Here is a 72089-nt window from a genome sequence, read left to right on the forward strand (position 1 = left end):
TCCAGAAAATATCGTCTTGATATCAGAAATTGGTTACGAAGTTCAGCTCTCAGTTTTTCAATTTAGCAGCTTTTAGGACCTCCATGACCAGATTTCATGGAGGGGCATTTCGGGCATTCTACATTGCGTTTTTCTTTAATTCTTTCACAAGTCACGTAGGAAACTCATTTTTGAGGGTGGTTTCTTCTTTGTGTTTTTGCAAAAAAATTCATCAAGGCCTCCAAATTCAGCCTTTGTTCCGGATTTTTCTGAAAAACAAACCACACAGCAGCTTTATGGGCTGCTGCCAGCCATGTGTGCACCCAGCGCGCGCGCGGCATGCGTGGGCATGCGCATGGGGCTGTTATGGCCCCTCGTCAGGCCGCCACGACGTCAATTCTTCTTTTGGGCTTTTCTCCTTCGGCCGAACTCCGATTCAAGTGAATTTTTTTTTTTAACTTGACTAATTTTTCACTGTCTTCCCAACAGTGTTCTCGGTTGCACCCGGTTCTTCCTGGATAATTACCAGTTTATCCTTTTTGCCTTAAGTGCTCCTTTTTCTTCGTCATGCCATTTCTCCTTCGTCTAGACTCCGAATCATGCGATTCTTGAGTCCATCATGATTAGTTTTTCGTTGTCCTTCCAGCGGTGTGCTCGGTGGCACCCGAATCTACAGTTTACAGAAATGACTATTTTGCCCCTGGGAGCTTATTTGTCATATTTTCAATCTTTTGCTTCCGCATCAGTTCTTGTTAAGTTCCACGACCTCATGGAAAGTCACTTTGACTTCTTAGAGTCCCTTGTTTTCTGTTTTCGCTTCCGCATATCGGATCCGTTATCGGGTCAATCTTCGATACATCACAGGACACGCTATCCTAAAAACTAGGGTCGTCACACAAAACTCTCATTTTCTTTCAAAGGTTCAACCTTTATACATTGAAAAGGTCTTATGACATAATAGGTATCGTGATTGAGGTAATTTCGCTCAAAGATTCAATCTTTACTCATTAATACACTCTTCGTGACTTTAAAGGGAACTATTATAAGTTGAACTTAAAACTCTCGTTTTCTTCCAAAGATTTAATCTTTATACATTAAAAAGGTAAAGTGACATAACAGGTACCTTGATTGAGGTGATTCAATCTTAAGTCATTAAAGCACTCTGCGAGTCTGTGAGAGTGCATTGGGAACTCGAATAAGTTGCACTCTAAACTCTCTTTTTCTTTCAAAGATTCATTCTTTATACATTAAAAAGGTCTTGTGACATAATGGGTACCGTGATTGAGGTAATTTATTTCTGATATTCAATCTTTACTAATTAAAACACTCTTTGTAATGTTAAAGGGAACTCGAATAAGTTTAACTCAAAACTCTCATTTTCATTCAAAGATTTAATCTTTATACATTAAAATGGTCTAGTGACATAATAGGTACCTTGAGTGAGGAATTTTCATTCAAAGATTCAATCTTTACTCATTTAAACACACTTCGGGACGTAAAAGGGAACTCGAATAAGTTTCACTCAAAACTCTTGTAATGACCCGGTCTTTTTCCTCCTTTTCCTTTTTAAGTGATTTTCTTTTTTCGTCTTTTTCTTATTTTGTCTTTTCCCTATTTCATCTTATTCTCATTTATCTTTTTTTCCTTGCATAACCTCACTTGTTGTGCTCGGATTTGATTCTGGTTTTGCATACATTCATGATATTTGATTTCCATGACATTTGTATTTTTGCTTTTGTAAAAAATACATTCTAGTTGCTTACTTTTTCATAAAGGGCATGGATGCATACTTTAATGTAATTATTCATTATTTTTAGTGTTTTTGTGTAATTAAATAAAGTAATTATTTTTCGTCTTAGGGACCTTTTTGTAATTTAATTTATAAGATATTTTGAAAAATGACCTTTTTGTAATTTTTGAAAAATGTGACAAGTATCACATTCTCATGGTGCCACTTGTTGACATTGGGGTGGAGTGACTTGGAAGCTTAATTTCTTGACACATGGAGGGTGGAGGTTCACCCATTTGTTGGCCTAGGATTGGACCACTTGTTAGCTTAGATGGTTGACAAGTGTAGGCTTAGGATTAAGCCTAGGAAGGAGCTCTGGATTTGTGACAAGTGTAAGCTCATAAATTGGTCTTACATTGTGTGTGTGAGAGAGGTGGTGTAAGTTCAATGGAGGATTTCTAACCCTTCCACTCACCATTTTCACTTTATCCTTTTTCATTTCCTTTGTTCTTCAAACCTTAACCTAGCCACCATTGGAGGAAAGCTTGGTTAATAGCTTATTCCTTCATTTTGGTCTCCTTCCATTCACCTTAGACTTAAAACCTTGGAACACAAAAGTTTTCCCTCACTCTCCTCTTCATTAACCCTAAACTTGTTTTTCCATTTTGAGCTTGGTGGCATGGATTATAGAGATTCAATTCTCTATTGAGGTAGGGGTGGTAGTATGTTTATCTTTTAAGTGTGTTAAAATCCTTTGGGATTTAATATATATTGTATACATACTTTTAATATGATAGTCTTGCATATTATAGGAAACCCTCACTTGTTGACTTAGGGTTTATTGAATTAAGCATGTATAATTTATGTATACCATGTGTAGAAAGGTTGTATGATTTAGTAGTATGCTAAATTATAGTGTTTTCACATGTGGTAGTAATATAGAACTCTTGTAAAATTATAAATGTCATATGCAATTTCTATTGATTTAAATTGTTATCTTATGGTGGTGATAATTCTATATGCTTGTTGAGGACTTATTGTGGTTATTTTATAAGCTTGTTGCAAAATTATTGATGATTAGTAGATAAAGCTTATTGTTGAGGCATGATCTAAATTGATGAGTTAGTGATATTGTTTTATACATTATATCATGGTGAATACTTGTCATTCATTATGCCATTTTAGACTTGGAACCCTAAGACATGGTTTGTGTAGTTTCAAAATACTTGTGCGTGGAATGTGGTTTATATGCCTTAATTATAGTGTTTGAGTTTTGAACTTGTTTGTGATTTTGGATTCTCTTGGGACATTGTTACAAATGATATGGCTAGAGTTTGGCTCTAGTGCGGGAGGTATGAGTTCTCCCTAATTGAGATAGTGCGCACTAGGGTGGTCTTCCCAGCGGGTTAATGCCCGGAATAACCATTTTGATCTTGGTTTAGTCCGAGATGTGATGTCCAAGTATTCCACTAGTTGATTTCGCATTAAATTCCTAGTTGACAACCAATGCTTAATTGTAACTTGTGATTTTCTTTATTGGCGAATTGATGTTGTTAAGTACATTGATATTGATATGTGTTGCTAAGGAATATTTAAGTTAGCTTAAGATGATCCCTTAGAACACCTTGAACATAGACGTTAAGTGAAATGCTCCCTTGTATTCGTCTATATTGATCTTGCAAAGATATTGAAACTTTAGGGTATACGCAAATGCTTCTTTCTACGAGTAAATTGATTACTCACCCTAGTGGTTTGGGTTGTTTTACAGGTAAGGTGACACACCCCAACCCAATTTACACTATTTAATAAATTGAACAAATTGGAATGCATCCAACCATCTGCATTAACCTCATTCATACATGACATCATCCTACATTAGAGTACCTGCTTAACAATTTACAATTAAAGATAATTTATAAATCCACCTCGCAAGTTCTAAGAAAACTAAACAAATAACTTTAAGTCATACTCTTAAGTTCTACTACAATATTTACATTTTATACAAAAGACGTTCCATTGTTCTTTTCCCCATTTACACATAAGATTCTAGACTTGGCAGTAGCAACCCAACCTGATACCTGAAAAAAAAAAATTTATGGAAAGAATGAGCTTAAAGCCCAGTGAATGCAACACTAACATATCAGAGTAATATAAACAAATATTATCTGATAACTTCAATTAAACTTTATTTACATATTACAAGCATTAAAATATAGTACTCTCCTTCTAGGCCAGAGTATGGACCTTATATAATATAGTACTCTCCTTCTAGGCCAGAGTATGGACCTTATTTAAATATAGTACTCTCCTTCTTGGCCAGAGTATAGACCTTATTTAATGTAGTACTCTCCTTCCAGGCCAGAGTACGGACCTTATTTAATATATTCATATTATATCAACAATTATCATTTCATATAAACATTCTCAATACATCAATTATCACTTTCAATATAAGACTTCCAGTGAATACACTCACCTTGGCTACTTTTCAAATTATTTAATTGTCCTTCCGTATGGTTGTACCTCCCGTCTCCTTCTCCTTGCCTATACAACATTATAACCAAGTTATATTTATTTTCTAAAACGAAACAACACATAGCCATCATGCTTGTACTAAATCTCAAATCTGATACAAAATTGTAGGTAAAATCCCAATCATACATGTATAGATTTAATTCCAACTAAAATAATTCAAATGGAATTATAATTGTATTCATTCCCACCAGGTAATTAAATTAAATTAGTAAGAATGGAAAAATGAAATCTATGCTAAAAACAATGAATTGAATTCAAAACTAAATAAAGAATTCTTACAAAAGAATTTAAAAGAAAAACAAGCTTCCTTACCAGCACAGTCGCTCCACTAGATTCCTATTTAACTTTGTTTTGCTTTTCTTTTCTTAATCTTTTTCTTTTGATTGCCCTCTGTTTTTCCCTTCCTTTCTTATTCAAACTCCAGTAGTTAAATCAGATGAGGTTGTCCGAATTTTAGGAGCTTCTAAAGGAAACTTTTGGAAAAAATTCTATTTTCGACACACATACCTATCCATATAGATATAGATGTAGTTGTAGGTGTGGTGCTGGCAGCTTATAAACTTATGTGCTGGCAGCCCATTTCTTTCTTTTCTTTCTATCCATGAACATAATTAAATTACCTGCTTGAGGCGGTCAAATAATCTTTTTACATGACATTTTGTATATGTGTAAATTTACATACATACGTGTAATGTGCATATGCTTTGTGTTGGCAAGAACAATTCTTGCTAATATTGGATTAATATATATATATGGTAAAAGTGATCAGCAAGACTACCAAAGAAGCTTCTCAATTGAACCCATATAAAAATTGTTTTAGTAGTACCTAACTAACACATACACTTACCACACACACCTCACCCGGCCACCTATGCACCTTTGTCCTATGTCCTTATTATCTAACTTTGTAATCTACATTCTTTTCCATAATAATAGGTATGACATATGGGTTGGTGGTGCTGGAAACTTCTTTATATATATAACTATATTATTATACTACTTATAACATATATATATATATATATATATATGGCACCACCACAAATAAATTTCATGATAACTCCCCATGGTCACAATTTAATAAACTTTAATTGAATACCACACTCATGAATAATATCTCAAATATGTGCAAACAAATCTAAGTGCCATGTAAAATATTCACATATAAATCATGTTGAATCAAAACTTAAATCATGCTAATGAAATTAACTTTTGTATCGGGGTTTTACAATTCTCCCCTCCTTAATTAATTTCGTCCTCGAAATTAAAATGTATAAAACATACCGACCAAGTACGGATATTTCATGCTCATTGTTTCCTCACTTTCCCAAGTCGCTTCTTCAACTGTGTGACCTCTCCACAATACATTTACCAGTGATATAGTTTTATTCTGTAGCACCTATTTCTGGCGATCCAAAATCTGTACCGGTTCCTTTACATACGTCAAATCTTCCTTCAACTCTATCGGTTCCATAACTAAAACATGAGATGGATCTGATATATACTTCTGAAGCATAGACACATGGAAAATGTTATGTAATCTTGATAACTCTTCTGGTAATTCTAACCGATATGCTACTGCTCCTATCCATTCCAAAATTTTGTAAGGTCCTGGGACTTAATTTACCTTCTTTCTAAACCTCATAATACCCTTCCAAGGAGAAATATGAAGAAAAACAAAATCACCAACTCAAACTCCAAATCCCTTCTTTTTCGCACATCAACGTAACTTTTTTGTCTATCCTGTGCTACTATCATACGCTGCTGAATTATCTTCACTTTTTCTGTTGTAAGTTTAATCAATTCTGGACCCAATAACTTTCTTTCACCCACTTCACCCCAACACAATGGAGTTCTACATTTCCTCCCATACAATGCTTCATATGGTGCCATCCCAATAGTAGACTGATAACTATTATTATAAGCAAATTCAATCAACGGTAAATAATCATCCCAACTACCTTTGAAATCCAACACACAAGCTCTCAACATATCTTCCAAAATCTGAATAGTTCGTTCTGACTGCCCATCCGTCTGCGGGTGAAAAGCTATACTGAACTTCAAAGAAGCTTTCATGGCTTCTTGCAAACTACACCAAAATCTAGAAGTGAGCTTCGGATCCCTATCACAAACAATAGAAATTGGAGCCCCATGCAAACATATGATCTCATCAACATACAAACGAGCATATTCCTTTGTGGTATAAGTAGTTTTTACTGCCAAAAAATGAGCTGATTTCGTTAATCTATCAACTATCACCCAAATGGAGTTATGTCCCCGTTTTGATCTTGGAAGTCTCGTCACAAAATCCATTGTTACATGCTCCCATTTCCACTGTGGAACTGGTAACAGTTGCAACAACCCTGCTGGTTTTTGATGTTCAGCTCTCACTCGTTGACATATCAAACACTTTGCTACAAATTCTGCAATTTCACGCTTCATATTGTTCCACCAATAGTATTCTTTCAAATCCCTGTACATTTTAGTACTCCCCGGATGCATAGCATATATAGAACTGTGGGGTTCATCTAAAATATCTTTCTTCACAGAAACATCATTTGGAACACAAATTTGACTTTTAAAATACAAAATCCCATCATCCCTAACTGTAAATTCAGTTGGCATACCTTCTTGAGCTTCTCTTCTTTTCTTATCCAGGAATGCATCATGAATTTGCACCCCTTTAATTCGATCCAACAACAAAGGTCTCACCGTAACATATGCAAACAATGTTCCTTTGTTAGTAACTGTCAATTCAACTCCCATCAGTCTCAATTCCATAATATTTGCCACCCGTGCACACTGTACACAAGATTGTCTTCCTGAAGACTTCCTACTCAAAACATCTGCTACTACATTGGCTTTTCCAGGATGATGGTGAATATTACAATCATAATCTTTGATTAACTCCATCCAACGTCTCTGTCTCAAATTTAAGTCCTTCTGTGTAAACAAATACTTCAAACTCTGATGATCTGTAAATATTTTACAAATTTCACCATAGAGATAATGCCTCCACAATTTTAAATCAAAAACAATAGCAGTTAACTCTAAGTCATGTGTAGGATAATTCAATTCATGATTCTTTAATTGTCTAGAAACATATGCAATAACCTTGCCATTTTGCATCAAAACACATCCCAGACCCTGATGTGAAGCATCAGTGTAAATCACAAAACCTTTGCCACCACATGGAATAGTTAACACTGGGGCTGACGTTAACTTTTTCTTCAATGCTTCAAAACTTCTTTGGCATTCCTCACTCCACACAAACTTTACTTCCTTCCGGGTCAACTTTGTTAATAGCAATACGATACTAGAAAACCCTTGGATGAACCTCCGGTAATAACCCGCTAATCTCAGAAAACTTCTGACTTCTGTCACATTAGTAGGCCTTTCCCATTTCACCACTGCTTCCACTTTTGATGGGTTAACATAAATACCATCCCCAAATACTACATGCCCCAAAAATACAACTTTATCAAGCCAAAACTCACATTTGCTGAACTTAACAAAAAGTTGTTTTCCCGTAAAATCTGCAGTACAATTCTTAAATGTTTTTCATGGTCATCCACACTCCGAGAATATATCAAAATATCATCGATAAAGACAATAACAAATGAGTCAACATACGGATGAAATACTCGATTCATTAAATCCATAAACACCGCTGGAGCATTGGTTAACCCAAAAGGCATTACCAAAAATTCATAATGGCCATATCGAGTTCGGAAAGCAGTTTTAGAAATATCACTATCCTTTACTTTCAACTAGTGATATCCTAACCTCAAGTCAATCTTAGAAAACACCCTTGCCCCTTGCAACTGATCAAACAGATCATCAATTCGTGGCAATGGATACTTGTTTCTGATGGTTACATTATTTAACTGTCTGTAGTCAATACACAACCGCATAGTACCATCATTCTTCTTAACAAATAACACCGGTGCACCCCACGGTGAAATACTAGGTCGAATGAAGCCCTTATCCAATAAATCTTGCAACTATATCTTCAACTCTTTCAATTCTGTCGGTGCCATTTGATACGGAACAATAGAAATTGGAGTTGTTCCTGGTACCAACTCAATGGTAAAATCTACCTCCCTGTCCACTGGCAACCCCGATAATTCTTCTGGAAACACATCTGTGAATTCCCTTACCACTGGTACATTTTTAAGTGTCATATCTTTATTTTCAGTATCAACCACATATGCCAAGTAACCCCGACACCCTTTCTTCAACAACTTCCTAGTTTGTAAAGCTGAAATGAGACAGTTCGGAAAAACATTTCTTTCTCCTGTAAATCTGAATTCTGGCTCCCCTAGTATCTGAAATACAACTTCTTTCCGAAAATAGTCTAATGAATTTTTGGAAGAAAATGAGAGGTTTAACTTATTCGAGTTCCCTATGAAGTCGCGAAGAGTGTTTTAATAACTAAAGATTGAATCTTTGAATGAAAATACCTCAATCAAGGTACCTATTATGTCCCTAGACCTTTTTAATGTATAAATATTTAATCTTTGAAAGAGAAAGAGATTTTTGAGTTAAACTTGTTTGAATTACCTTTGACGTCCCAAAGAGTATTTTAATGAGAAAAGATTGAATCTTTGAATGAAAAATTCTCAATCAAGGTACCTATTATGTCACTATACCTTTTTAAAGTATAAAGATTAAATCGTTGAAAGATAATTAGAGTTTTGAGTTAAAGTTATTCTAGTTTCCTTTGACGTCCCGAAGAGTGTTTTAATGAGTAAAGGTTGAATCTTTGAATGAAATTACTTCTAATAAGGTACCAATTATGTCTCTAGACCTTTTTAATGTATTGCAGATTGAATCTTTGAAAGAAAATGAGAATTTTGAGTTTAACTTATTCGAGTTTAACTTATTCGAGTTCCCCATGAAGTCGTGAAGTGTGTTTTTGGGACAAAAGATTGAATCTTTGAATGAAATTACTTCAATCAAGGTACTAATTATGTCACTAGCCCATTTTAATCAATAAAGATAGAATCTTTGAATGAAAATGTGAGTTTTGTGTAAAACCTATTCGAGTTCCCTATGAAGTCGTGAAGAGTGTTTTAGTGACTACAGATTGAATCTTTGAATGAAAATACCTCAATTAAGGTACCAATTATGTCACTAGACCTTTTTAATAAGTAAAGATTGAATCTTCAAAAGAAAATGACGATTTTCAGTTAAACTTATTCGAGTACCCGTTGACGTCTCGAAGAGTGTTTAAAAGAGTGAAGATTGAATCTTTGAATGAAAATTGCTCAATTAAGGTACCAATTATGTTACTAGACTATTTTAATGTATAAAGATTAAATCTTTGAAAGAAAATGGGAGTTTTGAGTTAAACTTATTCGAATTTCCATTAACGTCCCGAAGAGTATTTTAATTAGTAAAGATTGAATCTTTGAATGAAATTAACTCAATTAAGGTAACTATTATGTCATTAGACCTTATTAATGTATAAAGATTGAATATTTGAAAGAAAATGAGAGTTTTGAGTATAACTTAATTGAATTCTTTATGAAGTGGCGAAGAGTGTTTTAATGGCTAAAAATTGAATCTTTGAATGAAAATACATTAATTAAGGTATTTATTATGTCACTAGACCTTTTCAATGTATAAAGAATAGATCTTACAAAGAAAATGAGATTTTTGAGTTAAATTGTTCGAGTTCCCTTTGACGTCTCGAAGAGTGTTTTAATGAGTAAAAATTGAATGTTTGAATGAAAAGTGTATTAATGAAAGTTCTAAGTTAAACTTATAATAGTTCCCTTTGACGTCACGCAGAGTGTATTAATAAGTAAAGATTGAATCTTTGAGCGAAATTACCTCAATAACGGTACCTATTATGTTACAAGACCTTTTTAATGTATAAAGGTTGAATCTTAAAAAGAAAATGAGAGTTTTGAGTTTAACTTATTCGAGTTCCCTTTGAAGTCGCGAAGAGTGTTTTAATGACTAAAAATTGATTATTTGAATGAAAATACCTCAATTAAGGTACCTATTATGTCATTAGAGCTTCTTAATGTAGAAAGATTAAATCTTTGAAAGAAATTGAGAGTTTTGAGTTAAACTAATTCGAGTTCCTTTTGATATCCCAAAGAGTGTTCTAATGAGTAATGATTGAGTATTTGAATGAAAACACCTCAATCAAGGTACCTATTATATCACTACACCATTTTAATGTATAAAGATTGAATCTTTAAAAGAGACTGATAGTTTTGAGTTAAACTTATTCGAGCTCCCTTTTAGGTCATGAAGAGTGTTTTAATGAGTAAAGATTGAATCATTGAATAAAATTATCTCAATCAAGGTAGCTATTATGTCTCTAGACCTTTTTAATGTATAAAGATTGAATCTTTGAAAGAAAATAAGAGTTTTGAGTTAAAGTTATTTGACTTCCTTATGAAGTCGTGACGAATGTTTTAATGACTAAAGACTAAATCTTTGAATGAAAATACCTAAATCAAGGTACCTATTATATCACTAGACCTTTTTAAGGTATAAAGATTGAATTTTTGGAAGAAAATGAGAGGTTTAACTTATTCGAGTTCCCTATGAAGTCGCGAAGAGTGTTTTAATATCTAAAGATTGAATCTTTGAACGAAAATACCTCAATTAAGGTACCTGTTATGTCACTAGACCTTTTTAATGTATAAATATTTAATCTTTGAAAGAGAAAGAGATTTTTGAGTAAAACTTGTTTGAATTCCCTTTGACATCTCAAAGAGTATTTTAATAAGAAAAGATTGAATTTTTGAATGAAAAATTCTCAATCAAGGAACCTATTATATCACTAGACCTTTTTAAAGTATAAAGATTGAATCATGGGAAGAAAATTAGAGTTTTGAGTTAAACTTATTCGAGTTTCCTTTGATGTTCCGAAGAGTGTTTTAATGAGTAATTGTTGACTCTTTGAATGAAATTTCTTCTAACAAGGTACCAATTATGTCTCTAGTCCTTTTTAATGTATGAAGATTGAATCTTTAAAAGAAAATTAGAGTTTTGAGTTTAACTTATTCAAGTTCCCTATGAAGTCATGAAGTGTGTTTTAGGGACAAAAGATTGAATCTTTGAATGATATTACTTCAATCAAGGTACTAGTTACGTCACTAAACCATTTTAATCTGAAAAGATTGAATCTTTGAACGAAAATGAGAGTTTTGTGTAAAACATATTCGAGTTCTCTATGAAGTCACGAAGAGTGTTTTAGTTAGTGACTACAGAAAAAATCTTTGAATGAAAATACCTCAATTAAGGTACCAATTATGTCACTAGACCTTTTTAATGAGTAAAGATTGAATCTTTAAAAGAAAATGAGGGTTTTCAGTTAAACTTATTCGATTTTCCTTTGACGTTCCGAAGAGTGTTTCAAAGAGTAAAGATTGAATCTTTAAATGAAAATTGCTCAATCAAGGTACCAATTATGTTACTAGACCATTTTAATGTATTAAGATTAAATGTTTGAAAAAAAATGAGGGTTTTCAGTTAAACTTATTCGAGTTCCCATTAACGTCCCGAAGAGTGTTTTAATTAGTAAAGATTGAATCTTTGAATGAAATTAACTAAATCAAGGTAACTATTATGTCACTAGACCCTATTAATGTATAAAGATTGAATCTTTGAAAGAAAACAAGAGTTTTGAGTTTAACTTAATCGAATTCCTTATGAAGTGGCGAAGAGCATTTTATTGACTAAATATTGAATCTTTGAATGAAAATACCTTAATCAAGGTATTTATTATGTCACTAGACCTTTTTAATGTATAAAGATTAAATCTTACCAAAAAAATGAGAGTTTTGAATTAAACTTGTTCAAGTTCTCTTTGACGTCTCAAAGAGTGTTTTAATGAGTAAAAATTAAATGTTTGAATGAAAACACCTCAATAAATGTAGTATTATGTCACTCGACCATTTAAATGTTTAAAGATTTAATCTTCGAAAGAAAATGAGAGTTTTCTGTTAAATTTATTCGAGCAGCCTTTGACGACATGAAGAGTGTTTTTATGTGTAAAGATTGAATCTTTGAATAAAATTACCTCAATCAGGATACCTATTATGTCACTAGACCTTTTTAATGTATAAAGATTGAATTTTTCAAAGAAAATAAGAGTTTTGAGTTTAACCTATTTGAGTTCCCTATGAGGTAGCGAATAGTGTTTTAATGACTAAATATTGAATATTTTAATGAAAATACCTCAATCATGGTACCTATCATGTCACTAGACCTTTTTAATGAATAAAGATTGAATCTTCGAAAGAAAATGAGAGTTTTGAGTTTAACATAATCGAGTTCCCTATGAAGTGGCGAAGAGTGTTTTAATGACTAAAAATTGAATCTTTGAATGAAAATAACTCAATCAATGAATTTATTATGTCACTAGACCTTTTTAATAAATAAAGATTGAATCTTTGAAAGAAAATTAGAGTTTAGAGTTTAACTTATACGAGTTCCCTTTGACGTCCCGAAGAGTATTTTAATGAGTAAAGATTGAATATTTGAATGAAATTACCTTAATCAAGGTATCAATTATGTCACTACACCATTTTAATGTATAAAGACTATATATGTAAAAGAAAATGAGAGTTTTGAGTTAAACTTATTCGAGTTCCCTTTGACGTCACGAAGAGTATTTTAATGAGTAAAGGTTGAATCTGTGAATAAAATAACCTCAATCAAGGTACCTGTTATATTACTAAAACCTTTTTAATGTATAAAGATTAAATCTTTGAAAGAAAATGAGAAATTTGAGTTTAACACAATCAAGGTACCTATTCTATCACTAGACCTTTTTAATGTATAAAGATTGAATCTTTGTAAGAAAATGAGAGTTTTGAGTTTAACTTATTCGAGTTCCCTATGAAGTCGTGAAGAGTGTTCTAATGACAAATGATTAAATCTTTGAATGAAAATACCTTAATCAAGGTTCCTATAATGTCACTAGACCTTTCTAATGTATAAATATTGGATCTTTGCAAGAAAATAAGAGTTTTGAGTTAAACTTATTCGAGTTTCATTTGTCGTCTCAAAGAGTGTTTTTATAAGTAAAGATTGAATCTATGAATGAAAATACTTCAATCAGGGTACCTATTATGTCACCAGACCATTTTAATGTATAAAGATTAAATCATTGAAAGAAAAAGAGAGTTTTAAATTAAACTTATTCGAGTTCCCTTTGACGTCACAGAGAGTGTTTTAATGTGTAAAGGTTGAATCTTTGAATGAAATTACCTCAATCAAGGTACCTATTATGTCAATGGACCTTTTTAATGTATAAAGATTTAATCTTTGATTTTAAATGAGAGTTTTGAGTTTAACTTATTCGAGTTCCCTATGAAGTCACGAAGAGTGTTTTAATGACCACAAATTGAATCTCTGAATGAAAATACCTCAATCAAGGTACTAATTTTATCACTAAATCTTTTTAATGAATAAAGATTGAATCTTTAAAAGAAAATGAGAGTTTTGAGTTAAACTTATTTGAGTTCCCTTTTACGTCCCGAAGTGTGTTTAAATAAGTAAATATTGAATCTTTGAATGTAAATTCCTCACTCAAGGTACCAATTATGTCACTAGACTATTTTAATGTATAAAGATTAAATCTTTGAATGAAAATGAGAGTTTTGATTTAAACTTATTCGAGTTCTCTTTAACATCACGAATAGTGTTTTAATTAGTAAAGATTGAATACCTGAGAGACACTACAACATATTAGACTTTTACCAGCGCTCTTTAGAAGAGCGCTGGTATAGGTGAACTAATACCAACACTTTTGTTAAAGCGCTGGTATAGGTGTTACAGTACGAGCGCTTTGTAAAAAAGCGCTGGTATTGGTGTTACAGTACGAGCACTTTGTAAAAAAACGCTAGTATAAGTGGTACAGTACTAGCACTCAAAGTGCTGGTATAAGTGTAATTGTACCAGCGCTTTAAATAAAAGCGCTGGCATAGGGCTCTTCCATTCCCCCGGTTTTCCCCTTCCCTCCACTTTTTTCCCTCCGCTTATTTATATATATATAGAATATTTAGTGCCTAAACTACGTCTTTTTTTTGGGTCCATTAACACTACAACATTCCACTTTCCCCATTTCAATTTCATTTTGCCCTAGCTACTTCATCCGTCTCTCCTCTCTGCGCGACCTTATCGCTCCGCTCTATCTCGATCGCTCACCTGCAAGACTCCCCTCTCTGAAAAATATTTTGCCTTTTGATTTCATCACCATTTCTCTCTGAAGTTCCAACCCTTATTACGTTTCTTTGCCGCCACTGCGCTTATATGTGCATTGAGGTAACTCTGTGACTCTGTCTTCTATTGTCTGTGATTTCATTTTCTTGATTTTCGTTTTCTGGGTTATGAGATTTCTGTCTGTACTTGAATTCAGATTACTTTATTGATTTATTTATTTTCAATTAATTTTTCTGATTTTAGTTTACAAATGGGTCTAAACTTCACCTAAAAATCAATTGGTTAGGTTTTCCCCTTTCTGTTTGGTCTATCTTCTATCTTATGTTTACCATTTTTTTTTTTGGTAAATGAAAGCAAAAGGATCTTCTCTCGCTGAATTTGAAAGAAAAAAAAGTTCATCTCATATACGTGATTAATTGCATTTGCATTTTTAGCACTAAGGTTTTAGTGTGTGTAAAATATGAATGAAGCATCAATATTCTCTATTTCTTCTTCTTGATTTAAAGCAACTTTGTGGAAGGTTTAAGGTTTTGGCGCAACCTTCCAGTGGGTACTTCAAAAGTTTCATTGTTCTTGTCATAACTCTGTCTCAATCTCTACTGCTCGATCTCCATTTCTCAGCTGAAGCCCTTGATTGATGTTTACTAACCCGCTCTATGTCGATCTCTCACTGCTCTATCTCAATCTTCCACTGCTTGATCTCCATCTCAGCTGCAAGACTCCTCTACCCTGTCTCAATCTCTCACTGTTCAATCTCTATTTCTCAGCTGAAGCCCTTGATTGATGTTTGCTAACCCGTCTCTCTTTCGGCATTATCTCATCTGAGATTACAAAGTTGAAGCCCTAGGCTTCTCTTCAGGCTGTCTCTCCTCTGTCTCAATCTCTCAGCAATTTCTGAGTAAGTTCGAATCCACAAGCAAATTTCTTTTTTTAATGTTTTTTTTTTTCTTTTATGAAATGAATTTTTGGTTTGAAATTTTTTTTCTTTTATTTCCAAACAAATTTTTCATACTTAGTATGTATGTATATATATATATATATATACATACATATAGTTGATCTTTTTCTGTACATAAGATTTTTTATAATACAGACTTTGGTTAGGATTGTTTTAGTTTCTCTCTGCAAGACTATTTTGATGTTTGATTGCTTTGGTTAGGATTGCTTTTTATATCTATATTCATATTTATATTAGCATTGATGTTTGACTTAACAATTGGGTTTAGAAAAATAATTCAAAACCACAGAACGGTCTAATTTTAATTTGTCTACTCATGTTGTTTCAAATTTTCTGATAATCAGTCACAGTCACCTTCTAAAAGTCATATATTACTAAAAAAATAAATTTTAATAAAAAAAGAAAAAGAAAAAAGAACACTGAACTAGCAAGTAGAGAAACATCAGTTGTGGGTTAAATTAAATTAAATTAAAATCACTTTTGAGATTGACAGTGAAAGTTTAATTATAATTTGCTCCTTAGAATCACTGATAGTTAAATATATATATATATATATATATATATACATATCTATTGTTGAAAATTATAGGAATGAAATAGGAAATTAAATAGTGGGAAGCTTTTTGCATTATAGGCTTAACTGGGGAAATATATTTATCTTCCTCAGTTGATAAAATTAAGTATTCCGCTAATTGATGAGAAACTTACCCTCCAACATATATCTTTTCAGCCAGGATAAAAGAGCCCATGATTGCCACTATGATCATCATCAGAGGGCTGAAAGCAGTCACAAAGACAGGCCCTCTTTTCTGCATGACCAAACCTTGTACATAGTATGCAATGCTTGATGACACTATACCCTGTAGGTCATTAAAAAGTTACTTTTTATATAGTTTACTATTTCATACATACATACATATATATATATATATAGAGGGAATGCTTACAGCATAGGTAGCAGCTAGAAGGTTCATGTCCCAGCCAATGGTCCAAACAGATAGATTGTGTTCCATGACAGTGTGACCACTATAATTCAGCCTTTGTCTCGGTTTCCTTCGCATTAGCAATCAAGAAGGGGATAACTCGCATTTGATTAGCTAATATTCTTTGAAGGTATTGATGATTGCTTTTCCTACTTTTTAATTTTTTATCTATTCATTTAAAATTATTCCTTATGAGTTTCATTAGTTCATCAATATATATATTCTACTTGTTGCATGATATGTAAATCAACTTTGGTATATCATCTTGTTGAATTGTCAGCTCTTACAAATAATCATGTTGTAATATGTTTTTATTTTGATTAATGCAAATAATTTATTTACGTTCATATGGAATTTTTGGAGATTGAACTATTACCTGTTACTTTCTTGCTGTACACAATGGACCCATCTTGCATAATGATATTTTACTAAAAATTTACGATCATTCTTAGGAACCCTGGCTACATTTTGTTGAGGAATTTGTTTTAATGGAGTAATGATGATTTTTTTTGTACATGTTACTTTTTTATTCTTTTCAAATACCTTGACTAAATTGTTATCATGTTTACCAATAATATATTTCTTGTCCATATATTTTATTTAGGTTACTTGATGTAATATCATGGATAGAAGTTGGATAACTCAGTCAAGGTACTTCAGATTGTAGTTTGATTAGGTTACTTAATCTAATAAGAACAATTTAAGAAATTTGATTTTTTATATGCATTACTATGCAAATAGGTTAAGTTCAGCATACTTGCGTGGAGTTGAAGAGTTTCTAGATATCTCATTTGAGCGAGTTGGGAAGGATGGGCGTATGTATTGTACTTGTACTGATTATGGCAATTGTATAAAAAAAAAACACGTTATGAGGTGAGAGATAATTTGGTATGCAATAAGTTTATACAGTCATACACAACTTGATTTTATCACGGGGAAGAAGTGCCGTCATCTTCTCGGCAAACTGATGTACACACAACACACGAGGATATCAATGCAAACAAAAATGATGATATGCATGGACTCTTACACGAGGGTTTTGGTGTTCCAACTGAAGGGAGGAAAGAGACCAACGGAGAAAATGATCAGCACCAAAGGGTGTCAAATGAAGAGTTAGATAAATTTTATAGGCTATTGGAAGATGCAAACCAAGAGTTATATCCTGGGTGTAAAAAGTTTTCAAAGTTATCCTATGTAGTGAAGCTATAATTAGTGAAGACTAAATATAATTGGAGTGACAAATCATTTACTGATCTGTTAAAAGTGATAAAAGATGGATTACCAGATGGCGAGACATTACCAAAAACCTTCAATGAAACAAAGAAGATGATTGGTGACCTGGGTCTTAAATATAATAAGATTTATGCATGTCCCTCTAATTGTATGTTATATTGGAAGGAGCACTCTAATGATGAAATGTGTCATAATTGTGGCAAGTCAAGCTGGAAAGTTTTTGATTCAAAAACTGAGGGCAATGCAAGTACATCATCCTCATCAACAAATAAAAAAATTCCTGCTAAAGTTATACGATATTTTCCTTTGAAGCCAAGACTCCAAAGATTGTTCATGTCAAGTAAGACAGCTTCTTCTATGAGATGGCATGCCGAAGAGCGAATCAAGGATGGATTGATGAGACATCCCGCTGACTCCCCAGCATTGGATAGCTTTGATAAAAGATACACAACATTTTCTAGTGATCCTCGGAATGTCAGGATTTTGCATTAGCAACTGATGGGTTCAACCCATTCAAGACCATGAGTGTTGCAGCAAGTACATGGCCTGTTTTGATACTCGTGTATAACTTACCCTCATGGATGTGCATGAAACAGCCTTATTTTATTCTATCAACCTTGATACCTGTCCATAAGGGACCTAGAAATGATATTGATGTCTATTTGCAGCCTTTGATAAAGGAATTAAAAGAGTTGTGGGTTGATGGGGTGGAAACTTATGATGCTTCAAGAAATGAGATGTTCCGTATGCATGCAGCATTGTTTTGGACTCTTTCTGACTTTCCTGGTTATGCAATGGTATCCGGTTGGAGTATAAAAGGGTATTTGGCTCTCATTTCTTAGATCATAGCAAGAAAATATATTGTGATGGGCATCATTGTTTTCTTGAAAAAGATCATAAATATAGGCGTTGTAAATCAGCATTTGACGGCACTGAAGAGGTAAGGTGTGCACCGCCTATGTTATCTGGACCACAATTGTTACATGAATTAGAGGGCCTTAAATTTCCACCATTTGGAAAGAGTGTGCATACAATGAATGAAGATCAGAGCGTGAAGATCGGACATGTCCGCCGCACAATTGGAGAAAGAAGAGTATATTCTTTCAATTACCATATTCGAAGTATGATCTTCTGCGTCATAATCTAGATGTGATGCATATTGAAAAAAATATATGTGACAATATACTTCACACATTGATGAATGATCAGAAATGGAAGGATGGATTAAAAGCAAGACTTGACTTACAGGATATGGGAGTAAGGCCTTCACTTCACCCATAAGAGCGTGGTTCAAACAAATTTTATTTGCCTCCTGCAAATTTCACGCTATCTTCACTTGAAAAGAGCACATTATGTCGAGTGTTGAAAAATGTTAAAGTTCCAGATGGGTATGCATCTAACATTTCACGTTGTGTGAAATTGAAAGAGCGTACAATTAGTGGGTTGAAGAGTCATGATTGTCATATATTGATGCAACAACTTCTAGCCATAGCCATTTGTAGGATATTGCCTAAGAATGTTTGCTCAGTACTTGTTGAGCTCAGTAACTTTTATCGAGAGCTGTGTTCAAAGACTCTTCGGCCTGAAGACTTGGATGAATTGGAACACTGGATTGTTTTAATACTATGTCAGTTGGAAATGATATTCCCACCTGCCTTCTTCACCGTAATGGTACATTTATCTGTTCACTTTGCTCACGAGGCAAGGATTGCAAGACCAGTGCAATATCGTTGGATGTATCCAATTGAGAGGTCAAGATTTTTAATGAATTTTCATTTATAGTTTGTTTATTTTTAATAATTCTGATATTATTAAATTTCATTCTTTATATTTAGGTACCTTATGACTTTGAAAAATTACGTGCGAAATAGAAGTCATCCCGAGGGTTCAATAGCAGAAGGTTATTTAGCAGAAGAATGCTTGACTTTTTGTTCACGTTATTTGACAAATATTGAGACGAGATTCGATAAGCCCCAAAGGAATTCTGATAATGTGCTTGATGGAGAGGAAGTGAATGATTTTGGTGCACAAGGCCGTGCCTTGGGAAAACAATAGTTCATTAATCTAGATGAGATGACTTTGGTGCAAGCTCATCGCTATGTTTTGTTCAATTATCATGGAGCAGAACCATTCATTGAGTAAGATTAAGTTCCCCAATATATTACATGATTATATTTGTGTCAAACTTCATTTAGTTTAATAGGCAATATGTTTGACATTATATTTTCACAATGCACAAAACATAAGAGATTTCTTAAAATGAGGCAGCGCTATTTAAAACCAAGACAATTAGAGAAGATTTCTCATGATTTATTTCACAAATGGTTTAATGAATGTGTAAGTATTTGACTTTTGTGTTGTTGGTGTATTATATAAAAAATTACCTTATTATCTAAGTTATATCTTTATGAATACAGTTGCGAGATAGTGAGGATCCAATTCCTAATGAGTTGAGGTGGCTAACACAAGGTCCAAACCCTGTCACGAAACGGTTCAAGAAGTTTGTGATCAATGGTTTGAAGTTTCATGATAGAAATGTTGAGAAACGGAGAAAGACTCAGAATAGTGGAGTTGTCATAAAGGCAGTGACATCTAGTTATGCAAGAGCCACCGATCACAATCCCGTCACAGGAGATATTCAGTACTATGGTGTGCTGACTGATATCATTGAGTTAAATTACAATGTAAATAGGAAGGTGGTATTGTTTAAGTGTGATTAGTTTGATGTCTTGTCCAAGGTAGAGGAATAAAGAAGGATGATTTTCGATTTAAGCTTGTTAATTCGTCGCAATCGTTGGGAACAGATGAGCCTTTCATTCTAGCATCTCAAGCTGAACAAGTATTCTATGTTGATGATCCCATTGACAATGAGTGGAAAGTGGTTATTGGCACAAAACCGCGAGACCTTTATGATATGTCAGAGCATGATATTGAATCTTATCAAGTTCAGGAGCCATTTCATGCACAACATGTGGCTAACGACTTGGATGCACCTGATGATAGCACGTTTTGGACAAGAGTTGATTTGCTTGGAACAACTATAGAAGAAGATGATGATGTTGATGATGACCTTAATGAAGGTGAGATTTAGGATGATTCCAAATCTACTACTCAATGGATGTGAAACGTCTTTTTTAGATGTCAAATGTCTTTTTTGGATATTATAAGCTCTGATTCACTATATATATATATGCAACTTTGACAATAATATTGCAGTATCATATTTTGTAGCATGCACATGTACGCTTCCCGTGAAAACTGATTTTGTTTTTTTGTGTGCTTATATATTTTTAATATGTTTTGATCTATTCTTGGCACATTATTGTATAAGTGCAATCAATGATTTTACCAAAACAGAATGGTTTTATATAATTTCCATTGGACAACCAAAAATACCCTAAAGTTTTGAGGTATTTTTTATTTCTTTTTATTGATTTTTCCTGGATTGTGCATTGCCTTTTTTAAACAATTTGATTGCATTCTCTTAAATGAATTCTCACTTTTTTGTTTTCTTTTCTAGGAAGGATAAATAATAAGTTGACAATGAAACGAACGGTTAGTGAAGTGGAAAAAGTGAGTGAATAAAATACCGAAGCTTCAACTTCAGAATCATCCCAACCACCGCCGAAGAAGAGACGGGGCCCCCCGACACGATGCAAGAATGTCGTAAACGCGACAACCTTATTACCATTAAGGTACATTTATATAGAGATCATCTTATATAGTTTACAAAATTAGACTATATTCAATATGAAGGAGAAAAAACGATTTCTATCTTTATTTTTGTACTAAACATCTACCATTGTTAATTTTTGTTTAGGGTTAATAAGTTTGGACAACCGATCGACCCTGGAAGTGGTACATATACTAATTATTTGGGAATACTTGCCCGGAATGCTAATTTAGCTCCTTTGTGCTACAAAACTTGGTGGGAGATGCCTAAATGGCTGAAGGAGGATATGTGAAACGTTGTAAAGGTAAAACCCTTCAATGATATTAAAATAATTTTTATGAAAAAAGTGGATTAACATGTAGCAATTATCACATTTTCAGGGAAAGTATAATGTGGGAATCATGTCAAAACATTGGACAATATCCCCCATCAGAAAAAAATGGCGGGGGTACAAGTGTGAATTAAAAAGTGAATATTACTCAGTTATGGATACAGATGCAGAAAGATTTGCAAACCCACCACCTGATGTTGAAAAGGAGCATTGGGAATTTTTGGTTAGGCATTGGGGTATGCCTATGGCGAAGGTAATCCTCCATCTACCAATTTTGTTTAAAGTCAATGAGTTGAATTTATAGTTTACCTGCTTTCAGTCATTATTTAGGTGGAATGTTAGAACGTTTACTTTTTCTCACTTTTTGTAGGAGGTCAATAAAAAAAACAAAGAACGTCGTGGGAAGCAAACAATGATACATACTACAGAGACAAAATGCTTTGCACGTGTTTCTGCCGAGGTTAGTTGAAGTTTTGGCAATATAAATTATTTCAGTTCTTATGTCGTTGAATGATTACAATGTTTATGTTTCTTTTATAGATTGAGGAAGACGAAGGTATTCAGCTTTCTCGTGCAGATTTATTCATTCGCACGCATATAAATAAGGATGGCAAAGCTACTGATGCTGCTTCTTTGGAGATGATTGTAAGTTTTCATGCTTCCATTTTGCAAAAAGGGGGTCACGTTCCTTGAAGTGACCAATTTTTAAACTCTTTGCGGTGTATTAGGGGGTCACATGCCTTGAAGTGACCAATTTTTAAATCATCGGCCCATGTGGAGGCATTTTAATTTCATTGTTTATCATCGGCCATGGGACTATGGGATCATTGTATATGGAGGCTTCTTGTTGATTGATTTGTGTTGTGGAGGAGAAGTATTTGCTATTTGTTGTTTGTGTTAATTTCTTACTCATATATTGTGGCAATGGTCTTTTGAATGTAGACAACTTCAAATATTATATACAAGCTATGTAAAGGCCACTAAACACTTGTTCATGATCTATAAAGTACCCTATGGTGGTCCAAATGGACCAAATGTCGATGTAGGATAAGGAAGAAAAATTAACAAAACATTATAATGACACTCTTTTTGGAGTGAAGTCGATGAACTGCCTCCACCAAGTGCCCACCGATTTTCCCCCAAACCCATTTCCACCCTATTCATCTTCCTTTGAAACTCAAATCTGCAATGAGTAATCAACAAGAGAGACACTTACAAATGGAAGCATGTAAAAGCTAGAGCTAAGGGCAGATCTAGGATTTCTCAATGGGGTGGGCTAAATCAAAATATATCAACCAAAATCAACTTTTGTTTAATTCAATTTTAGTTAATTAACAATGTTTCTTTAGACAATTGACTAATTAAGGACTATCTCTTCTTTTGACCAATTAGCTACTTTTGCTTGTCAAAGTTCTTGTTGTGATTTTTTTTTTTTTCAGTTCTGAAAAGATTTCCATCTTCAAAAAGCTTGGCTTGTTGATAAAAATTGTTTCAGATTCAATCTCTGCAGATTTCTAATCCAATTCAGATTTTTTTTTTTTTTTTTTTCATGCCCAGATTCAAATTTTCTTGTAGACGTATATAATGGACAACAAAAAAAATAATAAAACAGGAATAGAAGTTATAGAAATTAATTATTATTATTATTTTTTTTTGCTGAAATAAAAGGTAGATTGCGGTGATCACCTCAAAATGCAATGCAAATTTTGTTACTTTATATTGTAAAAAAAAAATTATATAAAAAAGATCATAAAAAATTTCACCAAATAGGATTTAGTTTGCAAAACAAGAATTACAGAGCCTGATTAGTTGATTTAGAAAAAAATTTAAAACAAAACCCATACATACAAGTTAGCAGTTGCTTTTCCTCTGACTCTCTGACTCCCTCTCTCCAAGGGCAAGGGTTGATGTTTGTGAAGCTACATTCATCTTTTCTCTATTTACTTCATTTAAATCCTTTTGTTTTTGTCATGAAAGCTTAGGTATATATATATATATTATACATACACATGTATATTTAAGCATTACATGTTCATAGCTTGTTGGGATTTCAGTTCTTTTGTGCTTTATTTAGAATCTAGGGTTTTAAAAAATACTTCCCAACCTGTGTTCAAACTTATAGAGCATACCATGATATGCTATAAACGGTACAACCAGAACAATATCATTGCAACAATAGAGCAACATAACTGAAAAATTAGCAGCTGAATTTTTAAAATAGAGAAAATAAAATAAAGTGGTAGAGTTCAGACTTTAGCTAGAACTGAATGTTCAGATTATTCTACTACATGCTCAAATAATTGGCGCTTATGTAGTCTCTCAAAAAAATACCTATTTCCAGTCAGAAAATTTGAGGATATGGTGGATTAGTTTTGGCTTTGTATTGAAAATTTTGTTGAGACAACTGACTAAGAAATACAGTCATTTTCCGGATCACTGAACAATTTGTCAGCAGTTACCCAACTTAACAATTCTTTAGAAACATCACTGCATTGTATCTTTGTTTTCTACATAATCCAAAACTTGATGCCTCATTTTTCTTTTTCTTAATAGGATATAGAAACAAGATTTGTGATTTGTTTAAACATAGATAAGAACATTTGTAATTATATAATTTATAAGGAGAAAAGGAAATAAAAAAATAAAAAACAGATTTGGTGACATTAGAGGAGCCTTAATGGTAGAGTTCAAATTACTCAAATGTGGATTTGAGTTTAAGAAGCAATTTTGTTCAAATTATGACAAATGCTAGATCTGTACTCAATCTAATTGAAACCAGCCTTTAAAACAAGTCCAAGATTGAGTTATTAACAAAAGTTAGGTAGAATGTAGATAATAAAAACTTTTTGAAAGCTAAATTTACATCTAATGGAAAAGCTAAAAATACAGTACATTACTCTAATATTGCTGCAGTTTTACAAACATGGTATCCCAATTTCCAAACACAACCTTCTTCTAAAGGAAGCCATTTTATCACCTGATTTTCATCAGAAAAGATGAATGTTCAAGTAATTGAGGATTCAAAATGTCACCTAATAAAACCCCAACCCCCACCCAAAAAAAAAAGGAAAAAACAAAAAAAACAAGTCTCTTAGGGGTTGTTACACGGATCCTATCTTAGCATATTTTGAAGCTTTAGAGATTGTATGAAAGTTCAAAGGGATGTCATAACTATATTTTCACATTGTGTGATGCACTGTTGTTTCAGAACACTTGGCTTTCGTCATTACCAATTTGTTATCTAATTACTTTTCTGTTCAGCTGTTTCTGCATTCCTGTTCTATCATTTCATTAGATTTGTCTGGATGTTTCATAGCAGTATGTCATGGTAGTTCAAAATTTTCTTTTTTTTTGGCAGGAAAACATAACAGAACTTCAAAAAAGTTACTCTGACTCGCCTATATGTAGTTCCAATGATTTGTTCTCCATTGTGAGGGGAGAAGAGAGAACTGGTCGTGTGCGGATGCTTGGCTTCAAGCCTACACCAAGAGATGTTTGGGGGCCCTCTTTTAGTAAAGCTGAACTGATTAATAATGTCAAAAAATCTCAGGAGGAGGCACGTGTAGAGTTGCAGGAGGCGATTTCAAAAATGCAAGCCGACTATGACAACAAGTTGGAAAATTTACGAGCCAACTACGACGACAAGTTGGAAAATTTACAACAACTGGTGACTATGTTAATGCAGATGCAACAACAAAATTAAAGTGGCCAGGTATATTTATTATTAATTTTACACTTTACTAAATATATGTTTACTTATGCCAAGATTTCATGTATTTTGTTTTATTATTTTGAAGGGTTCTAATTCTTTAAATGCTCCTCCTAGAGTATCCCCAAATTCATTTTCTAGTCGTGATGCCAATTCAATTAAGGTTATGAACTTTTAATTTCTCTTATATATATGTTAAATTTTCATTTATTATAATGTGCGCTTAATGAATTTATAAAAAATGTAGGGTAATTCAAATCAAATGGGCAAGAAGACTTGTTGAAGTTGAAGTTGAAGCGGAAGATGGGGTCGTGACTGTGCTTTCTGAATTTCCTTCCCCTTGGATGGGTCCTTTTTGAAAAACTTGTACTACATTTGTCAAAAATTCTTAATTCTTTTTGTGTGACATTTAGTAGCTTTATCTAGACAATTTGGATGGTATTTTCATATTGGCAGGTTAACTTGTGGTTGTATTAGTATACATTTTGGCTTTTTGGTTGACATTTACCAGTTGTATCAATTAGTAGCCAATTTCGATGGTATTTTTCATATTGGCAGCTGGTTAACTTGTGGTTGTATTATATAAAAACAATTTGGATGGTATTTTTATATTGATTTGTGTTATATTGGATGACATTTAGTAGCTGTAAAAAATAAAATAAAATAAAATGACCCAAGTACCAAAAAGCGCTAGCATAAGGGAAAATAAAATAATAAAACAAAAATTAAAATGATCCCTGTACCAGCGCTTTTTGAAAAAACGTTGGCACAGGGAAAAGAAAAATAATAATAATAAATTTTAAAATGACCTTAGAACCGGCACTTTTTCAAAAAGCGCTGGCATAAGGGAAAATAAAATAAAATAAAAAATTTAAAATGAACCCAGTACCAGCGCTGGTGTAGGGGAAAAAATAATTAAAAAAAAATTAAAATGACCCCAGTACCAGTGCTTTTTGAAGAAGCGCTGGCATAGGGGGAAAAATATAATATAAAAAAAAAAAATTAAAATGACCCTGTACCAGCGCTTTTTGAAAAAGCGCTGGTAAATACCCTATGCCAGCGCTTCTTCAAAAGTGTTGGTACAGGGTATTTACCAGCGCTTTTTAAGAAGCACTGGCATAGGGTATTTACCAGCTCTTTTAAAGCCCTACCGACACATGCTTTACCAGCACTTTTTCCAAAAAATGCTGGTAATTAATTACTAGCGCTTTTTAAGACTTTTACCGGTGCTTTTGAGCATTGGTAAAAGCCAGATCTGTTGTAGTGAGAAATTACCTCAATCACGGTATTTATTATGTCACAAGACCTTTTCAATGTATAAAGAATGAATCTTTGAAAGAAAAAGAGAGTTTTGAGTGTAACTTATTCGAGTTCCCAATGTAATCTCGCAGAGTGCTTTAATGACTAAAGATTGAATTCTTGAAATAAAATATCTCAATTACGGTACCTATTATGTCATTTGACATTTTCAATGTATAAAGATTAAATCTTTAGAAGAAAATGAGAGTTTTAAGTTAAACTTATAATAGTTTCCTTTGACATCACGAAGAGTGTAATAATGAGTAAAGATTGAATCTTTGAGCGAAATTACCTCAATCACAGTACCTATTATATCACAACACCTTTTTAATGTATAAAGGTTAAATTTTTGAAAGAAAATGAGAGTTTTCAGTTTAACTTATTCGAGTTCCCTTTAAAGTCGCGAAGAGTGTTTTAATGACTAAAAATTGAATCTTTGAATCAAAATACCTCAATCAAGGTACCTATTATGTCATTAGAGCTTCTTAATGTATCATTGAATCTTTGAAAGAAAATTAGAGTTTTGAGTTTAACTAATTCAAGTTCCCTTTGACGTCCCAAAGAGCGTTTTAATGAGTAAAGATTGAATATTTAAATGAAAACACCTCAATCAAGGAACCTATTATGTCACTAAACCATTTTAATGTATAAAGATTAAATCTTTGAAAGAAAATAAGAGTTTTGAGTTAAACTTATTCGAGTTCCCTTTGCGGTCACGAAGAGTGTTTTAATGAGTAAAGATTGAATCATTGAATAAAATTATCTCAATCAAGGTAGCTATTATGTCACTAGACCTTTTTAATGTATAAAGATTGAATCTTTGAAAAAGAATGAAAGTTTTGAGTTAAACTTATTTGACTTCCCTGTGAAGTCGTGATGAGTGTTTTTAACGACTAAAGACTGAATCTTTAAATGAAAATACCTCAATCAAGGTACCTATTATATCACTATACCTTTTTAACGTATAAATATTGAATTTTTGGAAGAAAATGAGAGGTTTGAGTCTAACTTATTCGAGTTCCCTATAAAGTTACGAAGAGTGTTTTAATAACTAAAGATTGAATCTTTGAATGAAAATATCTCAATCAATGTACCTATTATGTCACTAGACCTTTTTCATGTATAAATATTAAATCTTTGAAAGAGAAAGAGATTTTTGAGTTAAAATTGTTTGAATTCCCTTTGACGTCCCAAAGAGTATTTTAATGAGAAAAGATTGAATCTTTGAATGAAAAATTCTCAATCAAAGTACCTATTACGTCACTAGACCTTTTTAAAGTATAAAGATTGAATCTTTGAAAGAAAATTAGAGTTTTGAGTTAAACTTATTCGAGTTTCCTTTGATGTCCCGAAGAGTGTTTTATTGAGTAAAGGTTGAATCTTTGAATGAAATTACTTCTAACATGGTACCAATTATGTCTCTAGACCTTTTTAATGTATGAATATTGAATCTTTGAAAGAAAATTAGAGTTTTGATTTTAACTTATTCGAGTTCCCTTTGACGTCCCGATGGGTGTTTTAATGAGTAAAGGTTGAATCTTTGAAAGAAATTACTTCTAACATGGTACCAATTATGTCTCTAGACCTCTTTAAGGTTTTCAGTTAAACTTATTCGAGTTCCCATTGACGTCCCGAAGAGTGTTTAAAAGTGTAAAGATTGAATATTTGAATGAAAATTTCGCAATCAAGGTGCCAATTATGTCACTAGACCATTTTAGTGTATAAAGATTAAATCTTTGAAAGAAAATGAGAGTGTTGAGTTAAACTTATTCGAGTTCCCATTAACATCCCGAAGAGTGTTTTAATTAGTAAAGATTGAATCTTTGAATGAAATTAACTCAATCAAGGTAACTATTATGTCACTAGACCTTATTATTGTATAAAGATTGAATCTTTGAAAGAAAACGAGAGTTTTAAGTTTAACTTAATCGAATTCCTTATGAAGTGGCGAAGAGTGTTTTAATGACTAAAGATTGAATCTTTGAATGAAAATACCTATGTTACTAGACTTTTTTAATGTATAAAGATTAAATCTTACAAAGAAAATGAGAGTTTTGAGTTAAACTTGTTCGAATTCCCTTTGACGTCTCAAAGAGGGTTTTAATGAGTAAAAATTGAATGTTTGATTGAAAACACATCAATTAAGGTATCTATTATGTCACTAGACCATTTATATGTATAAAGATTAAATATTCGAAAGAAAATGAGAGTTTTCTGTTAAATTTATTCGAGTAGCCTTTGATGACATGAAGAGTGTTTTTATGTGCAAAGATTGAATCTTCGAATAAAATTACCTCAATCAAGGTTCCTATTATGTCACTGGACCTTTCTAATATATAAAGATTATATTTTTGAAAGAAAATAAGAGTTTTAAGTTTAACTTATTTGAGTTCACTATGAAGTCGCGAAGAGTGTTTTAATGACTAAAGATGAAATATTTTAATGAAAATACCTCAATCAGGGTACCTATCATGTCACTAGACATTTTTAATGAATGAAGATTGAATCTTTGAAAGAAAATGAGAGTTTGGAGTTTAACATATTCGAGTTCCCTATGAAGTGGCGAAGAGAGTTTTAATGACTAAAGATTAAATCTTTGAATTGAAATAACTCAATCAAGGTATTTATTATGTCACTAAACCTTTTTAATAAATAAAGATTGAATCTTTGAAAGAAAATTAGAGTTTAAAGTTTAACTTATACGAGTTTCCTTTGACGTCACGAAAAGTATTTTAATGAGTAAAGATTGAATATTTGAATGAAAATACCTTAATCAAGGTACCAATTATGTCACTAGACCATTTTAATGTATAAAGAATAAATATATGAAAGAAAAAGAGAATTTTGAGTTAAACTTATTTGATTTCCCTTTGACGTCACGAAGAGTGTTTTAATGAGTAAAGATTGAATCTTTAAATGAAATTACCACAATCAAGGTACCTATTATATTATTAAACCTTTTTAATGTATAAAGATTAAATCTTTGAAAGAAAATGGGAAATTTGAGTTTAACTTATTGGAGTTCCCTACAAAGTTGCGAAAAGTATTTTAATGACTAAAGATTGAATCTTTGAATGAAAATAACACAATCAAGGTACCAATTCTATCTCTAGACCTTTTTAATGTATAAAGATTGAATCCTAATTTGAAAGAAAATGAGAGTTTTGAGTTGAACTTATTCAAGTTCCCTATGAAGTCCCGAAGAGTGTTCTAATGACAAATAATTGAATCTTTGAATGAAAATACCTTAATCAAGGTTCTTATATTGTCACTAGACCATTTTAATGTATAAATATTGAATCTTTGAATGAAAATAACACAATCAAGATACTTATTCTATCACTAGACCTTTTTAATGTATAAAGATTGAATATTTGAAAGAAAATTAGAGTTTTGAGTTTAACTTATTCGAGTTCCTTATGAAGTCGCGAAGAGTGTTCTAATAACAAATGATTAAATCTTCCAATGAAAATATCTTAATCTAGGTTCCCATAATGTCACTAGACCAATCTAATGTATAAAGATTGAATCTTTGAAAAAAAATGAGAGTTTTTAGTTAAACTTGTTTGAGTTCCCTTTGTTGTCTCGAAGAATTTATTTAATAGTAAAGATTGAATCTTTTCATGAAAATACCTCAATCATGGTACCTATTATGTCACCGGACCATTTTAATATATAAAGATTAAATCATTGAAAGATAATGAGAGTTTTGAGTTACACTTATTCGAGTTACCTTTGATGTCACGGAGAGTGTTTTAATGCGTAAAGATTGAATCTTTGAATGAAATTACCTCAATCAAGGTACCTATTATGTTATTGGACCTTTTTAATGTATAAAGATTTACTCTTTGATTTCAAATGAGAGTTTTGAGTTTAACTTATTCGAGTTCCCTATGAAGTTGCGAAGAGGGTTTTAATGACCACAGATTGAAACTTTGAATGAAAATACCTCAATCAAGGTACCAATTTTGTCACTAGACCTTTTTAATGAGTAAAGATTGAATCTTTAAAAGAAAATGAGAGTTTTGAGTTAAACTTATTCGAGTTCCCTTTTACATCATAAAATGTGTTTAAATGAGTAAATATTGAATATTTGAATGAAAATTCCTCACTCAAAGTACCTATTATGCCACTAGACCATTTTAATGTATAAAGATTAAATATTTGAACGAAAATGAGAGTTTTGAGTTAAACTTATTCGAGTTCCCTTTAACATCACGAAGAATGTTTTAATTAGTAAAGATTGAATATCTAAAAGAAATTACCTCAATCATGGTACCTATTATGTCACAAGACCTTTTTAATGTATAAAGAATGAATCTTTGAAAGAAAAAGAGAGTTTTGAGGGTAACTTATTCGAGTTCCCAATGTAATCTCGCAGAGTGCTTTGATGACAAAAGATTGAATCCTAAAATAAAAATACCTCAATCAAGGTACCTATTATGTCAGTTGACCTTTTTAATGTTATCAAATCTTTGAAAGAAAATGAGAGTTTTAGGTTAAACTTATAATAGTTCCCTTTGACGTCACGAAGAGTGTATTAATTAGTAAAGATTGAATCTTTGAGCGAAATTACCTCAATCACGGTACCTATTATGTCACAAGACCTTTTTAATGTATAAAGGTTGAATCGTTAAAATAAAATGAGAGTTTTGAGTATAACTTATTCAAGTTCCCTTTGAAGTCATGAAGAGTGTTTTAATGACTAAAAATTGAATACTTGAATGAAAATACCTCAATCAAGGTACCAATTATGTCACTAGACCATTTTAACGTATAAAGATTAAATCTTTGAAAGAAAATGAGAGTTTTGTGTTAAACTTATTCGAGTTCTCATTAACGTCCCAAAGAGTATTTTAAGTAGTAAAGATTGAATCTTTGAATGAAATTAACTCAATCAAAGTTACTATTATATCACTAGACCTTATTAATGTATAACGATTGAATCTTTGAAAGAAAACGAGAGTTTTGAGTTTAACGTGATCGAATTCCTTATGAAGTGATAAAGAGTGTTTTAATGACTAAAGATTGAATCTTTGAATGAAAATACCTTAATTAAGGTATTTATTATATTACTAGACCTTTTTAATGTATAAAGATTAAATCTTACAAAGAAAATGAGAGTTTTGAGTTAAACTTGTTCGAGTTCTCTTTGACATCTCAAAGAGGGTTTTAATGAGTAAAAATTAAATATTTTAATGAAAACACCTCAATGAGGGTACCTATTATGTCACTAGACCATTTAAATGTATAGAGATTAAATCTTTGATAGAAAATGAGAGTTTTCTGTTAAATTTATTCTAGTAGCCTTTGACGACACGAAGAGTGTTTTTATGTGTAAAGATTGAATCTTTGAATAAAATTACCTCAATCAAGGTACATATTATGTCATTAGACCTTTCTAATGTATAAAGATTGAATTTTTCAAAGAAAATAAGAGTTTTGAGTTTAATTTATTTGAGTTCCCTATGAAGAGTGTTTCAATGACTAAAGATTTAATATTTTAATGAAAATACCTCAATCAAGGTACCTATCATGTCGCTAGACCTTTTTAATGAATAAAAATTGAATCTTTGAAAGAAAATGGGAGTTTTGAGCTTAACATATTCAAGTACCCTATGAAGTGGCGAAGAGTGTTTTAATGACTAAAGATTAAATCTTTGAATGAAAATAACTCAATCAAGATATTTATTATGTCACTAGACCTTTTTAATAAATAAAGATTGAATCTTTGAAAGAAAATTAGAGTTTAGAGTTTAACTTATACAAGTTCTCTTTGACGTCCCGAAGAGTATTTTAATGAGTAAAGATTGAATATTTGAATGAAAATACCTTAATCAAGGTACCAATTTTGTCACTAGACCATTTTAATGTATAAAGAATAAATATATGAAAGAAAACGAGAGTTTTGAGTTATAGTTATACGAGTTCCCTTTGACGTCACAAAGGGTGTTTTAATGAGTAAAGATTGAATCTTTGAATAAAATTACCTCAATCAAGGTACCTGTTATGTTACTAAACTTTTTTAATGTATAAAGATAAAATCTTTGAAAGAAAATGAGAAATTTGAGTTTAACTTATTGGAGTTCCCTACAAAGTCATGAAGAGTGTTTTAATGACTAACGATTGAATCTCTGAATGAAAATAACACAATCAAGGTACCTATTCTATCATAGGCCTTTTTAATGTATAAAGATAGAATCTTTGAAAGAAAATGAGAGTTTTGAGTTTAACTTATTTGAGTTTCCTGTGAAGTCGCGAAGAGTGTTCTAATGACAAATGATTGAATCTTTGAATGAAAATACCTTAATCAAGGTTCCTATAATGTCACTAGACATTTCTAATGTATAAAGATTGTATCTTTGAATGAAAATAACACAATCAAGGTACCTATTCTATCATTAGACCATTTTAATGTATAAAGATTGAATTTTTGAAAGAAAATGAGAGTTTTGAGTTAAACTTATTTGAGTTCCCTATGAAGTCGCGAAAAGTGTTCTAATGACAATTGATTGAATCTTTGAATGAAAACACTTTAATCAAGGTTCCTATAATGGCACTAGACCTTTCTAATTTATAAAGATTTAATCTTTGAAAAAAAATGAGAGTTTTGAGTTAAACTTATTTGAGTACCTTTTGTCGTCTCGAAGAGTGTTTTTATAAGTAAAGATTGAAACTTTTAATGAAAATACCTCAATCAGGGTACCTATTATGTCACCAGAACATTTTATTGTATAAACATTAAACCATTGAAAGAAAATGAGTGTTTTGAATTAAACTTATTCAAGTTACCTTTGACGTCTAGGAGAGTGTTTTAATGTGTAAAAATTGAATCTTTGAATGAAATTACCTCAATCAAGATACCTATTATGTCAATGGACCTTTTTAATGTATAAAGATTTAATCTTTGATTTAATATGTGAGTTTTGAGTTTAACTTATTCGAGTTTCCTATGAAGTCGCGAATAGTGTTTTAGCGATTACAGATTGAATCTTTGAATGAAAATATCTCATTCAAGGTACTAATTTTGTCACTAGACCTTTTTAATGAACAAAGATTGAATCTTTAAAAGAAAATGAGAGTTTTGAGTTTAACTTATTCGAGTTCCCTTTTACGTTCCGAAGTGTGTTTAAATGAGTAAAGATTGAATCTTTGAATGAAAATTCTTCACTCAAGCTACTTATTATGTCACTAGACCATTTTAATGTATAAAGATTAAATCTTTGAACGAAAATGAGAGTTTTGAGTTAAACTTATTTGAATTCCCTTTAACATCACGAAGAGTATTTTAATTAGTAAAGATTGAATATCTAAATAAAATTACCTTAATCACGGTACCTATTATGTCACAAGACCTTTTTAATGTATAAAGAATGAATCTTTGAAAGAAAAAGAGAGTTTTGAGTGTAACTTATTCAAGTTCCCAATGTAATCTCGCAGAGTGCTTTAATAATTAAAGATTAAATCATTGAATGAAAATACCTCAATCAAGGTACCTATTATGTCACTTGACCTTTTTAATGTATAAAGATTAAATCTTTGGAAGAAAATGAGAGTTTTAAGTTAAACTTAATAGTACCCTTTGACGTCCCAAAGAGTGTTTTAATGAGTAAAGATTGAATATTTGAATGAAAATACCTTAATCAATGTACCTATTATGTCACTAAACCATTTTAATGTATAAAGATTAAATCTTTGAAAGAAAATGAGAGTTGAGTTAAACTTATTCGAGTTCCCTTTGAGGTCATGAAGAGTGTTTTAAAGAGTAAAGATTGTATCATTGAATAAAATTATCTTATTTAAGGTAGCTATTATGTCACTAGACCTTTTTAATGTATAAAGATTGAATCTTTGAAAGAAAGTGAGTGTTTTGAGTTAAACTTATTTGACTTCCCTATGAAGTCGTGACGAGTGTTTTAATGACTAAAGACTGAATCTTTGAATGAAAATACCTCAATCAAGGTACACTATACCTTTTTAACGTATAAAGATTGAATTTTTAGAAGAAAATGAGAGCTTTGAGTTTAACTTATTCGAGTTCCCTATGAAGTCACGAAAAGTGTTTTAATAATTGAATATTGAATCTTTGAATGAAAATACCTCAATAAAGGTACCTATTATGTCACTAAACCTTTTTAATGTATAAATATTTAATCTTTGAAAGGGAAAGAGATTTTTGAGTTAAACTTGTTTGAATTCCCTTTGATGTCCCAAAGAGTATTTTAATGAGAAAAGATTGAATCTTTGAATAAAAAATTCTAAATCAATCCACCTATTATGTCACTAGACCTTTTTAAAGTATAAAGATTGAATTTTTGAAAGAAAATTAGAGTTTTGAGTTAAACTTATTTAATTTCCTTTGATGTCCTGAAGAGTGTTTTATTGAGTATAGGTTGAATCTTTGAATGAAATTAATTCTAACATGGTACCAATTATGTCTATAGACCTTTTTAATATATGAAGATTGAATCTTTGAAAGAAAATGAGAGTTTTGAGTTTAACTTATTCGAGTATTCTTTGACGTCCCGACGACTGTTTTAATGAGTAAAGGTTGAATCTTTGAATGACTTATTTCTAACAAGGTACCAATTCTGTCTCTAGACCTTTTTAATGTATAAAGATTGAATCTTTAAAAGAAAATGAGGATTTTCAGTTAAACTTATTCGAGTTCCCTTTGACATCCCGAAGAGTGTTTTAAAGTGTAAAGATTGAATCTCTGAATGAAAATTCCGCAATCAAGGTACCAATTATGTTACTAGACCTTTTTAATGTATAAAGATTAAATCTTTGAAAGAAAAAGAGAGTTTTGAGTTAAACTTATTCGAGTTCCCATTAACGTCCCGAAGAGTGTTTTAATTAGTAAAGATTGTATCTTTGAATGAAATTAACTCAATTAAGGTAACTATTATGTTACTAGACTTTATTAATGTATAAAGATTGAATCTTTGAAAAAAAATGAGAGTTTTGAGTTTAACTTAATCGAATTCCTTATAAAGTGGCGAAGAGTGTTTTAATGACTAGAGATTGAATCTTTGAATGAAAATACCTTAATCAAGGTATTTATTATGTTACTAGACCTTTTTAATGTATAAAGATTAAATCTTACAAAAAAATGAGAGTTTTGAGTTAAACTTATTTGAGTTCCCTTTGACATCTCAAAGAGGGTTTTAATGAGTAAAACTTGAATGTTTGAATGAAAACACCTCAATGAAGGTACCTATTATGTCACTAGACCATTTAAATGTATAAAGATTAAATCTTTGAAAGAAAATGAGAGTTTTCTGTTAAATTTATTCGAGTAGCCTTTGACGACATGAAGAGTGTTTTTATGTGTAAAGATTGAATCTTTTAATAAAATTATCTCAATCATGGTACCTATTATGTCACTAGACCTTTCTAATGTATAAAGATTGAATTTTTCAAATAAAATAAGAGTTTTGAATTTAACTTATTTGAGTTCCCTATGAAGTCGCGAAAACTGTTTCAATGACTAAAGATTGAATATTTTAACGAAAATACCTCAATCAAAGTATCTATCATGTCACTAGACCTTTTTAATGAATAAAGATTGAACCTTTCAAAGAAAATGAGAGTTTTGAGTTTAACATATTCGAGTTTCCTATGAAGTGACGATGAGTGTTTTAATGACTAAAAGTTGAATCTTTGAATGAAAATAACTCAATCAAGGTATTTATTATATCACTAGACCTTTTTAATAAATAAAGATTGAATCTTTGAAAGAAAATTAGAGTTTAGAGTTTAACTTATACGAGTCACTAGACCATTTTAATGTATAAAGAATAAATATATGAAAGAAAACGAGAGTTCTGAGTTAAACTTATTCGAGTTCCCTTTGACAACACGAAGAGTGTTTTAATTAGTAGAGATTGAATCTTTGAATTAAATTACCTCAATCAAGGTACCTGTTATGTTACTAAACCTTTTTAATTTATAAAGATTAAATCTTTGAAAGAAAATGAGAAATTTGAGTTTAACTTATTAGAGTTCCCTACAAAGTCGCGATGAGTGTTTTAATGACTAAAGATTGAATCTTTGAACGAAAATAACACAATCATGGTACCTATTCTATCACTAGAGCTTTTTAATGTATATAGATTGAATCTTTTAAAGAAAATGAGAATTTTGAGTTTAACTTATTCGAGTTCCCTATGAAGCCGCAAAGAGTGTTCTAATGACAAATGATTGAATCCTTGAATGAAAATACCTTAATCAAGGTTCCTATAATGTCACTAGACCTTTTTAATGTATAAAGATTGAATCTTTGAAAGAAAATAAGAGTTTTGAGTTAAACTTATTCGAGTTCCCTTTGTCGTCTCGAATAGTGTTTTTATAAATAAAGATTGAATTTTTGAATGAAAATACCTCAATCAGGGTACCTATTATGTCACCAGACCATTTTCATGCATAAAGATTAAATCATTGAAAGAAAATGAAAGTTTTGAGTTAAACTTATTCGAGTTCCCTTTGACGTCACGGAGAGTGTTTTAATGTGTGAAGATTGAATCTTTGAATGAAATTACCTTAATCAAGGTACCCATTATGTCAGTGGACCTTTTTAATGTATGAAGATTTAATCTTCGATTTAAAATGAGAGTTTTGTGTTTAACTTATTCGAGTTTCCTATGAAGTCGCGAAGATTGTTTTAATAACCACATATTGAATCTTTGAATGAAAATACCTCAATCAAGGTACTAATTTTGTCACTAGACCTTTTTAATGAATAAAGATTGAATCTTTAAAAGAAAATGAGAGTTTTGATTAAACTTATTCGAGTTCCCATTTACATCTCGAAGCGTGGTTAAATGAGTAAAGATTGAATCTTTGAATGAAAATTCCTCATTCAAAGTACCTATTATGTCACAAGACCATTTTAATATATAAAGATTAAATCTTTGAATGAAAATGAGAGTTTTGAATTAAACTTATTCGAGTTCCCTTTAATATCACGAAGAGTGTTTTAATTAGTAAAGATTGAATATCTGAAAGAAATTACCTCAATCACGGTACCTATTATATCACAAGACCTTTTTAATGTATAAAGAATGAATCTTTGAAAGAAAAAGAGAGTTTTGAGTGTAACTTATTCGAGTTCCCAATGTAATCTCGTAGAGTACTTTAATAACAAAAGATTGAATCCTTAAATGAAAATACCTCAATCATGGTACCTATTATGTCACTTGACCTTTTTAATGTATAATGATTAAATATTTGAAAGAAAATGAGAGTTTTAAGTTAAAGTTATAATAGTCCCCTTTGACGTCATGAAGAGTGTATTAATAAGTAAAGATTGAATCTTTGAGCGAAATTGCCTCAATCACGGTACCTATTATGTCACAAGACCTTTTTAATGTATAAAGGTTGAATCATTGAAATAAAATGAGAGTTTTGAGTTTAACTTATTCGAGTTCTCTTTGAAGTCGCGAGGAGTGTTTTAATTACTAAAAATTGAATCTTGAATGAAAATACCTCAATCAAGGTACCTATTATGTCATTAGAGCTTCTTAATGTATAAAGATTGAATCTTTGAAAGAAAATGAGAGTTTTGAGTTAAACTAATTCGAGTTCCCTTTGATATCCCAAAGAGTGTTTTAATGAGTAAAGATTGAATATTAGAATGAAAACACCTCAATCAAGGTACCTATTATATCACTAAACCATTTTAATGTATAAAGATTAAATCTTTGCAATAAAATGAGAGTTTTGAGTTAAACTTATTCGAGTTCCCTTTGAGGTCACAAAGAGTGTTATAATGAGTAAAGATTCAATCATTGAATAAAATTATCTCAACTAAGGTAACTATTATGTCACTAGACCTTTTTAATATATTAAGATTGAATCTATAAAAGAAAATGAGAGTTTTGAGTTAAACATATTTGACTTCCCTATGAAGTCTGTTTTAATGACTAAAGACTGAATCTTTGAAAATACCTCAATTAAGGTACTTATTATATCACTAGACCTTTTTAAGGTATAAAGATTGAATTTTTGGAAGAAAATGAGAGGTTTAACTTATTCGAGTTCCCTATGAAGTTGTGAAGTGTGTTTTTGGGACAAAAGATTGAATCTTTGAATGAAATTACTTTAATCAAAGTACCAGTTACGTTACTAGACCATTTTAATCTATAAAGATTGAATCTTTGAATGAAAGTGAGAGTTTTGTGTAAAACCTATTCGAGTTCCCTATGAAGTCGGGAAGAGTGTTTTAGTGACTACAGATTGACTCTTTGAATGAAAATACCTCAATTAAGGTACCAATTATGTCACTAGACCTTTTTAATGAATAACGATCGAATCTTTAAATGAAAATGAGGGTTTACAGTTAAACTTATTCGAGTACGCTTCGACGTCCCAAAGAGTGTTTAAAAAAGTAAAGATTGAATCTTTGAATGAAAATTGCTCAATCAAGGTACCAATTATGTTACTAGACCAATTTAATGTATAAAGATTAAATCTTTAAAATAAAATGAGAGTTTTGAGTTAAACTTATTCAAGTTCCAACTAACATCCTAAAGAGTGTTTTAATTAGTAAAGATTGTATCTTTTAATGAAATTAACTCAATCAAGGTAACTATTATGTCACTAGACCTTATTATTGTATAAAGATTGAATGTTTGAAACAAAACGAGAGTTTTGGATTTAACTTAATCGAATTCCTTATGAAGTGGCGAAGAGTGTTTTAATGACTAAAGATTGAATCTTTGAATGAAAATACCTTAATCAAGGTATTTATTATGTCACTAGACCATTTTAATGTATAAAGGTTAAATCTTACAAAGAAAATGAGAGTTTTGAGTTAAATCTTATAAAGAGTGTTTCAATGAGTAAAAATTGAATGTTTGAATGAAAACAACTCAATGAATGTACCTATTATGTCACTAGACCATTTAAATGTATAAAGATTAAATATTTGAAAGAAAATGAGAGTTTTCTGTTAAATTTATTCGAGTAGCCTTTGACGACATGGAGAGTGTTTTTATGTGTAAAGATTGAATCTTTGAATAAAATTACCTCAATCAAGGTACCTATTATGTCACTAGACCTTTTTAACGTATAAATATTGAGTTTTTCGAAGAAAATAAGAATTTTGAGTTTGACTTATTTAAATTCCCTATGAAGTCGCAAAGAATGTTTTAATGACTAAAGATTAAATATTTTAATGAAAATACCTCAATCAAGGTACCTATCATATCACTAGACCTTTTTAGTAAATAAAGATTGAATCTTTAAAAGAAAATGAGAGTTTTGAGTTTAACATATTCGAGTTCCCTATGAAGTGGCGAAGAGTGTTTTAATGACAAAAGATTGAATCTTTGAATTAAAATAACTCAATCAAGGTATTTATTATGTCACTAGACCTTTTTAATAAATAAATATTGAATCTTTGAAAGAAAATTAGAGTTTAGAGTTTAACTTATACGAGTTCCCTTTGACGTCCCGAAGAGTGTTTTAATGAGTAAAGATTGAATATTTAAATGAAAAAACCTTAATCAAGGTACCCATTTTGTCACTAAACCATTTTAATGTATAAAGAATAAATATATGAAGGTAAATGAGAGTTTTCAGTTAAACTTATTCGAGTTCCCTTTGACGTCACGAAAAGTGTTTTAATGAGTAAAGATTGAATCTTTGAATACAATTACCTCAATCAAGGTACCTATTTTGTTACTAAACCTTTTTAATGTGTAAAGATTGATTCTTTGAAAGAAAATGAGAAATTTGAGTTTAACTTATTGGAGTTCCCTATAAAGTCGCGAAGAGTATTTTAATGACTAAAAAAGGAATCTTTGAATGAAAATAACATAATCAAGGTACCTAATCTATCATTAGACCTTTTTAATGTATAAAGATTGAATCTTTGAAAGAAAATGAGAGTTTTGAGTTTAACTTATTCAAGTTCGCTATGAAGTCGCGATAAGTGTTCTAATGACAAATGATTGAATTTTTGAATGAAAATACCTTAATTAAGGTTCCTATAATGTCACTAGACCTTTCTGATGTATAAAGATTGAATCTTTGAAAGAAAATGAGAGTTTTGAGTCAAACTTATTCGAGTTCCCTTTGTCGTCTCGACGAGTGTTTTTATAAGTAAAGATTGAATCTTTGAATGAAAATACCACAATCAGGGTACCTATTATGTCTCCAGACCATTTTAATGTATAAAAATTTAATCATTGAAATAAAATGAGAGTTTTGAGTTAAACTTATTCGAGTTCCCTTTGACGTCACGGAGAGTGTTTTAATGTGTAAAGATTGAATCTTTGAATTAAATTACCTCAATTAAGGCACCTATTATGTCAATGGACCTTTTAATATACGAAGATTTAATCTTTGATTTAAAATGAGAATTTTGAGTTTAACATATTCGAGTTCCCAATGAAGTCGCGAAGAGTGTTTTAATGATCACAGATTGAATCTTTGAATGAAAATACATCAAGGTACCAATTTTGTCACTACACCTTTTTAATGAATAAAGATTGAATCTTTAAATGAAAATGAGAGTTTTGAGTTAAACTTATACGAGTTCCCTTTTACGTCCCGGAGTGGGTTTAAATGAGTAAATATTGAATCTTTGAATGAAAATTCCTCACTCAAGGTACCTATTATGTCACTAGACCATTTTAATGTATAAAGACTAAATCTTTGAACGAAAATGAGAGATTTGAGTTAAACTTATTCGAATTCCCTTTAACATCACGAAGAGTGTTTTAATTAGTAAAGATTGAATATCTGAAAGAAAATACCTGAATCACGGTATCTATTATGTCACAAGACCTTTTTAATGTATAAAGGTTGAATCTTTGAAAGGAAATGAGAGTTTTGAGTTTAACTTATTCGAGTTCCCTTTGAAGTCGCTAAGAGTGTTTTAATGAATAAAAATTGAATCTTTGAATGAAAATACCTCAATCAAGGTACCTATTATGTCATTAGAGTTTCTTAATGTATAAAGATTGAATCTTTAAAAAAAATGAGAATTTTGAGTTAAACTAATTCGAGTTTTCCTGGATGTCCCAAAGAGTTTTTTAATGAGTAAAGATTGAATATTTGAATAAAAACAACTCAATCAAGGTACCTATTATGTCACTAAACCATTTTAATGTATAAAGATTAAATCTTTGCAACAAAATGAGAGGTTTAACTTATACGAGTTCCCTTTGAGGTCACGAAGAGAGTTTTAATGAGTAGAAAATGAATCATTGAATAAAATTATCTCAATCAAGGTAGCTATTATGTCACTAGACCTTTTTAATGTATAAAGATTGAATATTTGAAAGAAAATGAGAGTTTTAAGTTAAAATTATTTGACTTCCCTATGAAGTTGTGACGAGTGTTTTAATGACTAAAGACTGAATCTTTGAATGAAAATACCTCAATCAAGGCTATCACTAGACCTTTTTAAGGTATAGAGATTTTATTTTTGGAAGAAAATGAGAGGTTTAACTTATTCGAGTTCCCTATAAAGTTGCAAAGAGTGTTTTCATTGCTAAAGATTGAAGTTTTGAATGAAAATACCTCAATCAAGGTACTTATTATGTGATTAGACCTTTTTAATATATAAATATTTAATCTCTGAAAGAGAAAGAGATTTTTGAGTTAAACTTGTTTAAATTCCCTTTGACGTCCTAAAGAGTATTTTAATGAGAAAAAATTGAATCTTTGGATGAAAAATTTTCAATCAAGGTACCTATTATGTCAGTAGACCTTTTTAAAATATAAAGATTGAATGCTTGAAAGAAAATTAGAGTTTAGAGTTAAACTTATTCGAGTTTCCTTTGAAGTCCCGAAGAGTGTTTTAATGAGTAAAGGTTGAATCTTTGAATGGAATTACTTCTAACATGGCACCAATTATGTCTCTAGACCTTTTTAATGTATGAAGATTGAATCTTTGAAAGAAAATGAGAGTTTTGAGTTTAACTTATTCGAGTTCCCTATGAAGTTGTGAAGTGTGTTTTTGGAACAAAAGATTGAATCTTTGAATGGAATTACTTCAATCAAGATACCAGTTATGTCACTATACCATTTTAATCTATAAAGATTGAATCTTTGAACGAAAATGAGAGTTTTGTGTAAAACCTATTCGTGTTCCCTATGAAGTCGCGAAGAGTGTTTTAGTGACTACAGATTGAATCTTTGAATAAATATACCTCAATTAAGGTACCAATTATGTCACTAGACATTTTTAATGAGTAAAGATTAAATCTTTAAAAGAAAATGAGGGTTTTCAGTTAAACTTATTCGAGTTCCCTTTGAAGTCCCGAAGAGTATTTAAAAGAATAAGGATTGAATCTTTGAATGAAAATTGCTCAATCAAGGTACCAATTATATAACTAGACCGTTTTAATGTATAAAGATTAAATCTTTGAAAGAAAATGAGAGTTTTGAGTTAAACTTATTTGAGTTCCCATTAACGTCCCGAAGAGTGTTTTAATTAGTAAAGATTGAATATTTGAATGAAATTAACTCAATCAAGATAACTATTATGTCACTAGACCTTATTAATGTATAAGGATTGAATCTTTGAAAGAAAATGAGAATTTTGAGTTTAACTTAATCGAATTTCTTATGAAGTGGCGAAGAGTGTTTCAATGACTAAAGATTGAATCTTGAATGAAAATATCTTAATCAAGGTATTTATTATGTCACTAGACTTTTTTGATGTATAAAGATTAAATCTTACAAAGAAAATGAGAGTTTTGAGTTAAAGTTGTTCGAGTTCTCTTTGACGTCTCAAAGAGTGTTTTAATGAGTAAAAATTGAATATTTGAACGAAAACACCTCAATGAAGGTACCTATTATGTCACTAGACCATTTACATGTATAAAGATTAAATTTTTGAACGAAAATGAGAGTTTTTTGTTAAATTTATTCAAGTAGCCTTTGACGACATGAAAAGTGTTTTTATGTGTAAAGATTGAATCTTTGAATAAAATTACCTCAATCAAAGGTACCTATTATGTCACTAGACCTTTTTAATGTATAAATATCAAAAATTTTAAAGAAAATAAGAGTTTTGAGTTTAACATATTTAAGTTCCCTATGTAGTCGCGAAGAGTGTTTTAATGACTAAAGATAGAATATTTTAATGAAAATACCGTAATCAAGGTACCTATCATGTCACTAAACCTTTTTAATGAATAAATATTGAATCTTTGAAAGAAAATGAGAGTTCTGAGTTTAACATATTCGAGTTCCCTATAAAGTGGTGAAGAGTGTTTTAATGACTAAAAATTAAATCTTTGAATGAAAAAAACTCAATCAAGGTATTTATTATGTCACTAGACCTTTTTAATAAATAAAGATTGAATATTTGAAAGAAAATTAGAGTTTAGAGTTTAACTTATACGAGCTCTCTTTGACGTCCCGAAGCGTATTTTAATGAGTATAGATTGAATATTTGAATGAAAATACCTTAATCAAGGTACCAATTAAGTCACTAGACCATTTTAAAGTATAAAGAATAAATATATGAATGAAAATGAGAGTTTTGGGTTAAACTCATTCAAGTTCCCTTTGATGTCACAAAGAGTGTTTTAATGAGTAAAGATTGAATCTTTGAATAAAATTACCTCAATCAAGGTACCTATTATGTTAAGAAACCTTTTTAATGTATAAAGATTGAATTTTAAAAGAAAATGAGAAATTTGAGTTTAACTTATTGGAGTTCCCTATAAAGTCGCGGAGAGTGTTTTAATGACTAAAGATTGAATCTTTGAATGAAAATAGCACAATCAAGGTACCTATTCTATCACTAGACCTTTTTAATTTATAAAGATTGAATTTTTGAAAGAAAATGAGAGTTTTGAGTTTAACTTATTCGAGTTCCCTATGAAGTCGCGAAGAGTGTTCTAATGACAAATGATTGAATCTTTGAATTAAAATACCTTAATCAAGGTTCTTATAATATCACTAAACCTTTCTAATGTATAAAGATTGAATCTTTGAAGGAAAATGAGAATTTTGAGTTGAACTTATTCGAATTCCCTTTGTCGTCTTGAAGAGTGTTTTTATAAGTAAAGATTGAATCTTTGAACGAAAATACCACAATCAGGGTACCTATTATGTCACCAGACCATTTTAATATATAAAGATTAAATCATTGAAAGAAAATGAGAGTTTTGAGTTAAACTTATTTAAGTTCCTATTAAAGTCATGGAGAGTGTTTTTGTAGCGACCCGGATTTCTCAACCCGGTGCGTTAGTGATGAACCGGAAGTTGACTCGATAACGGACCCGAAATGCGGAAGCGAAAGAAGCCGAATGACCTCAAGAGATGTACGTCAACCCTAAGGCCCCAAAATGACTCTCCATGAAGCCACTGAACTCAAATGAGCCAAGCAAATGAAGTAAGAATGCCTAACCCGAAAAGAGATGAACTAAGGGCAAAATGGTTATTTCTCACTGAAAAGGGTGCCACCGTGCATACTATTGGAAAGACAACGAAAAATGAACAAAATTAGACTCAAGAATCGTCTGATTCTGAGTCCGAGCAGAAAAGATATGAAATTCCAACACCCGATGCGAAAGTTATGAAGCAATGACTTAACATTTTCCAATATTTTCATAATAAACTTTGAAAACAAAAGTGCATAGAAAACGAGATACATGTCATTGGCCTCCGGCCTCATCTCATACATGTTAAATACATTGAAAAGAGTGCACTTACGTACACTTTACGTATACGAATCAACGAATACAAGTTTAAACAAATAGGGCTACAAAGAGGCATCTTATGCTAACACTTGCATAAAATAGAAACTTAGAAACTGTAAGCCATCCAAGGAGCAATGGAATCTTCAAATCCTGAGTCCTGTACCTGAAATATGGCCCAGTATTGTAGGGGTGAGTAACATAAAGCTACTCGTAGGAGATGAGCATACATCGACCTAACATTTTACAATTTTATCACCTTATGGTGAAACATGTTAAAAGGGCTCATGCTACCTAACGTCTATGTCAAGATGAGACCTAGGGAGCATCCTAAGCTACCTAGATCATTTATATCATAATCACATTGTTCATGCAATTCAAACAACATGGAAACATGTTATACAAGGCAACAAGATATAGATTCTCAAAGTCTTCAACTTGAAATCCAAAATACGAAAACAACAAGTGTGGGTCATGCCACCTAACGTCTATGTACAAAATGAATCTATAAGGTCATTCCTAAACTACATTTGAACATCAAAACACAAATTATGATATCGATGCAATTTAACCAACAATGGAACTTCCAATACAACGCATGAAGCATGCTTTCACAAAGCTACATCTTAAGCTCAAAATAGGAAATCAAATAAGGAACAACAAGTTACGATATCATCTAGTTATCAACTTGAAATGAAATACGAAATCAAACAAAGTGGATACTCAGACGTCACGCCGGTTTCCGCGAAATACGTATCCTTACTTCTGCGAGAAAGTACTCTAGTTGCTCCCGGTGTCCATAGGGGCATGGATGCATAGTTCTTTGGAATTATTTTCTTTTCTTGGAGTGTTTTTCATAAATATCTTTTAAAGATATTTTATTTTAGGGGTATCTAAGAAAATATTTTTGGAAGATTTTTTCATTCTGCGGCATTCATGCAGTTAACCCTTTTTGGAGGGGCCATTGTGCAATTAACGAAAGTTATTACAAAAATATCTCGTCTGGAGCCTGGATCTTAGTACGGGATTCATTTTCACATTTTGTCGAGTCATGTACTCATAGAATTCCGTTCTGGTCGTTTTTCTCCAGTTTCAGAGTTTCTGACCCCGGTTGCCGCCGAACTTGTTCGGGGCATATCTCTCTGGTCGGTACTCGATTTTTGACGCCGTTTCTTCTGTTGTTCATATTTTCTCATTTTGAATCTTTTTTGTTCATGGAGTTTTTCCATTTGAGTGCGTCTGCTCAAAATCCACTTTTCCAGACCCGGCGGGGCCCTTTCGAGGCACTTTTTGAGATTTTCTATAAATAGGGGGTCTTAAGAAGAAAAGTCAGATTTTTTTTCTCTCTCCTCTCTCTTGGCTGGCAGCCATGGCTGCCAAGGGGCTTCCATGCTTCTTCTTCTTTTTCCGGCCACTTCCCTCAAGTGAAAACTCTTCGGCCTTAACGTTTAATGCTTGTCTTGACGACGCGCACCTTTCACCCTTATTGGAATCCATTTCTGACCGCATTTGAGTTTGGGTTTCAAGTTCAAGTTTGGATTTTCATGGGGCTTCTGGGAAATTCTTGTTCACCGTGTTGTCCCCGACAAAACCCTTCAGTATCGTTGGATTCGGAGCACTTTTATTTCGGTGGGTGATAAACGCCGAATACTGTATATTCAAGTGCCCTAAATTGCAGTAGTTAAGTCCGTTGTTTGTTTAATTAAGTAGATTATCTTCATTTGTGTGTTTTTTTATGCATTTTCAGGTTTAATTGCAAAAAGGGAGCAAAAATAAGCCCTTGTGGATTTTTGATCAACAACGTGCTCAAAAGATGAATTTCTGGCAGCAGTGAAGCTGGAACTTTGTTCGCCATTTTGACCTACCAAACTCAAGAACTGGACTTCCATCATAACATGAAAGATTTAGATCTCTGAATCAGCTTTCCAAATCTTCAAACGGTTTGTCATTCGGAGCTCGGAGCAGAGAGTTATGGCCTTGTTACCAGAGGTACGCAGAACTGCCTGGCAGCAATGAAATTCTGCCTTGATCTTCATTTTTGACCAACCATCCTTGAGAATTGGATCTCTACCAAAACATGAAGTATTTAAAGATCTGAATTAGCTCTCCAAATCTTCAAACGGTTTATCATTCGGAGTTCAGAGCGCAAAGTTATGGCTATTTCATCAAAGTAGGTCTGGGCGGAGCAAGTGAAGCATGGAGCTTTTTACACTAAATTCGAGTGCTCGAGGCCCTATTTCGAGCACTCGAAATTTGGGCAGTTTGCTCCACGAGATAGCCCACTTGTGCTCTGAAATTTCCAATTTTGGATGGCCCTCTTTTATGAGGTCGTTGGGGATGTTTTTGGAGGAGAGAGAGAGCCTAGTTTGGTGGTAGATAAGAGGGATAAGAGCCACACATATCATTAAGCTTCATTTTTACAAGATAGAGGAGAGAGAAGAGAGCAAGAAAGGTGTGTTCTTGGAGCTAGAAGAGGGGAGCTCGAAAATGGAGGTCAAGGCTTTGCTTCCTCCTTCCTCTAGTGCATCAATGGGTAACTAAACCTCCATCTAGGGAGGTGATGAAGCCTCCTTTGTAAGCATGCTATAATCTTGTTTTAATTTGGGGAATGAAGTGTATTTGTGATCTTTTCATATTTTAGAGACTTACACATGTTGTAAATGTTCTTCAATTCAATAAATGATTGTGTTAAATGTATCATCTTGTCTTAGATTGTATGTTTTCATGATTATAGGGCTTATATCTTCATAGTGAGAATGGAGATGAGAATATGAAATGGTTTTCTTGGCATGTCTTGTGAAGGTTTTGATAGTCCATTCCTAGGAACGATGAACCATACTACACCCCTATTTTAATGTAGTTAGGTAGATGGTTCATACCAACCGTGGATGGATTATACTTAGTCTTTGATTACATGTGCATTTACCATACAAAGTAAGGGATTTGATAGGCCATTCCTAGGGGATTATACTTAGATGGTTTATACTTAGCTTTGATTGTATGAACTTTTTGAAGATAGTGTAGTTATCATGCATCTCTATATATCATGGTCATTTACATAAGTAGTTCCCCAAGTTAATTGCAAGCTAGCATGTTTATGAGGTGTGTGGTGGATTCATTTCCCTAGTTCTCTCCACCTAAGTTTCACTCCTTTTAATTTCCTTCAATTTATCTTTTTATGCATTCTGAATTCATAGTTTCAGTGACAAACAAACAAACCCTTCTTAACCCTTATCATTCTAAGAACGATTTTAGACACTTAGGTCACCATAGACTTGCGCAGTCCCAGTGGTTCGACTTACCCGACCAATAGCCCTATTTTACAATGATTCGTGCTATTGCGAATAGGGTTGATTTATAATTGATTTCGACTGTCGATCAATTTTTGGCGCCGTTGCCGTGGACTTGCATACGGTTTAGCAACCAAAGTTTAGGGTTAATTTTAGTTTGATTGTGAATATTGTGTCTTGTGAATATTCCTTGTGTGTTTTGACTATCTTTGTGTTTTAAGTGTTGTAGGATTCTAGGGACTCGAAGCTCGCCGTGGGAATGCTAGCAAATTGTAAGTCTAGAGGACCCCAGGTAAGTCTCGTGACTTCTAGTTTCGAGTTGTGAATATTGTGCATTTGTTAAATATAGTTTTAGTTAGTTGTGAAGCCCTTGTTGAGGCTCTTATCCTGTTTGAATTTCGTGTTCAAGCATCGGTCCTTGTCGTGGCTAATTTAATTTTTGTCTTGATAATTGAGGAGAAAGGGAATATCATATGTGGAGGTTATGGTGATGAAGTGTTGTGTTGATTACTTTGTGTGTTGTTGAATTACTCCTAGATGGAGAATAATTATCTCCCAACTCAATTCTACACACCACATGCGTTTTGTGCTTTTTGCTCTAGTAATACACATCATACAAGAGATTCTCTTCCAACGAGACAATTCTCAGATTTTTATCTAGAGCAACCAAATGCAAATTTCTCTGAACCGGGTAGTGATCCATACTTCAATGGTTATAACTCGGGTTCAGGAGATCATTAAAACTTCTTGTGGCATGACATAGGAAATTCAGCCCCATAATCTCTTGGGCAACATTTTCACTCCAATTTTCAACCCAATGATCATTATTTCCAGCCTTCTTCTTCTCCTTTTCTACCGTCTCCATTGGATGAGTTAATAGCTGCCAACGAACAAATGATAGAGTCTATGCATACGCAAATGATGGAGTCCAACAAGCAAATGTTGGATGACATTGTCAGCATGCAATCCACCGCCTATTCTCATTCCCAATCTAGAGTTGATTTAGATGACCAGATAGCCCAAATTCAACAAATGGTTGATGTTCCAAATCAGGAAAAGGAAGAAGAATTTCCAATTGAACTTGTGGTCAATCCAAAAGAGAATTCTATGAATGATGAGTTTACTTCTAGTAATTTTCATCACGAGAAACCGCATGTGAAAATGAAGAAATAGTGGGTGAAGATCAAATTATCGCCACACAAAAAATTGACGAATTTGTGGTTCAAAATGAGGAAATTAATGATGATGAGATTGTATCCTATAAAAATCCAGCACAACCCCTACATAATCCCTTGCTTGATGCACCTCCTTTAATGGAGGATCCTCTAAAAACATGCTTAGCTCATTTTAATTATGAGGATTTTGATGTTGCCAATTCTGTTTGCGAGGTCAATTCTTTGCTTGATATTCCTCCTATTCATTCTCTTCCTTTGTCAACATCAAATGTATCCCTCTCTTGGGAGCTTGCACTTCCTCTCATTCCTTCTCCTGAGTTATCTCAAGCTATTGAGCCCGAACCTCCGGATAAGTGTGAGGAGGATGTTGAAAGTCTGAAGGATAACTTGTTGAGCATTCCCGTGCTCTATTTCATAAGTCGTTGCTTGGTGCACCTTCACCTAATCCATCTTCCCATAATCCAAATAAGCCCCATAATCCAAAGTTCTTCATTGAGGATGAAAAGTGGGTTGAGGTTTTTCCGCTACCTCTTTTCCACTTTTGTCTTCAAGCTCTTCCTCCTTCGCTTTTAAAAGAATTATCCTATTTGGGGAAGCTTGAATCTCTTGAGAGACATGGTATAGGGTAAGGAGGACTAACCTGATCTCGGTGTGTCTAGCTATCGAGATTTTTGAGGATTAGTACCTGTTCTAACTTCGTCTAGCTATCGACATTAAATTTAGCAAAGCAAGGGAAGCAATTCTTTCAATTTCCAAGCTTCCTTCTCTTTGAAATTGCTCATGCCTTGCAAAATTTTCTGGGAAACGGTTTAGAAAAGCCAAAAATTTGATTTTTCTTACACCTTCTCAACTCTGATTTTCATTCCCGAAAATTTCCATCGCTTCCTAGCAATTTCATCGGATCTTGGGAATGCTACTCATGTGCATAATGTATCATTTGTAATACATTCTTGAAAATTTTCGCAAAATCATCCATGCATTGAAATTCTTGCACTATTTAAAATTTTTCCATCATTTGCAATGTTTGAAAATTTTTCAAAATTCCCCATGCATTGTCCCATGCAAAATTTCAATTTCTTTCCATGCATGCAAAGCTTCAAAAATCCATCCATGCATTAGATTGGAATAATGTGCAAAGTTTTAAAATTTTCCATGCATGGCTTGAATTGAAGCTGCTGCTTGCAATGATTTTTCAATGCATGGGAATGACATGAAAAATTTTCGATGCATGGAATGGCATGCAAAGTTTTCAAATATTTTTCCAACTGCCATGCAAAGCTTTAAAAATCTTTCCATGCATAGGAATGGCATGCCAAGTTTAAAAATTTTCCATCCATGCATTGGAATGGAATGAATTTGCAAAGTTCAAAATTCATCCATACATTGGAAATGTGTTACATTTTGAAAAATTTTCCAATTATATTCATGCATTAGCAAGATGTTGCAAAGTTTGACACATTTGTTTCAGCAATTGCATCCACTCAAAATGCTCACTGGGCCAATATTCTAGTGCTCGAATGATCTAACCAAAATTCTATGAGCTACTACCCATTTTGGAGCACTCTAAATTCCATTTGGATTGCTCCAAATGTCTTCACCATCAATCCCAAGCTCACACGACCCATCTTTTGGCATTTCAGTTCCGCAGCCACTGCCAGTTTTTCGAGCACTCGAAGTCCAACTTCGAATGCTCAAACCCCCTCTCAACCTCTCCCAAGCTCTCTCACTCACCACCCGAGCACTCAACCTCTCTCAACCTCTCGGCATCTCTCCATCCAGGCCAACCCAAGCATGCAACCACCCCTGCATGCCAACTAACCACCACCCTCTCAACCAAACCAACCTCTTATGCGACCAACCCCTCATGCACATCTTAAATATATATATATATATATATATATATATATATATATATTTATTTATATATATATAGATATAATACTAATAATAATAATACTAAATAAATAAATAAATCAATTTTTTTGGCATTATTTTGTTTTTCATCTTGCACTAAACTTCAGGTTAGAGTTTTTATTTCTGTTTTGGTTTTTCTTACGAGCCCTATGTTTTTCCATGTATATTTTAGTTGTGTTTTGATAGGTCTTCATGTCCAAGTTTGGGGGACGCGTTTGCGCATTTACATCGATGGATATTTTTGCATTCGTCACTTTACTTGGTAATATTGTTCTTTTACCTTCTTTGCTCTTATTTTTGTTTCACTTGTCTTCACACATTAAGGACAATGTGACATTCAAGTTTGGGGGTGCAATAGGACATTTTTGGTTTCACATTTTTGCTAAGCAATGATAGTATGATTTGAACTTGTTGGGGATGAAGCATATGTTTAATACCTTGTATATAGAAGCAATTGACATTTTTGAAAATAAAGAAAAATTTGAGTTGAAATGATCATGTGGATTCAAATCAGTCTATATAAATGTCTCAATTAGATTCTCGCTGGATTTGACACTTTTTTAAGCTTCACAATGCACAGATGCACATTGGAAACTTAACTGTGAGGCATGCAACTTGACTGACCTTGACCTTGGCCTAGTTAATTTGATTTGATGAACCTGATAGATGAATATCTTTGGCATGATTTAAGTTGTCTAAAAAAAAAAAAAAAAAAACTGAGAAAGAAAGAAAAAAAAAAAATGACCAGTTAACGTTCGTAGCCTTTCCAACTCGAGCTATTAAGCCCTAGGAGTGTCTCTACACTTAGCACCCTAAAGCCGTCTGGTTTGGGAGTTGTTGGCCTAACGCTTGCTACAAGGGTTGGTTAGAAAGCTTAAAGGACTTAAACATTGCACGGTCATTAAAAAAAAAATTGTAATAAACATGGTTCGCTAGAGTTCGTAACCTTTCCAACTTGAGCTATTAAGCCCTTTGGAGTATCTCTACACTTAACACCCTAAAGCCATCTGGGTTGGGTGTTGTTGGCCTAACGCTTGCTACATAGGTTGGTTAGAAAGCTTAAGGGACTTCAGCATTGCACAACCATTCTATGTTTCGCTTATGAGTTGTAATAAATTGTTAACAAGCAACAAAAGTTGTCTTGTAAATAAAATCATGTCTTAGGGACCTCATTTAAAGGGGAATTCAATGATTTGAAAACTTGTGCTTAGGAATTGGAAAAGAAAGTAAAAGCCGCATGTTGAGAATCCAATTCACTTTCATTGAAGCTAGAGTTGATTTCCATTCAAGAGATGATAATTGAGTTATTTATATAGACTTTGATGTTGATGCATTTATGTGGAAATGTATTTAGCCAATTTTTGTATCAATGTTTCATATATGCAAGGTAGTCTTCCCAATGACCCCATCTCCAGCTCTTTTTCTATTTCAAGTTATTTTTGAGCCATGTATATATCTCATTTTACCATGGATGATATTCTTGTAGTAGCATGCCCATGGTTGTCTTTTCATTAAGTTTTTCATTATAGTTTTGCTAAGGGACTAGCAAAATGTAAGTTTGGGGGTGTGATAAGCGCCGAATACTGTATATTCAAGCGCCCTAAATTGCATTAGTTAAGTCCGTTGTTTGTTTAATTAAGTAGATTATCTTCATTTGTGTGTTTTTTTTATGCATTTTCAGGTTTAATTGCAAAAAGGGAGCAAAAATAAGCCCTTGTGGATTTTTGATCAACAATGTGCTCAAAAGCTGGATTTCTGGCAGCAGTGAAGCCCGAACTTTGTTTGCCATTTTGACCTAATAAACTCAAGAACTGGACTTCCATCATAACATCAAAGATTTAGAGCTCTGAATCAGCTTTCCAAATCTTCAAACGGTTTGTCATTCGGAGCTCGGAGCAGAGAGTTATGGCCTTGTTACCAGAGGTACGCAGAACTGCCTGGCAGCAATGAAATTCTGCCTTGATCTTCATTTTTGACCAACCATCCTTGAGAATTGGATCTCTACCAAAACATGAAGTATTTAAAGATCTGAATTAGCTCTCCAAATCTTCAAACGGTTTATCATTCGGAGTTCAGAGCGCAAAGTTATGGCTATTTCATCAAAGTAGGTCTGGGCGGAGCAAGTGAAGCATGGAGCTTTTTACACTAAATTCGAGTGCTCGAGGCCCTATTTCGAGCACTCGAAATTTGGGCAGTTTGCTCCACGAGATAGCCCACTTGTGCTCTGAAATTTCCAATTTTGGATGGCCCTCTTTTATGAGGTCGTTGGGGATGTTTTTGGAGGAGAGAGAGAGCCTAGTTTGGTGGTAGATAAGAGGGATAAGAACCACACATATCATTAAGCTTCATTTTTACAAGATAGAGGAGAGAGAAGAGAGCAAGAAAGGTGTGTTCTTGGAGCTAGAAGAGGGGAGCTCGAAAATGGAGGTCAAGGCTTTGCTTCCTCCTTCCTCTAGTGCATCAATGGGTAACTAAACCTCCATCTAGGGAGGTGATGAAGCCTCCTTTGTAAGCATGCTATAATCTTGTTTTAATTTGGGGAATGAAGTGTATTTGTGATCTTTTCATATTCTAGAGACTTACACATTTTGTAAATGTTCTTCAATTCAATAAATGATTGTGTTAAATGTATCATCTTGTCTTAGATTGTATGTTTCCATGATTATAGGGCTTATATCTTCATAGTGAGAATGGAGATGAGAATATTTAATGGTTTTCTTGGCATGTCTTGTGAAGGTTTTGATAGTCCATTCCTAGGAACGATGAACCATACTACACCCTTAGTTTAATGTAGTTAGGTAGATGGTTCATACCAACCGTGGATGGATTATACTTAGTCTTTGATTACATGTGCATTTACCATACAAAGTAAGGGATTTGATAGGCCATTCCTAGGGGATTATACTTAGATGGTTTATACTTAGCTTTGATTGTATGAACTTTTTGAAGATAGTGTAGTTATCATGCATCTCTATATATCATGGTCATTTACATAAGTAGTTCCCCAAGTTAATTGCATGCTAGCATGTTTATGAGGTGTGTGGTGGATTCATTTCCCTAGTCCTCTCCACCTAAGTTTCACTCCTTTTAATCTCTTTCAATTTATCGTTTTATGCATTCTGAATTCGTAGTTTCAGTGACAAACAAACAAACCCTTATTACCCCTTATCATTCTAAGAACGATTCTAGACACTTAGGTCGCCATAGACTAGCGCAGTCCCAGTGGTTCGACTTACCCGATCAATAGCCCTATTTTACAATGATTCGTGCTATTGCGAAGGTTGATGTATAGTTGATCAACCAATTAGTGGGCCTTTGAGGTTTTCATCTCAAATCAAGGTAGGGGGTGTTATAGTTTATATTCTTGCTATATTACATGCTATGGATACTTGTACTACTTATTTACATGCTTGGATGTCAAATCTAGAATTTTTAATTAATTATTTTTTTGTGTAAGATTTAATTTTCCCGGTTACTCATATCTTTGTTTAAACATGTAGCATGATAGTAAATTACCCCTTGACATGATCATTGACATATATTAAATCTAGATCATTTAGACAAGTAATGAAGATTTTATTTAATATTTATCTTAGGTAAAAGATTAAATCATGTGGCCTTAACTAGTTTGAAATCAATGTGTGTTAGCATATTATATTAGGCCCTAGCATGTTCTTCAACATAGGTGAATTTGAGAGTAATCGGAGATGTTTTGAAATCTAGAAATATTTAACTGATTTGATTAATTAAATTGCTCCGAGTGTGTTATTCACTCTACTGGAATTCCGACTTGATATTCTTGATATGCATGTCATGTAGTTTCATATATATTAAATCTAGAATGTTTGATTAAGTTTTGATACTTTTCATTTATTATTTTCCTAGTATTGAAGTTTAATACTCATGGCCGTTCATTGCATGGAATGTACTTATATCGTGTCCTTAAATCAAGTCTTGACATGTTGTATAACATACATTAATTTGAGATTAATTGGATGAGTTTCAAAATCTAGAGATTTTAATTAAATGAGTTAATTAAAATCCATTCAATGGTCCCTTGTACTTGATTAAGTTTCTAACCTTGTATTCATGATTTCCTTGACAAGTTCCTTCACGTGTATCAAATTGAGATTAATCGGATAAGTTGTGAAACTTATATTTAAATATTTCCTTTATATAGGACTTAATTCACATGGTCATATGTTATATGAAATGAACTTGTAACTTGACATTAGACTTGGCCTTGACATGATCCTTGACATCACTTGTTCGTAGAACATTTGAACTTGCATTGTAATCTTGATAATTTAATCCCTTAAGTAGATTAAATTTCCATTTATGCTTCTATTGAGTTAACTATGCCTTGATATTGAATCCTCGTTAAACTCATGAATTGGACTTGTATTTCGTGTAGCCTTTAGCTTGTATCATGTATCTTATACTTGTGGTATATTTACTTCAATAGATTTCATGTGCTATATATCTTGGTTCTAGTCTATATAGATGCACACTATGCTTTCTTAACATTTCACATGCTATGATAGTTAATGAACTTAGGGCATGACTTGTGTGTTCCAAAATCTTGGTTGTGCATGAAACGTGGTTAATGGCATTTCTTGTATTTGATACAATCTTGACTTGCACAACTTGTTGATTTTGGGACTTAGGATATCAATCAAGAATTGTCATTGCTAGAACTTAGTTCTAGTACAGGGGAAGGTACCCTTGGGTTAATAGCCCTAAAGTGATCCCAAGAATAGGGGAAGGTACCCTTGGGTTGATAGCCCTAAAGTGATCCCAAGACTAAGGGAAGGTATCCTTGGGTTGATAACCCTAAAGTGATCCCAAGAGTACGGTTTTAATCTGGGCGATATCTAAGTTTCCACATTGTTTGATTTCACTCTTTAGATTTCAAGTGTTGCATTCCTTGAATTTTTAAAAATCCTTCGTGTTATAGGAAATGTTCCATCCTTAATTAATTGCATAGATATTATGCCTTATTCTCGTTTTCGTGTGTTACTCTTATCGTGTTAATTAGAATGCTCCAACCATGTTATTGCATTGATAATGTAATTCTTATTAACTTATATCCGAGTATGCTTCTTGTCGTGTTAATTGGTATGTTATAATCTTGCTTAATTGTATTGATAATGCAATTCATGTTAATCTATTTTCAAGCATCTTTCTTGTCGTGTTGTATGGATTGTTCCAAACCCTGTTTAACTACATTGATAATGTAATTCATGTTAACTTATAAACTTCTCGTGTTCATTGGATTACCCCAACCTTGACTTGTTTCTTACATGTATATATATCATGATTCTTGTTGACATTGCTCTAGGATAGCTTAGGATGCTTCCTGAGTCTAACATTTGACATAGACATTAGGTGACATGATCCCTTTTGAACTGATTCATGTTAGTCTAAAAATCTCTAAAGAAATCGAGTCGATGCATGTTCATTCTCTACGAGTAAACTTGTTTACTCACCATTTGTTCAGGTATGAAGACTTGGTTCGTGATGCTTGTCGATCATTCCGTGGATGACTTGTAGCTTTTAAGTTTCCATTTCATGCAAATGTTAGCATGAGATGCCTTTTGTAGCTTTATTTGACAAAATGTGTATATTTGATTCCATTTATATAATGTGTACATAAGTACACATTTTTCATTGTATTCAACATGTATAAGATAAGGCCGAAGGCCAATGACATGTACCTTGTATCCTATGTAACTTTTAATTTCATGAAATATTATGAAAATATTGAAAAATGTTAAATATTTGTCTCACCATGGTTGCATTGGGTGTGGGAATTCCATTTTCATTCTTTCATAGGGTCTCATTAATCATGTATGAAGTGTGGCCAAGGGTCCAACGGTCATTTGAAACCATTTCCTAATTTTGGTTTTCAATTTTCTCATTTCAAGTTAATTTTCGCCTTTTTGGCCGTTGGGGGGTTGGATTTTGACTCAGCCATTTTCGGGAGCCGCAGACCATTCCTGTGCACTCAAAATCATCATTTACGTTTGTGTGAATGATCATTTCCATGAAAAACCCTTTCGTTTATGTTTTGAGCCTCCTATGGACTCATTTCACCTTTTTGTTGAAAAACTCAGCCCAAGGGCATTTTGGGAATTTTCTTTGGGAAATAAATTCCATTCTTGACTCTATTATATAGAAAATGTGATTTTAAGTGGAGTTTCTTCACGACATTTTTCCGAAAAATGTCATCTTGACCTCAAAAATCGCACCCCGAACTCATTTTCCGCATTTTCCACTATTTCTACTAAACTACTGTTTCTGCCCAGGTTGAACCAGTTCAAGATGGTTAGGTGTCTTTTGGTCCAACTTGGGCGTACTACCCATGTTGAACCGGTTCAAGGAGGCTGAACTGGTTCAAGTCTTCTAGGGTTTTCAGTTTTGGACTTCCAACTTCAATCTAACGTAACTTCTTCGTTTTAACTCCAAATTGGTCCGTTTTTAAGTCTAAATTGACCGCGTCGAAATAAGATTTCCAATGGTACCAATTTCAGCTTTAGATTCTTCTCCTAGATCAAGATATCCTCATTTTAGTGAGAGGGTGTCAGATTTGGTTCGAACCGGGATATGGTTCATCTGGGATTTCTCTTCCTTTGGCCTTGGGACTTCATGTGAAGTTACCAAATGATGGTTTTGGATGTTTTTAATCTAATTTAACTTGTTGAAAGTTAAATTCCTTCCTCCTTGGGTAAAATGGCCATTTTACCCTTGGTCATTCTTTCGGTGGGGTTTTGATGCCCTTGTCTTCGTTTTGTTTCCATTGAGCCTCGAAACTCTTTCAAAGGCCATTCTTGTGTCCTAGGGATAATGTACATCTCTATGGACTTATTTTCAAGTTGCTTCTGCACCCTATTCATTTCGGTTCCGTGACCTCATGGAAGGTCATCAAAGGGTCTTAGAGGTGTGTTATGCCTTGGGAGACCATTATGTTGTTTCTTGCTTCCACATCTAGATCCGTTAATGGGTTAATCTTCTGTTCATCACTGATCCACCGGGTTGAATCAAAACCCGGGTCATTACAGTATGAGGATGCATGTAGGATACCAACCTCTAAAGATTCAGTAATTTAACGAAAAAGGTAACCCCAAGCAACACATTGCCCATTTTGTCGAGACTTGCAACAATGCCAGGAAAGAGGGGGACTTACTAGTTAAACAGTTTGTCCGCTCCTTGATAAGCGCCGAATATTGTATATTCAAGCGCCCTAAATTGCATTAGTAAAGTCCGTTGTATGTTAATTTAAGTAGATTATCTTCATTTGTGTGTATGTATATATTTTCAGGTCCATTTGCCAAAAAAGGAGCAAAATCAAGGCTTTGTGGAGTTTTGGCCATCAAAAGGCACAAGGCTGAATTTCTGGCAGCAGTGGATCCTGAATTTTGCTCGCCATTTTGACCTTGAAAACTTGGGAACTAGACTTCCCTCATAACATGAAAGATTTAGAGCTCTGAATCAGCTTTCCAAATCTTCAAACAGTTTGTCATTCGGAGCTCGGAGCAGAGAGTTATGGCCTTGTTACCAGAGGTGCGCAGAACTGCCTGGCAGCAATGAAATTCTGCCTTGATCTTCATTTTCAACCAACCATCCTTGAGAATTGGATCTCCACCAAAACATGAAGTATTTAAATCTCTGAATTAGCTCTCCAAATCTTCAAACGGTTCATCATTCAGAGTTTGGAGCGCAAAGTTATGGCCATTTCATCAAAGTAGGTCTGGGCGGAGCAAGTGAAGCATGGAGCTTTTTACACTAAATTCGAGTGCTCGAGGCCTTGCTTAGAGTGCTCGAATTTTGGGCAGAATGCCCTTTGGAAATGGCTCATTTCAGCGCACTTGCACCTTGGTTTCTTCATTTTGTTTTCCTCTTTAATGAAGTGGTTGGAGATGTTGGTTGGTAGCCTCTTGGAGTGGATAAGATATCTAATAAAGGGAAGCAAGGCCACACAAGAGATTGAGCTTCATTCTACAAGATTAGAGGAGAGAGAAGAGAGCAAGAAAGGTGTGTTCTTGGAGCTAGAAGAGGGGAGCTCGAAAATGGAGGTCAAGGCTTTGCTTCCTCCTTCCTCTAGTGCATCAATGGGTAATTAAACCTCCATCTAGGGAGGTGATGAAGCCTCCTTTGTAAGCATGCTATAATCTTGTTTTAATTTGGGGAATGAAGTGTATTTGTGATCTTTTCATATTCTAGAGACTTACACATGTTGTAAATGTTCTTCAATTCAATAAATGATTGTGTTAAATGTATCATCTTGTCTTAGATTGTATGTTTCCATGATTATAGGGCTTATATCTTCATAGTGAGAATGGAGATGAGAATATGAAATAGTTTTCTTGGCATGTCTTGTGAAGGTTTTGATAGTCCATTCCTAGGAACGATGAACCATACTACACCCCTAGTTTAATGTAGTTAGGTAGATGGTTCATACCAACCGTGGATGGATTATACTTAGTCTTTGATTACATGTGCATTTACCATACAAAGTAAGGGATTTGATAGGCCATTCCTAAGGGATTATACTTAGATGGTTTATACTTAGCTCTGATTGTATGAACTTCTTGAAGATAGTGTAGTTATCATGCATCTCTATATGTCATGGTCATTTACATAAGTAGTTCCCCAAGTTAATTGCAAGCTAGCATGTTTATGAGGTGTGTGGTGGATTCATTTCCCTAGTCCTCTCCACCTAAGTTTCACTCCTTTTAATCTCCTTCAATTTATCGTTTTATGCATTCTGAATTCGTAGTTTCAGTGACAAACAAACAAACCCTTATTACCCCTTATCATTCTAAGAACGATTCTAGACACTTAGGTCGCCATAGACTTGCGCAGTCCCAGTGGTTCGACTTACCCGACCAATAGCCCTATTTTACAATGATTCGTGCTATTGCGAAGGTTGATGTATAGTTGATCAACCGATCAATTTTTTGCGTCGTTGCCGGGGACTGCAAACGGTTTAGCAACCAAAGTTTAGGGTTAATTTTAGTTTGATTGTGAATATTGTGTCTTGTGAATATTCCTTGTGTGTTTTGACTATCTTTGTGTTTTAAGTGTTGTAAGATTCTAGGAACTCGAAGCTCGCCGTGGGAATGCTAGCAAATTGTAAGTCTAGAGGACCCCAGGTAAGTCTCGTGACTTCTAGTTTCGAGTTGTGAATATTGTGCATGTGTTAAATCTAGTTTTAGTTTAGTTATAAAGCCTTGTTGAGGCTCTTATCCTGTTTTAATTTCGTGTTCAAGCATCGGTCCTTGTCGTGGCCAATTTAATTTTTGTCTTGATAATTGAGGAGAAAGGGAATATCATATGTGGAGGTTATGGTGATGAAGTGTTGTGTTGATTACTTTGTGTGTTGTTGAATTACTCCTAGATGGAGAATAATTATCACCCAACTCAATTCTACACACCACATGCGTTTTGTGCTTTTTGCTCTAGTAATACACATCATACAAGAGATTCTCTTCCAACGAGACAATTCTCGGATTTTTATCTAGAGCAACCAAATGCAAATTTCTCTGAACCGGGTAGTGATCCATTCTTCAATGGTTATAACTCGGGTTCAGGAGATCATTAAAACTTCTTGTGGCATGACATAGGAAATTCAGCCCCACAATCTCTTAGGCAACATTTTCACTCCAATTTTCAACCCAATGATCATTATTTCCAGCCCTCTTCTTCTCCTTTTCTACCGTCTCCATTGGATGAGTTAATAGCTGCCAACGAACAAATGATAGAGTCTATGCATACGCAAATGATGGAGTCCAACAAGCAAATGTTGGATGACATTGTTAGCATGCAATCCACCGCCTATTCTCATTCCCAATCCAGAGTTGATTTAGATGACCAGATAGCCCAAATTCAACAAATGGTTGATGTTCTAAATCAGGAAAAGGAAGAAGAATTTCCAATTGAACTTGTGGTCAATCCAAAAGAGAATTCTATGAATGATGAGTTTACTTCTAGTAATTTTCATCACGAGAATGTTCAAGTGGTTACCGCATGTGAAAATGAAGAAATAGTGGGTGAAGATCAAATTGTCGCCACACAAAAATTGAAGAATTTATGGTTCAAAATGAGGAAATTAATGATGATGAGATTGTATCCTATAAAAATCCAGCACAACCCCTACATAATCCCTTGTTTGATGCACCTCCTTTAATGGAGGTTCCTCTAAAAACATGCTTAGCTCATTTTAATTATGAGGATTTTGATGTTGCCAATTCTGTTTGCGAGGTCAATTCTTTGCTTGATATTCCTCCTATTCATTCTCTTCCTTTGTCAACATCAAATGTATCCCTCTTTTGAGAGCTTGCACTTCCTCTCATTCCTTCTCCTGAGTTATCTCAAGCTATTGAGCCCGAACCTCCGGATAAGTGTGAGGAGGATTTTGAAAGTCTGAAGGATAACTTGTTGAGCATTCCCATGCTTAATATGACCCTTCATAAGTCGTTGCTTAGTGCACCTTCACCTAATCCATCTTCCCATAATCCAAATAAGCCCCATAATCCAAAGTTCTTCATTGAGGATGAAGAGTGGGTTGAGGTTTTTCCGCTACCTCTTTTCCACTTTTATCTTCAAGCTCTTCCTCCTTCACTTTTAAAAGAATTATCCTATTTGGGGAAGCTTGAATCTCTTGAGAGACATGGTATAGGGTAAGGAGGACTAACCTGATCTCGGTGTGTCTAGCTATCGAGATTTTTGAGGATTAGTACCTGCTCTAACTTCGTCTAGCTATCGACATTAAATTTAGCAAAGCAAGGGAAGCAATTCTTTCAATTTCCAAGCTTCCTTCTCTTTGAAATTGCTCATGCCTTGCAAAATTATCTGGGAAACGGTTTAGAAAAGCCAAAAATTTGATTTTTCTTAGACCTTCTCAACTCTGATTTTCATTCCCGGAAATTTCCATCGCTTCCTAGCAATTTCATCGGATCTTGGGAATGCTACTCATGTGCATAATGTCTCATTTGTAATACATTCTTGAAAATTTTCGCAAAATCATCCATGCATTGAAATTCTTGCACTGTTTAAAATTTTTCCATGCATTTGCAATGTTTGAAAATTTTTCAAAATTCCCCATGCATTGTCCCATGCAAAATTTCAATTTCTTTCCATGCATGCAAAGCTTCAAAAATCCATCCATGCATTAGATTGGAATAATGTGCAAAGTTTTAAAATTTTCCATGCATGGCTTGAATTGAAGCTGCTGCTTGCAATGATTTTTCAATGCATGGGAATGACATGAAAAATTTTCGATGCATGGAATGGCATGCAAAGTTTTCAAATATTTTTCCAACTGCCATGTAAAGCTTTAAAAATCTTTCCATGCATGGGAATGGCATGCAAAGTTTTCAAAATTTTCCTAAAAATCTATCCATGCATTGGATTGGAATAGCATGCAAAGTTTCCAATGATTTTCCAATACAAAGTCCCCATTTCTTCCCATGCATGCAAAGCTTGAAAATGTCATTTTTGAGAAATTCATCCATTTTGCATCATGTTGCAATGTATCAAGCTTGGAAAATTTTCCGTTGGCATAATGTTGCAATTGTTCAAAAATCCTTCCCAGTGATTTCATCCGCTTAGCATGCTCACTGCCGCCAGTTCGAGGGCTCTAGCACCCATTCCGAGTGCTCATCATTTCATCTCATAAGCCTCTTCATTTTCCCGAGCTTACTGATCCAATTTCGAGCACTCGAATTGGCATTTCGAGTGCTCGACATCCCTCCACATCTTGGCCATTCTCTCTGCCCCAAGCTCGAGCACTCCAGCTTCCTCTTTGGAGTGCTCGAATTTTGCTCCATCCCATACTAACCTCTCTCAATCTCACTGCCCAATTTCCGAGCACCTCTAGCACCTATTTGGATTGCTCGATAATGCCCAACTCCAAACCTTCTCTCTCTCGGCAACAACCCACTTCCAACAATCTCTTCCCATGCAGCCCCTCCTGCATGCCCATCTTGCATGCAAACCCAACCCAACCCCTTGCATGCACCAATACACACCTCCTTTGCATCTCACAACCCACCCACTTCCTCACCTCATGCATGCCCATCAACCCTGCATGCCCATGCATGAAAACCCACGCAGCCAACCTCCACCACTCGGCCACCTCAAAACCTCTCCACCAACCCACCATGCCGAGTGCACCATGCATAGACCACAAACCCCAACCTTCCAACCCTCACCACAACTCACCATGCAAACCCAACACAGCACCATGCTCGAACACCTCATGCCAACGCCCCGAGCCTACTGGTCCCAATTCGAGCACTCCAACCTCCCCTGCCGAGTGCTCGAAACACCAACACCACCATCTTCTCTCTTCTCCACCCCACCACCTCCTCTAACAGCATGCATGCCATCCCTCTCAACCATCCCTCTCCCTACCAAGCCACACAACCATGCCCCCTCATCTCGGCACCTCCTCAACCAACCCACATCAACCCACAACCATGCATGCACAACCTTCATCTCAAATGCATCAACCTCACCTCATCATCCTCAACCAGTATCTCACCTCCCCAACCAACCACCATCCCTCTCGGCCTCACACCATTCAACCACCATCTTCCTCACTCACATCCTCTCGGCTAACACCAACCTTACTTCACCACCCTCATCTCATCCCACTATGCATGTAACCCACAACTCACCACCATCAACCCCCCAACCTTCCTCATCTCTCTCGGCAAACCTCAACCCATCAAACCCACCCTCACCACCTTGCTTGACTCACCACTCTTGACCAACCACCACCTCACTACCACATCTCCCTCACTCACTGCCAAGACTTCGAGCACTCGAAGTCCCATTTCGAGTGCTCGAAGTGTGAACCAACTACACCATCCTCACAATCCCGAACCCACTGCCCAAAACTCGAGCACTCCAACTCCTATTTGGAGTGCTCGAGCCCAACACCAACCACTCATCCCTCTTAACCGAGCCTTACCAACATCCACACAAACCAACCAACCCACACACAACCCATCTTTCCCTCTTTGCAACTCAACCACTCCATCCCTCCATAACCAAACCACCACACAAGGAAATGCATTCATGCATGCACCACCACTTCCACCCCACATTTCCCACCATGCATGCATGCATGCACCTCTCCATACATGCTTATCCATTTCCTTCCACTCCCCATGCATTGCTTGTGTGAAGGATTTGTGATTGTTTGGGAGTTGTGTATTGCATTTGCAGGGCCAAATTTTTGGATTTTCTCATCTCTAATCAACCTTTGGCCCTCTTCCTTTTTGTCTTGCACACCACGTGTTTGACGAATTTCCTGAGCCAACTTTATCTCTCTAAATTCCCCACTTTTGGCCCTATTTTGTTATCTATTTTAAACTTGTGGCTAATGTCTGCATTTGTGTTTTGTTTGGCTTTTTATCTTGTACTAAAATTCAGGTCTTCATGTCCAAGTTTGGGGGACGCCGTTGCGCACTCACATGGCTGCACATCTACGTTGTCGTCACTCCACTTGGTATTATTGTTCTTTTCCCCCCTTTGCTCTTATTTTGGTATGCTTGTCTTCACACATTGAGGACACTGTGTTATTCAAGTTTGGGGGTGCATTTATGCATTTTTTGTTTTGCATTTTTGCTAAGCAATGATAGTATAACTTGACACTAGTTGGTGATGAAGCATATGTTTAATACCTTGTGTATAGAAGCAATTGACATTTTTGAAAATAAAGAAAAATTTGAGTTGAAATGATCATGTGGATTCAAATTAGTCTGTATAAATGTCTCAATTAGATTCTTGCTGGATTTGACACTCTTTTAAGCTTCACAATGCACATATGCACATTGGAAACTAAACTATAAGGCATGCAACTTGATCGACCTTGACCTTGGCCTAGTTAATTTGATTTGATGAACCTGATAAATGAATATCTTTGGCATGATTTAAGTTGTCTTAAAAAAAAAAAAAAAAAAAAAAAAAAAAAAAAAAAAAAAAAAAAAAAAAAAGAGAAAGAAAGAAAAAAAAATGACCAGTTGACGTTCGTAGCCTTTCCAACTCGAGCTATTAAGCCCTAGGAGTGTCTCTACACTTAGCACCCTAAAGCCGTCTGGTTTGGGAATTGTTGGCCTAACGCTTGCTACAAGGGTTGGTTAGAAAGCTTAAGGGACTTAAACATTGCACGGTCATTCAAAAAAATAAACTGGTAATAAACATGGTTCGTTGGAGTTCGTAGCCTTTCCAACTTGAGCTATTAAGCCCTATGGAGTGTCTCTACACTTAGCACCCTAAAGCCATCTGGTTTGGGAGTTGTTGGCCTAACGCTTGCTACATAGGTTGGTTAGAAAGCTTAAAGGACTTCAGCATTGCACAACCATTCTATGTTGCGCTTATGAGTTACAATAAATTGTCAACAGGCAACAAAAGTTGTCTTGAAAATAAAATCATGCCTTAGGGACTTCATGTAAAGGGGAATTCAATGATTTGAAAACTTGTGCCTTGGAATTGGAAAAGAAAGTAAAAGCCGCATGTTGAGAATCCAATTCACTTTCACTGAAGTAGAGTTGATTTCCATTTAAGAGATGACAATTGAGTTATTTATATGGACGATGATGTTGATGCATGCATGTTGAAATGGTTTTTGTAAATTTTTGTATCAATGCTTCATATATGCAAGGTAGTTTTCCTAATGACCCCATCTCCAGTTTTTGTCTGTTTCAAGTTGTATTTGAGCTATGTATCTATTTTATTTTACCATGGTAGATATTTTTGTAGTAGCAGTCCCATGTTTGTCATTCCATTGAGTTTTACATTTTGGTTTTGCTAAGGGACTAGCAAAATGTAAGTTTGGGGGTGTGATAAGTGCCGAATATTATATATTCAAGCGCCCTAAATTGCATTAGTAAAGTTCGTTGTATGTTAATTTAAGTAGATTATCTTCATTTGTGTGTATGTATATATTTTCAGGTCCATTTGCCAAAAAAGGAGCAAAATCAAGGCTTTATGGAGTTTTGGCCATCAAAAGGCACAAGGCTGAATTTCTGGCAACAGTGGATCCTGAATTTTGCTTGCCATTTTGACCTTGAAAACTTGGGAACTGAACTTCCCTCATAACATGAAAGATTTAGAGCTCTGAATCAGCTTTCCAAATCTTTAAACGGTTTGTCATTCAGAGCTCGGACCAGAGAGTTATGGCCTTGTTACCAGAGGTGCGCAGAACTGCCTGGTAGCAATGAAATTCTGCCTTGATCTTCATTTTTGACCAACCATCCTTGAGAATTGGATCTCTACCAAAGCATAAAGTATTTAAAGCTCTGAATTAGCTCTCCAAATCTTCAAACGGTTCATCATTCGGAGTTTGGAACGCAAAGTTATGGCCATTTCATCAAAGTAGGTCTGGGCGGAGCAAGTGAAGCATGGAGCTTTTTACACTAAATTCGAGTGCTCGAGGCCTTGCTTAGAGTGCTCGAATTTTGGGCAGAATGCCCTTCGGAAATGGCTCATTTCAGCCCACTTGCACCTTGGTTTCTTCATTTTGTTTTCCTCTTTAATGAAGTGGTTGGAGATGTTGGTTGGTAGCCTCTTGGAGTGGATAAGATATCTAATAAAGGGAAGCAAGGCCACACAAGAGATTGAGCTTCATTCTACAAGATTAGAGGAGAGAGAAGAGAGCAAGAAAGGTGTGTTCTTGGAGCTAGAAGAGAGGAGCTCGAAAATGGAGGTCAATGCTTTGCTTCCTCCTTCCTCTAGTGCATCAATGTGTAACTAAACCTCCATCTAGGGAGGTGATGAAGCCTCCTTTGTAAGCATGCTATAATCTTGTTTTAATTTGGGGAATAAAGTGTATTTGTGATCTTTTCATATTCTAGAGACTTACACATGTTGTAAATGTTCTTCAATTCAATAAATGATTGTGTTAAATGTATCATCTTGTCTTAGATTGTATGTTTCCATGATTATAGGGCTTATATCTTCATAGTGAGAATGGAGATGAGAATATGAAATAGCTTTCTTAGCATGTCTTGTGAAGGTTTTGATAGTCCATTCCTAGGAACGATGAACCATACTACACCCCTAGTTTAATGTAGTTAGGTAGATGGTTCATACCAACCGTGGATGGATTATACTTAGTCTTTGATTACATGTGCATTTACCATACAAAGTAAGGGATTTGATAGGCCATTCCTAGGGGATTATACTTAGATGGTTTATACTTAGCTCTGATTGTATGAACTTTTTGAAGATAGTGTAGTTATCATGCATCTCTATATGTCATGGTCATTTACATAAGTAGTTCCCCAAGTTAATTGCAAGCTAGCATGTTTATGAGGTGTGTGGTGGATTCATTTCCCTAGTCCTCTCCACCTAAGTTTCACTCCTTTTAATCTCCTTCAATTTATCGTTTTATGTATTCTGAATTCGTAGTTTCAGTGACAAACAAACAAACCCTTATTACCCCTTATCATTCTAAGAACGATTCTAGACACTTAGGTCGCCATAGACTAGCGCAGTCCCAGTGGTTCGACTTACCCGACCAATAGCCCTATTTTACAATGATTCGTGCTATTGCGAAGGTTGATGTATAGTTAATCAACCGATCACTCCTTTAAAGGAAACGCGTTCGAGTGGTATATCGACCTAAAGTCAAAATCAATTGATAGTTGGGACCAAATGGAACGAGAATTCTTGAATAGGGTCTATAGCACTCGTCGTACTGTTAGTATGATCGAGTTGACTAACATGAAGCAATGGAAGGATGAGCCTGTAATCGACTATATTAATCGTTGAAAGGCACTCAGTCTTGACTGCAAGGATTGATTGTCAGAAATCTTTACTGTAAAGATGTGTATGCAGGGAATGCATTGGGGCCTTCTTTACATTCTAAAAGGCATAAAACCTTACACATTTGAAGAATTGGCTACCTGTGCCCATGACACGGAGATCAATATGAAATCACATGATGGCAAAGGTCCGATGACTATAGAACCACGCAAAAACAGGAAGGACTGGAAGAAGGGCGACAAGTCGTCAAAGACCGCTGCTAAAGATTCCATGGCTATCTCAACCACCCCAATCAAGATATTTATTAAGGATGACAAGAAGGATGATAAAAAGTCTCGCTAGCTTCAAGAGATGGAAAGACAGCGTCCTACGCTAAAGGAGTTAGAGAAGAAGGAATACCCCTTCCCCGATTCCGATGTCCATGGCATATTGGAATGTTTACTCGAAAGTAAAGTTATAGAACTCCCTGAATGTAAATGCCCTCAACAGATAGGATGTGTTAACGACTCAAAATACTGTAAATATCATCGTATTGTCAGTCCTCCAATTGAGAAGTGTTTTATTTTCAAAGAGGTGGTGATGAATTTGGTAAAATAGGGAAAAATCTTGTTAGACACTGACGAAGTTATAACTTCAAATCATACTACTGCTACTTTAACAACCTCTGTCGTGGGGAGTGCTCGTTCTCAACTTTCAACTTCTGAGGTATATTGCACAACCATCCAGTTTGGCTTATTAGAACCAATCCCCATCTATTTTGGCCAACGGAGTGTACCAGACGTTTCAACATTTGGAAGGGTCTTTCCTCAAGATGATGAAGAATAATGGACTATGGTGACAAGAAAGAAACCACGGAAGTAACGAGCTGACATTTTTTAGACTAGTTATTCTAACAGGGGGCAAAGGAAGAAGAAACCTCAATATTGCCATAAGCAGTCTGGCCATAACAGAAAATGGGTCAAGAAGACACAGTCATCCAAACACGCCTCTATGAGCAAAGGGATCCAAAAGCCTATTACTTTGCAAGAGTTCTTTCAAGAAGGATATCTAGATGACGAAGTTGTGACAGCTTACATGGTTTCAACTGAGAAAACAAGCCCTGATGATGAGAATAGCAAGGATCAAGATGAAGCCTAAACTATGGGGAACCATGCAAAGGATGCAGCCATCATTGAAAAGTCCGCTGATGATGAAGTAGTAGGAGGTACACTTGTTTCGTGTTATGCACCAATTGTTTTCACTGACGGGGATCTTCAGTTGGGTTCGAAGCCATATAATTGTCCTCTCTTCATTTTCGGTTACATAAAAGAACAAAAAGTTACTCGAATGCTTGTTGATGGTGGATCAGCAGTGAATCTCATGCCAAAATTTATGATGAAAAATCTTGGCATCACAATCGACGAGTTATCTCGTAGCCATCTTATTATTCAAGGTTTTAACCAAGGAGGACAGAGAGCTATTAGCATGATTCGGGCAAAACTAACTATTGGCGAGCTCCAAGCTGAAACCTTATTCCACGTTATTGATGCAAAGACGCCCTACAATTTGTTATTGGGAAGGCTTTGGATACATAGTAATGGTGTCATTCTATTGACTCTTCATCAGTGCTTTAAATTCTACAAGAATGGCGTATAAACGGTTGGGGCGGACTATAAACCATTTATAGAAGTAGAATCTCATTTTGCCGATGCCAAGTTCTATATCAATCTTGATACACCTTCGGAAGTGCCTATCCCAAGCCATCCATCTACACAAGAGATTCAATCTACAAAAACAAAAGAAGCATTAAGTGATCCATTAGATGTTTCAATGATAGACATTGTAAATGTAGCTAAAATGCGACACATCGGATAAAGCCTATTATAAAGTATGTTCCAAAATCTCAATGACAAAAAAGGCAATCACCTGTCATCGAGATAATTGAAACCAAGGAATTTAAATTGAAGATGTCACAAACCAAGGAAAAAGAAGATATGCAAAAGCTGTAAGGAGAGTTAACTCTTCCTCTCACCAAGATTCAAAAGTCTTCGCCTTTCAAGTCTCCGTTAAAAGGGTTCATGCGGCCTTCTCAATCTCTGGTCGATCATGGATCACTTCCAAAACAAAGGACTGATGAAGGATTCGATCCTATCACATACCAACTCATGGCTAAGTCGGGGTATGATTTTACAAATCCTGCAAACCTTGGAAAACTGAATTCTGAGGTCACCGGTGAGAAAGTGCATAGCCTCAATGAGACACAAAAGAAGTTGAAAGAACAAAGGCATAAGATCATTTCACCCAAGTTCGGTCTCGGTTTCGTAACTTCTGAGCCACTTCGAATTCAAATCACAAAAAAAGATAAGAAGTCAAACACTTTATACATTGGGTTTGAAGAAGTTGACGATGAACAAGACCAATAGACTATGCATCAAAAATCAGTCTTTGATCGTATAGGAGCTCCATGTGATCGAATATCTGTATTCAACAGGTTTTCAAGCCAAAAGTCAAATGTTTCAAATTCTCATGTCAACAGTTTGCCTCGTACCTCTGTTTTTAACAGAATGAGCTTTCATGACCAAAGAAGAAAATCTCCATAACTTCAATCTCGAAAGATAGTATTTTCTCAGATTGGTACTATTAAAGATACACTGCTAAGAAGCAATAATAGTGGAAAGTCAGAGGAAGTTAACATCGACGTGGTGAATAATAGTGAAGTTCAGAGCCTAGTGCCTTCGCGAATGAAAAGTAAGACAGAGATAGATGTCACCAATGATGTTACACTAAAAGCTCGAAGGTGAATCATTGTATTCACTAATCAATCAGAAAAAGTGGAGAGAACGGAAAGCACTTGCAAATCATTTTGTGTTACTTCGTACCACATCACTGTTGAAGAATAACCTGACTCTGAACAACCAGATGACATCGAGAAAGCCCTACTAACACTAGAAGACAGGGGGTAGGCTATCGTTGATCAACTCAAAGAAATCAACTTATGGACTGATGATCAACCCAGACCAGTTTTTGTTAGTGCATTCCTAAGCCCCTCAGAAGAAAATGATTACTTTCAATTGTTGTCAGAGTACAAGGATGTCTTTGCTTGGACATACAAAGAGATGCCCGGTCTTAATCCTAAAATTGTAGTGCATAATCTCGTTATCAAACATGGGACACGTCCGATTAAGCAGTCTTAACGTTTCTTCCATCCACAGTTAGTTCCGAGGGTAGAGGAAGAACTCAACAAATTGATTGAAGTGGGGTTCATTCGTGAGGTCAAATATCCAACATGGATTTCAAGCATTGTTCCAGTGAAGAAGAAAAATGGACAGATTCGAATTTGTGTGGACTTTCATGATTTGAATGGGGCATAACCAAAAGATGATTTTCCTCTTCCCATCCCCGAGCTCACTGTAAATGCAACCACGGGGCATGAAGCTCTCTCATTTATGGATTGTTACTCCGGGTACAATCAGATAAGAATGACTCCGAAAGAAAAGGAGTTAACTGTTTTTCGCATTTCTAAAGGTATATATTGCTACAAAGTTATACCCTTCAGACTCAAAAATGTGGGAGCAACATACCAGCGCGCCATGCAAAGGATCTTCGATGACATACTCCACAAGATTGTTGAATGTTATATTGATGACTTGGTGGTAAAGACGAA

At 33.9% G+C, this 72089-nt stretch overlaps 3 protein-coding genes across 5 annotated transcripts; 2 read left to right on the forward strand and 1 right to left on the reverse strand.

Moving 5' to 3' along the window:
• Window positions 1-8247: 8247 nt before the first annotated feature.
• Window positions 8248-16408, reverse strand: LOC132304902 (WAT1-related protein At4g08290-like). Its single transcript, XM_059802603.1, has 3 exons — window positions 16343-16408; window positions 16104-16255; window positions 8248-8491 (listed from the first exon to the last, which is right to left on the reverse strand). The coding sequence occupies exons 1-3, from the start codon at window positions 16406-16408 to the stop codon at window positions 8248-8250; spliced, it is 462 nt and encodes a 153-aa protein (XP_059658586.1).
• LOC132303145 (uncharacterized) lies at window positions 14276-25881 on the forward strand. Of its 3 annotated transcripts, XM_059800270.1 has the most exons (10): window positions 14276-14539; window positions 15205-15335; window positions 16126-16508; window positions 21132-21306; window positions 21432-21588; window positions 21665-21868; window positions 21986-22075; window positions 22156-22260; window positions 24974-25327; window positions 25413-25881. In XM_059800270.1, the coding sequence occupies exons 6-9, from the start codon at window positions 21686-21688 to the stop codon at window positions 25316-25318; spliced, it is 723 nt and encodes a 240-aa protein (XP_059656253.1). In that variant the 5' UTR covers window positions 14276-14539; window positions 15205-15335; window positions 16126-16508; window positions 21132-21306; window positions 21432-21588; window positions 21665-21685; the 3' UTR covers window positions 25319-25327; window positions 25413-25881. The 3 variants fall into 3 exon arrangements, with proteins under 3 accessions (XP_059656253.1, XP_059656255.1, XP_059656254.1); XM_059800272.1 differs by lacking the exon at window positions 16126-16508; XM_059800271.1 differs by lacking the exons at window positions 15205-15335; window positions 16126-16508.
• LOC132304903 (uncharacterized) lies at window positions 17393-20702 on the forward strand. Its single transcript, XM_059802604.1, has 8 exons — window positions 17393-17546; window positions 17643-18085; window positions 18280-18431; window positions 18518-18704; window positions 18956-19362; window positions 19447-19621; window positions 20029-20260; window positions 20350-20702. Exons 1-8 carry the CDS (start codon window positions 17393-17395, stop codon window positions 20700-20702), a joined length of 2103 nt encoding a protein of 700 aa, XP_059658587.1.
• Window positions 25882-72089: the final 46208 nt, after the last annotated feature.

Source organism: Cornus florida, unplaced genomic scaffold (assembly GCF_030987335.1).
Source record: "Cornus florida cultivar Cherokee Brave unplaced genomic scaffold, ASM3098733v1 CherokeeBrave_3.0.0_Hap2_Chr04, whole genome shotgun sequence".
NCBI classification, from domain to species: Eukaryota; Viridiplantae; Streptophyta; class Magnoliopsida; order Cornales; family Cornaceae; genus Cornus; species Cornus florida.

Excerpts from the sequence above, each read along its gene's own strand:
- LOC132303145 (XM_059800270.1), top strand. The coding sequence starts at position 21,686 with ATGTCAAAACATTGGACAATATCCCCCATCAGAAAAAAATGGCGGGGG. Across the intron at positions 21,869-21,985 it reads GGGGTATGCCTATGGCGAAG|GAGGTCAATAAAAAAAACAA; the intron begins GTAATCCTCCAT and ends CACTTTTTGTAG. Across the intron at positions 22,261-24,973 it reads CTGCTTCTTTGGAGATGATT|GAAAACATAACAGAACTTCA; the intron begins GTAAGTTTTCAT and ends TTTTTTTGGCAG.
- LOC132304903 (XM_059802604.1), top strand. The coding sequence starts at position 17,393 with ATGCATGGACTCTTACACGAGGGTTTTGGTGTTCCAACTGAAGGGAGG. Across the intron at positions 18,086-18,279 it reads TTTCTAGTGATCCTCGGAAT|CCTTTGATAAAGGAATTAAA; the intron begins GTCAGGATTTTG and ends GTCTATTTGCAG. Across the intron at positions 19,622-20,028 it reads ATGTGCTTGATGGAGAGGAA|TTGCGAGATAGTGAGGATCC; the intron begins GTGAATGATTTT and ends TTATGAATACAG.
- LOC132304902 (XM_059802603.1), bottom strand. The coding sequence starts at position 16,408 with ATGGAACACAATCTATCTGTTTGGACCATTGGCTGGGACATGAACCTT. Across the intron at positions 16,256-16,342 it reads TTCTAGCTGCTACCTATGCT|GGTATAGTGTCATCAAGCAT; the intron begins GTAAGCATTCCC and ends AATGACCTACAG. Across the intron at positions 8,492-16,103 it reads GAAAAGATATATGTTGGAGG|GAAGTTGTTGAAGAAAGGGT; the intron begins GTAAGTTTCTCA and ends TTTACAAACTAG.